This window comes from Martes martes (genome assembly GCF_963455335.1).
Source record: "Martes martes genome assembly, chromosome: 17".
NCBI lineage: Eukaryota > Metazoa > Chordata > Mammalia > Carnivora > Mustelidae > Martes > Martes martes.
Window position 1 is genome coordinate 59,282,953 of NC_137905.1, and position 71,518 is coordinate 59,354,470.

The window sequence follows — 71,518 nt, forward strand, 5'->3', positions numbered from 1 at the left end:
CTCCTTTGTGTGAATTCTCTGGTGCTTGGTCAGACAGGAGCTATCCCTGAAAGCTTTGCCACACTGATTACACTCATAGGGCTTCTCACCAGTATGAGTCCTCTGGTGCCGGATGAGGCCAGCAATGTTTCTGAAAAGTTTCTGACACTGGTTACAGCCATAGGGCTTCTCACCAGTATGAATCCTCTGGTGCCGAATGAGGTAAGCACTCTCAATGAATGTTTTCCCACACTCTTTACATTCGTAGGGTTTCTCCCCAGAGTGGATTTTTTGATGTACAATGAGGTGAGAGTTTCGGTTGAAGGACTTCCCGCACTCCACACATTCAAAGGGTTTCTCTCCAGTGTGAGTCCTCTCATGCTGGGTAAGGTATGAGCCATCCCGGAAAGCCTTTCCACATTTGCTACATTCATAGGGCTTCTCCCCGGTGTGGATTCTGAGATGCACAGTGAGATGGGAGATGTCGGTGAAAGGTTTTCCACACTCATTACATCTATATGGTTTTTCTCCTGTATGAGTTCTTTGATGCAAAATCAGAGACGAATTTCGGTTGAAGGTTTTCCCACATTCTAGACATTCATAAGGTTTCTCACCAGTGTGAATTCTCTGGTGTTGTGTGAGAGCAGACCCATCACTGAAGGCTTTCCCACATTTATTGCATTTATAGGGCTTCTCTCCTGTATGGATTCTTTGATGCACAATCAGGTTGTAGTTCTTGGAAAATGATTTTCCACATTCATTACAGGTATAAGGTTTCTCTCCAGTGTGAGTTCGGTGATGCAAAACAAGAGAAGAGTTCCGTTTGAAGCATTTGCCGCATTCAGTGCATTTATACAGTTTCTCTCCAAGGTGATTCCTCCTGTTTTCATTAAGAGATGAACTCAGGGTAAAGATGTCCCCAAAGTCCTTACCTTCATACAGTTTCTTCCCTCTTTTCATTATTTTTTGTTCACCGAGAGGGGTAAAATGGTTGAAAGATTTACCACTTTCAGGGTATTTATAAGGTTTCTCTCTCGTTTGATCTCTTCCAAGTTGAAAAACTTCCACAGGGTGGTTGAAGGCTTTTCCACATGTGTCACTGTCACTATTTCGCTTAGCTACATAATTTTTCTGACAACTCTGTAAAGCTGGGTCACAATCCAAACTTTTAACATCTGAATCACATATATGAAAACCATTTGTAGGTACTCTCTTAGATGGCAGAAGGTCTGAGCTTGCACTCAAATGCTCTCCAAATCCAGAATATTCACAAATTGCTTCCTGAGCCCCTGGTTTCTCCCGAGTTAAAGCTGATTGCCTCAAATAACCCTCGCGGTTCTTACAGTCCCAATTATCACCTAGAATGGAAAGATGGGTACCCTCTCTTGTAAATCCTTCCATTTCCACGTCACAGGTTGGTTCTTCCTCAGAAATATTCTGTCACTTTCAATCTCATGTCTCAGGCTGAAAAGTAAACAATGAAAAAGACAGACTTAAGTACGTAAAGCTATACCTGGAAGAGGAAAAAAAATGATGACAGGCCAGGTGTGTGGATCCATATTTTTATTTTTTTATTAATTTTTCCCCAGCTTATTTTTTATTGGCATATATTTGACACACAATGTTACATTAGTTTCAGGTGTAGGACATAGTGATTTGACAGGTCTATGTGTTATGCTAATTTCAGAACAGTGTAGCTACCATCTGTCATCAGGTAACACTACTATAATACAACACTAATTCCATTCCCTGCAATGTACCTTTAATCCCTGTGATTTATTCATTTCATAACTAGAAGCGTGTACCTCCCAATCCCCTTCACCCATTTTACCCACTTCCCCCACCCCTCCCTCCTGGCAACCATCAGTTTGATCTCTGTATTTATGGATTTCTTTCTACTTTTTGTTTTTTCATTTGTTTTTTAGATTCCCCACATAAGTGAAATCATATGGTATTTGTCTTTCTCTGCTTGACTTATTTCACTTAATACTTATTTCACAATACCCTCTAGATCCATCCATGTTGTCACAAATAGCAAAAATTTCATTCTTTTTTACGGCCAAGTAATATCCCATTGTACATATATACCACATCTTTTTTTTTTTTTAAAGATTTTATTTATTCATTTGACAGAGATATCCTAAGTAGGCAGAGAGGCAGGCAGAGACAGAGGGAGAAGCAGGCTCCGCGCTGAGCGGAGAACCTGACACAGGGCTTTATCCCAAGACCCTGAGATCAGGACCTGAGCCGAAGGCAGAGGCTTAACCCACTGGGCCACCCAGGTGCCCCCATACATACCACATCTTAGCCATTCATCTATCAGTGGGCACCTGGGTTGCTTCTGTATCTTGGCTATTGTAAATAATACTGCAATGAATAGTAGGGCATATATCTTTTCCAATTAGTGTTTTGTTTCCTTTTCAGAGGTAAATAACCAGTAGTGGAATTACTACATCATATGGCATTTTTATTTTTAATTTCTTGAGGAAACTCCATTCTGTTTTAGACAGAGGCTGAACCAATTTACATTTGTGGGTATTTTGACTTCTTCAAACTAACACCTGTACAAGGGGAAGGTAAAGTGAGAGTCAAGAGACAGAGCCAAGAACAGTTTCAAAGACTTATATGGCATCTTCATCCCCCTAGAGAACAAGCAGGAGGAACAGTACAAACAAGTATCACCAAAAGAATGAAAGTGAGATGTGGGAGACCAGAGGCCAGGGGTCACTGCTCACACTAGAACACCATCTTGGCTATTGTGTGCTAGCCCCTTCCACCCACTGACCACATCGACATTCAATACATATTTTCAAAGACCCAACCTCACCATGTGCTTATGACAGTGCTGAATGAGCAGTTTTCACCCCAGCTTTGCAGTCAGAGTTCTGTCTCCATGGATGGGACAAAGCACAAACTTGAAGACACGAAGTTCTGAAAGTCCTATATCTGTCAGTGACCATGCTGTAGGGTTACTATCAGTTAGATCATGTCTAACACTGCCTCTGACCTGGGGAATGGACGGCATTTTGTATGTGGCTGCTAGTGTCTCCACCATTATTGATCTTCCTCTAACCAACCCCCTACCCCTTTGACTTCATGATATCAAGAAAACTGGCTCCTCGTTTCTCTTAAGCGAAATGAAATTAGCTCCTTACCTCAGAAAGAAGTATTTTTTTTAAAACTCTAGATGGAGAAAAACACCGACACAAAATCAAAGTTTAAATTATGTAGGACACCTTCATGATCAATAAACATAACCCACACAGATAAGGAATAGTAAATTTAATATCAACATTTTAAATGTCCTCACAAAACAAAAACAAGTAAGAGCCAAAACACAAGAGGCAAATGAAGAAATAATGTCATAATATATAAAAGAGACAAAGGAAAAGTGCCCAAGATCTATAAAGAATTCTTACAAAACAGCACAAAAAGGGGAAAAGGGACACCAAAAGGCAATTTATAGAAAACACAAATATCCTGAAAAGATGAGTATCTGCTCACTTTTTCATACGAGTGAAAATAAAACAAGGCACGAGAATATAAAGCTTAGGCACCTCATGGAACAAGAGTGCTGGTGGGCATGTGAAGTGGTCAGTCCACTCAGCAATACAGAATGGTAGCAGCATCAAAACATAAAGTGGGCACATTCCAATGTCCAGCAATTCCACACGTAGGCATCTCATACTGAGAAGCATGAGTCCCAAGCATAAGTGGGGATCAATCTATACCTAGGGAGATAGTCTTAAAGACCAGCAGAAAGAAAGAAGAACACTGGGGAAGGAGTAAAAACTCCCGTAACAGATCACTTTTTTCTTTTAAAAGGTTTTATTTGAGAGAGAGCATGAGAGGAGGGAGGGCCAGAGGGAGAAGCAGAATCCCCACTGAGCAGGGAGCCTGAAGTGGGACTCAATCCTGGGACTCCAGGATCATGACCTGAACCGAAGACAGTTGCTTAACCTACTGAGCCACCCAGGCGTCCAACAGATCACAGGTTTCTAACAAAAGTAGAAACCTGAAAGTAATGGAAGGTCATTTTAAAAGTGCTGAGGGAGGGGTGCCTGGGTGGCTCAGTGGGTTAAGCCTCTGCCTTCGGCCCGGGTCATGGTCACAGGGTCCTGGGATCGAGCCCCGCATCAGGCTCTCTGCTTGGTGGGGAGCCTGCTTCCTCCTCTCTCTCTGCCTGCCTCTCTTGCCTACTTGTGATCTCTCTCTATGTTAAATAAATAAAATCTGTATTTTAAAAAAAGTGCTGAGGGAGATATGAGGAATTTGGGAGACAAAGTGGGGGGTTTGGGGATTAGGGAAGGAAAAAAAAAGAAACAAGATGGAATCAGGAGGGAGACAAACCATAAGAGACCCTTAATCTCACAAAACAAACTGAGGGTTGCCAAGGGGAGGGGGGTATAGAGAGGGTGGTTGGGTTATGGACATTGGGGAGGGTATGTGCTATGGTGAGTGCTGTGAAGTGTAAGCCTGATGACACACAGACCTGTATCCCTGGGGCAAATAACACATTATATGTTAATTTTTTAAATGTGGAGAAAAAAATAAAAATAAAAGCATCCGATTGGGGAGAAAAAAAGTGCTAAGGGGGAAATACTCTCAGATACACTACTACATAGGGGTAAGACAAAGACAACTTCAGAAAAGCAAGACTTTATCTCCAAGGATACTAGCCAAAAGAATTAGGAAAAGTTGGGGGAGCCCGGGTGGCTCAGAGGGTTAAGCCTCTGCCTTCAGCTCAGGTCATGATCTCAGGGTCCTGGGATCAAGCCCCGCATTGGGCTCTCTGCTCAGTGGGGAGCCTGCTTCCCCCTCTCTCTCTGCCTGCTTGTGATCTCCCTCCCTCTCTCAAATAAATAAATAAAATCTTTAAAAAAAAAAGAATTAAGAAAAGTTGTTCTTCACGGGAAAAAAAAAAGAAGGAAATGATGAACATGTATTTAAATCAAATCCAATGTATCAAACGCAACAACATCACATAAAACACAGCAATAACAATGACTTGGAGTTAACAACAGGATGGACTAAAATGTCAAATGGCAATGTGTTTTGAGATGGGAAAGGCATAACAAAATTAAGTGTCCTGACATCCATCCATTGCTCAGAATTCACGTTAGACCTAGTCAAATCAGAAATAAGAGAATAAATACAGTGTAAAACTTCCAAACCCACACAGCAGTGGTTTTCAGCCAGACTCAGTGTTACTCCCCAAAGGACATCTGACAATGTGCGAAGATGTTTTAGGTTGTCATGAATGAGGGGGCACATGCTACAGGAATCTAGGAAGCAGAGGCCAGGGATGCTGCTAAACACCTTTAAATACACAGGCATAGTCCCTCAAAACACAGAATGGCCCAGCCCCCTGGAGCGCCTGGGTGGCTCAGCGGGTTAAAGCCTCTGCCTTCAGCTCAGGTCATGATCTCAGGGTCCTGGGATCAAGTCCCGCATCAGGCTCTCTGCTCAGCAGGGAGCCTGCTTCCCCCTCTCTCTCTGCCAGCCTTTCTGCCTACTTGTGATCTCTCTCCCTCGGTCAAATAAATAAATAAAATCTTAAAAAAAATTAAAAAAAAAAAAAAAAAAGAATGGCCCAGCCCCAAGTGTCAATAGTGCTGAAGTAGAAAGCCCCTGTTGTAGTAAGATAGAATGAAGGAGAGATGTAATTAGCTAGCTTGACCCACAGCAGGATGAAGAGCCACGAAACAACAGTTAGAGCCAAACAAGTGCTTTCTGAGTGCAAGTGGGACATTTCGCTAACACTGCCAATAAACCCGGCCAAAGAACAAGTTCAAACAAGACAAGACCACAGTATGACACAGACCACGCAGCCTGCTTTTTATTTTTAAGATTCTTACTTATTTGAGTGAGCAAGCGAGAGAAAGAGCACAGTGGGGAGTGGGGGGAAGCAAAGGGAGAGGGAGCAGCAGACTCCCCCCTGAGCAGGGAGCCCAATGTGGGACTCATTCCCAGGACCCTGGGGTCATGACGTGAGCAGAAGGCAGACGCTTAAATGACTGAGCCACTCAGGCACCCCAGACCCCAACCTCTTAACTAGAAATGTGGTCAAGTTAAGAACCCGTCGCAGAAAGAAAACCAAATACAAGAAAAACATTAAGTAAAACAAAGTTCTACTTATTGGGAAAAACAAAAACCTATTTCTCAGAATTCAGAGATCAAAGAGAAATCTCAACAGAAATTAGAAAACACCTAGAACCAAACTGAACAATGGAAATGGTACATCTCAAAACATGTGGCAAATCAGGATGCAGCTAACACCGTTCCTCAGGAAATACTGACCTTTAAGGCTTATGAAAAAAAGACTAAGTCACAAAAAAAAAAAAAAAAAAAAAAAGACTGTCACGGTTCAAGTTAAGACTTATGGGAAAGAGGGAAGGAGTAAGCCAACAGGAAGTAGAAGGAAGGTGATAATAAAGGTAACAGCAGAAATTAAAGAACAAAATAAAGAATATACAAGAAGATAAAGAAAACCAGGTGCCTGGGTGGCTCAGTGGGTTAAAGCCTCTGCCTTCAGCTCAGGTCAGGAACCCGGGGTCCTGGGAGGGAGCCCCCCATCGGGCTCTATGCTCAGCATGGAGCCTGCTTCCCTTCCTCTCTCTCTCTTCCTGCTTCTCTGCCTACTTGTGATCTCTGTCAAATAAATAAATTAAAAATCTTAAAAAAAAAAAAAGAAGATAAAACCAAGTCTGTTATCTGAAAACCAAGTCTGTTATTTGAAAGACATACTTTGACAAGAGTGACCCAAGAAAAAGAGAAGGCACAATCAGCACTATCAATCATGAAAAGTGGATTTAACTAAGACACAGAAGAAAGTTACCAAAATGGCAACATGGGATTTATCCTAAGAATGTAAGGACTGTAAAACATTAGAATGTTTAGGGGCACCTGGATGGCTCAGTCATTAAGCGTCTGCCTTCAGCTCAGGTCAGGATCCCATGGTACTGGGATCGAGCCCTGCATCAGGCTCCCTGCTCCTCCCTCTCCCACTCCCCCTGCTTGTGTTCCCTCTCTCACTGCGTCTCTCCCTGTCAAATAAATAAAATCTTTAAAACACACACACACACACAAATTAGAATGTCTACTAATGTAATTCCCCATATCTTCTGAAAAAAGTAGAAAACAGTCACCTACACCCTGTCTCAATAAATTAAGAAAGTAATTTGAGGAAATCTCACCCAAACTCATGACCAAACTGCTCTCAGATTCAAGTCACAGACCCCCTTAACCTATATCAATAAATTCAGAAAGTGCTTTCAGGAAACTCAACTCTTGATGAAAATTCATAACAATTAGGGACACAAGGAATCAAAGTAAACATCACACCTAATGTGAAAACTTTGTTCACTTTGAAGCCAAAACCAAGACCCCAGAAGCCTGCTACATCCACAGCATTCAACGCTGATATGGAGGGGCTAGGTAGGCAGTAGGACCATGTCCCAAAATGTTACTCCTGAACGTTTGCATTCCTCACCTACAGAAAAGGCCTCCTAAGGCTGCCCTGCCACCATACTGCATGTTTCCCATACTGGGTCTCCTGAGTACACTGCGGCCTGGATGGCCTGTGGATGTCCCGTGAAGACAAGAGGTAGAAAGCACCGTCCTTTGGGTCTACAAGGGAAGGATGCATTTGTGTTCTTAAAAAAATGAGTCAGACATATATACACCATAATATCACTTGGGGAAATTTTCTAGACACACATATTCTGCAAGTAATGCCCTGGCAAGACGCCTACCAAAGCTGTGATCATGACTGTCTGGGCATGTGGAGAATGGGCCTTGAGGAGCAAAGGGAACACCCATTCAATCTATAATAGCTATCTCCTTTATTGCAGTACGAGTTAGACACCACTAAGAAAGTGAAAAGATGGGCACCTGAGTGGCTCAGCTGGTTAAGAGACTGCCTTCAGCTCAGGTGACAATTCCCAGGACCAAGGCTTGATCCCAGGACCAAGCCCCAAACTGGGCTCCTTGCTCAACAGGGAGCTTGCTTCTCCCTCCCCCTCCATCTGCTACTCCGCCTGCCTGCATGCTCTCTCCTTCTCTCTCTGTCAAATAAATAAATAAAATTCTTTTAAAAAGTGAAATGTTAACCCATCAAATGGGAGAAACTATTTACAAAGCATATGACTAATAATGGACTTATATATAGAAGATATAAAAAAACCTCTTATAACTCAAAAACAAAACAACTCAAATTTTAAACAGAGGCAACGGATGTGAACAGACATTTCTCCAAAGACATACAGATGGCCAATAAGCACATGAAAAGATGATCAACATCATGGTGATTGGGGAAATGCTAATCAAAACCACAGTGAGATACCACTTCATAACCGTGAGTGTGTTCAATATAAAAAACAGACAATAACAGGGCGCCGGCTGGCTCAGTCAGTTGAGCATCCGACTCTTGGTTTTGGCTCAGGCCATGATCTCAGGGTTGTGGGATCAAGCCCCACATACGGCTCCACGCGGAGTCTACTTGGAATTCTCTCCCTTCCCGTTTCCCTCCTCCTCTCCTCCGACCCTCTAAGATAGATAAATAAATAAACAAATAAATAAATAAAATCTTAAAAAAAAAAGTTTAACATAGTTATGTTAAACTTTATCAACTCTATTCCTGGTTTTCTACTCGGGAAAAATGCAAACATTTGTCCACGCATAAACTTGTACATGAATTACAAGTTGATAGCAGCACTACTCATGATAAACAAAAAGTAGAAACTCAAATAAAGGGGTGCCTAGGGGGCACCTGGGGGGTTCAGTGGGTTTAAGCCTCTGCCTTTGGCTCAGGTCATGATCTTAGGGTCCTGGGATCGAGCCCCACATCGGGCTCTCTGCTCAGCAGGGAGCCTGCTTCCCCCTCTCTCTGCCTGCCTCTTTGCCTACTTGTGATCTCTGTCAAATAAATAAATAAAATATTTTAAAACAAAAAAAAGGGGGCGCCTGGGTGGCTCAATGGGTTAAGCCTCTGCCTTCAGCTCGGGTCATGATCTCAGGGTCCTGCGATCGAGCCCCGCATCTGGCTCTCTGCTCAGCAGGGAGCCTGCTTCCCCCTCCCCGACTCTGCCTGCCGCCCTGTCTACTTGTGATCTCTCTTTCTCTGTCAAATAAATAAATAAAATCTTAAAAAAAAAAAGTAACTCAAATAAACGACCAACAACTGAGGAATGGCTAAACAAAACACAGAAATCCACACAATGGAATATTGTTCAGCCACAAGAAGGAATGAATCACTAATACGTGGTCTAACAACACGGATGAACCTTAAAAACATTACGTTCAGTGAAGAACGCTGACACAAAAGACTATGTTTTATATGATCTCATGAAATGTCCAGAACAGACAATCCCATATAGACAGAACATCAATTTGTGGTTGCCAGGAGCTGGGAGAAAAGGGGAATGATTACTAATGGGTACATGGTTTCTTGCTGGCCTAATGAAAACATTTGGGAATTACACAGTGCTGATGGTTGCACAACTTTGTGAATATACTAAAAACCACTGACTTGTGCACTTTGGATGAATCATATGATATTATGAATTAAATCTCAATAAATCTGTAATAAGTAAATTTACACCTTCAAGAATGATGCCAGTGATGTTAGACATAGTCTCTTCCACCCTGAATCAGAGCTCTTGACCTTGATAGTACTTCTGGGGACATCTCGAAATCCGGGGAGGTGTTAGGTTGTCAGAAAGCTGCAGGCGCAGGGAATACTAGATTTGCCCAGGCTCAGGACCACATGATGTTCGAGCACCCTGTGGACCAAAGTCCCTGCAGGTATCAACTTGGGATACCTTAGAACAGAACAATACTTCATGTACTATGAGACATTAAGGAAAAGGTGCCTTTTTAGCAAGTTAAAAAGAAATCAAGCTAATTCCCTGAATTCATGGACTCATTGCCTATTCTACATCTCCTTGACAAAAACTGGCCATTCCAACTACATACTCCATCAATGAGGGCCTGAGGGCCATAGTGAGATTACAGGAAAAAAAAGAGAGAGAGACAGACAGACAGACAGACCTGGGGCACCTGGGTGGCTCAGCCAGTTAAGCGTCTGCTTTTGGCTAAGGCCATGATCCCAGAATCCTGGGACTGAGTCCCACATCTGAAGGCAGAGGCTTTAACCCACTGAGCCACCCAGGAGCCCCTACCTTTCCTTTTATTCTTTTTATGCATGTAAGACTTTAGGATTTTTAAGTTACATGGATGTTTAATATTATCTATAAAACTTCTTTTATACATATTCCAGAATAGTAAAACACACAGTGGAAACTATTGATCACAAAGAGTGAGCATTACACAAAAATTAACTCAAAATAGATCACAGGCCTAAATATGAAAGCTGAAATCATAAAACTCTTAAAAGAAATATATGCATAGATTTTCAGAAGCAGGTACAACACAAAAGCACAAGTGATCAAAAAAAAATAGATAGGGTGCCTGGGTGGCTCAGTGTGTTAAAGCCTCTGCCTCCGGCTCGGGTCATGATCCCAGGGTCCTGGGATCAAGCCCCACATTGGATTCTGCTCAGCAGGGAGCCTGCCTCCCCCCCCCCCCGCCTGCCTCTCTGCCTACTTGTGATTTTTATCTGTCAAATAAATAAATGTTAAAAAAAATAAAGTTGACTAATAAAAATTAAAGTATTCGTGATTCAAAGAACTTCACTAAGAAAGTGACAAAAGAAAAAAGAAAAAGAAAACAAAAACAAAAATACAACCCTCAGAGAGGCATGTGGCTGGCCCAGTTAAGACCCTGTAACTCTTTTTTTTTTTTTAAGATTTATTTATTTGACAGACAGAGATCACAAATAGGCAGAGAGGCAGGCAGAGAGAGAAGGGGAAGCAGGCTCCCCGCTGAGCAAAGAGCCCAATACGGGGCTGGATCCCAGGACCCTGGAATCATGACCTGAGCTGAAGGCAGAGGCTTTAACCCACTGAGCCACCCAGGTGCCCCAAGACCTTGTAATTCTTAATCTCAGTGTCATGAGTTCAAGCCCCACAGGGAGTGTAGAGATGACTCAAACTACAAACAAACAAACAAACAACACAGAATAGGATAAAATGTTTGCAAATTATATACCTGATAAGGCACAAGTACCCAGAATAAATAAATCTCTTTTTCTTTAAAGTTTTTATGTATTTATGGGGCACCTGGGTGGCTCAGTGGGTTAGGCTGCTGCCTTCGGCTCAGGTCATGATTCCGGGGTCCTGGGATCAAGCCCCACATCTGGCTCCCTGCTCAGCAGAGAGCCTGCTTCTCTCTCTCCCTCTCCCTGCCGCTCTGCTTACTTGTGCTATTTCTCTGTCAAATAAATAAACAAAATTTAAAAAAAAATAATAAAGATTTTATATATTTATTTGACAGAGGGAGAGAACACATGGCCTCACAAGCAGGGGGAGCACCAGCACAGGGAGAGGGAGAAGCAGGCTCCCTGCTGAGCAAGGAGCAGATGCTGGGCTCGGTTTAATGTCTGTCTGCCTTAGTCTCAGGTTATGATCCCAGGTCCCTGGGATGGAGCACTGTCAGGCTCCCTGCTCAGAGGGGAACCTACTTTTCCTTCTCCCTGTACCTATCCCCTCCACTCATGCTCTCTCCCCAATAAATAATTTATTTGTATGAGAGAGAGAGAGCGCGCGCGCGCACACAAGCCTGGGAGCAGCAGAGAGAGAGGGAGAAGCAGGCTCTCCGCAGCGCAGCAGATCAATAACCCACTTAATAAAGGGGCAAAGGATCTGAACTGGTAATTCTCCCAAGAAGATATATAAATGGCCAAATAAACACTATGAAAAGATGCTCAACACCAGTAACTATTAGGGAAATGCATATCAATACCACATTGAGCTACCGCTTCACATCCAGTAGGATGGCTGTAATAGGTTTCATTCCTAGGTAGTTATCCAAGAGATATGAAAACACACATCTACCAAAAAATAAAAAATTTAAAAAAGCATACATGAATATTTACAGAAGCACAAGAATGCTTATTATTATACAACATCCAAAAAGTGGAAGCAACTCAAATGTCCATCTACTGATGAACTGATAAACAAAATGAGGTACACCAATCAACGAAACATTTCTCATCCATAAAAATAAGCTAGGTACTGATAGATTCTACTCTCCTACACAGATGATCCCTGAAAACATCATGCTAAGTCAAGGAAAGCCCCCAAAAGGACTATTTATTGAATGGTCATTTATTTGAAATGTCTAGAATAAGCAAATGCATAGAGACATAAAGTAGATTAATGACTGTCTAGGGTTTGGAGGGATAAAAGATGAGGACTGACTGCTAATGGGCATAGGTTTTGTTTTTTGGGGGTGATGAAAATATTTTAATAATTGGGGGCACCTGGGTGGCTCAGCCGCTGGGCGTCTGCCTTCGGCTCAGGTCATGATCCCAGGGTCCTGAGATCGAGTTCTGCCTTGGGCTCCTTGCTCAGCGGGAAGCCTGCTTCTCCCTCTCCCACTCGCCCTGCTTGTGAGCCCATGTGTTTGCTCCCTCTGTCGCTGTGTCTCTATCAGATAAATAAATAAAATCTTAAAAAAAAAAAAAGAAAATAGTTAAAAATTGATAGCGGCGATATATGCACAACCTAATGAGTATACTTAAAAACACTGACTTGTATACCTTAAATGGTGAATGGTATACTATATAAATTATTTCTCAATAAAGCTCTTTTCTGGGGTGCCTGGGTGGTTCAGTAGGTTGGGTCTCTACCTTGGGCTCGGGTCATGATCACAGGGTCTTGGGATCGTGTCCCACATTGGGCTCTCTGCTCAGCGGGGAGCCTCCCCCCTCACCCCGCCCGCCTCTCTACCTACTTATGATCTCTCTTCTGCCAAATAAATAAACAGAAACTTTTAAAATAAATAAAGCTCTTTTCTTTTTCTTTTTTCTCCCAGGCGCCGCCCCAACTTTTCTTTACTGGAAAAGAATAACGGGCCTTCCTCGGGTGACGGTAATTTTGATAAAGCTTTGGGTTCTATTTGTCAAATCGAATTTTCCGAAGAGCAGTAATAAGGTGCTTGAGGGGGAGCTCTGTAAAATCTGCAACTCACTTTAAACTCTCCCTCCAAAAGATGAATGGATGGTTGAAAAGACGGACAGGGGAAGACGTGGGATAAAGCAAGCGGAGCAGATCTTAAGGGGTCGGCATGAGGTCGCACAAGACTTCAGCTTCTCTGTATGTACGAACACTTCCTCCACGAACTGCGGGAAGAGGAGCCGGGAAAGCGAACGACACGAAGGAACAGTAAACCCGGACACCCACGAAACAGGCGGGGAAACGCGGCGCTCGCTGGGAGCAGCAGGAGCTGGCTGGGCAGCTCTCAGGGGAGGAAAACCGGGATCTGACCCCTGCGGGGCTCCGCGGGAAACCGCACAGTCCGCCGGCGCAACGCGGCCACTCCGGCCTGAGACCCACCGACGGGGCCCACCGGCTCCCGGCAGAAGCGCGGCCGGGCCGGGACATCCGGCAGGCGGGGCTGAACGGTCCCTGCGGAAGGGCCGGCCGGACGCGAGCGCGGAGCCCCGGAGCGACGCGCAGGAAAGAACAGAAGCGTTCACACCCGCGGGAGACGTTGCGTCCTTCGTCGCTGGGGCAGTCGTGCCCCGGGCCGACCTGCGCCCCTGCGAGCCGGACGCGCCCACTGCCCTCGTGAAACCGCCCGCGGACGCTCCGCACGCGCCACACGAGGATTCGGCGGACCTCTCCCCGCCTCGGCACGCCCCCCTCCACAAACACACACACCACCGCCCCCAGGGAGTGTGAGGAACCCAGAGGTCCAGGGCGCGGCGGGACTCACCTCAGGCGGGCAGGCAGCCGGGCGCGAGGCGGCGGCCATGTTTGGGGCGGGTACGCGTGCGCGCGCCGGGACCCGGATGTGCGCGTCCCAGGAGCCTCCGCGGCTGCTTCCGCCGCAGGCCGCGAAAACGGGGGTGTGCGATGTGCGGCCGCTGTGGACCCCGCGGCCGGTGGACCCCTCCGCCTGGATCCGGCGGGGCTGGAGGGGGTTGCAGACTAGGCCCCGGCCGCCCCGCGTCTGCGCCTCGTTCATCCTTGACCCCAGCAGCGCCGGTCGGGGGAGAGAGTTCTCCGGCAGAGCCGTCCCTACTCCCTTTTTTACTTATTGACCCGAATATTTATTGAAATCAATACGGGCTCACGGGTAATTTTTTTCTCCTATGGTTCTAATCCGACGCCATCATTATTGTGCAGCCTTATGTTTATTTACAGCATATTTTATAATTTTAAGTAATTTAATGTAATTTAATTCTATAGTTATAATTTAATCAATACAATTTAATAATTTTAAAATAAATTCTATACCATAATAGGTACCATAATTGTATACCATATACTATAATATATACCAAACTTTTATACCATAATTTATCATTTATTTATAATTTATCATTCTTTATTAATTTTCATTTATTTATAATTTATCATTTATTTCTGAGAAAGATAAGTTAAAAATTCAGGTAAGTACATCTCTTTATTCGTTGACAATATAATTATTTCCTTAGAACAAACTACACAATTTTGAATAAGACAGCTAAGTAAGGATTTTAGATAGAATATTAATAAAAATCAGTGAATACATTATGGAAAGGATGTATTGGTAACAAGCAGAAAATATGCTTTGAAAAGAAATACTTGTTCTCGGGGCACCTGGATGGCTCAGTGGGTTAAAGCCTCTGCCTTTGGCTCAGGTCATGATCCCAGGGTCCTGGGATCCAGCCCCACATCGGGCTCCCTGCTCAGCAGGGAGCCTCCTTCCCCCTTTCTCTCTCTGCCTCCTCTCTGCCTACTTGTGATCTCTGTCAAATAAATAAATAAAATCTTTAAAGAAAAATTAAAAAAAAAGAAATACTTGTTCTCAATTTTATGTACATATGTGTAATTATTAATTCCACATGTATATTAATTCCACATATGTAATTAATAATTCCAGTAACAATTCAGATACATGTAGAAAGTAATACTGGGGCACCTGGGTGTCTCAGTGGGTTAGGCCTCTACCTTCCACACAGGTCATGATCTCAGGGTCTTGGGATCGAGCCCGGCATTGGGCTCTCTGCTCAGCAAGGAGCCTGCTTCCCCCTCCCTCTCTGCCTGCCTCTCTGCCTACTTGTGATCTCTGTCTGTCAAATAAATAAATAAAATCTTAAAAAAAAAAGTAATACTCGTATTCCCACCATCCAGCAGTAACACTGGGGAAGAATGTGCGACCCCCCCAGAGTAGCCCCAGCAGGGTTTGAGGCCCAGGGTCCTAGGTTGGGATCCTCCAGCACAGCCTGGGAAAGGATGAGGAGACTCAAAGAATCTCCACCAATGTATTTTTTTATTCTAAAGGGAAAAACAGTACCTTGACAATGGAGAAAACTGGCAGGCACCACCTTAACCATCACTTCTCTGGAATTCTTGTCAAAAATGCACTGTTTCGGGGCACCTGGGTGGTTCAGCGGGTTAAAGCCTCTGCCTTACGCTCAGGTCATGGTCCTGGGGTCCTGGGATCAAGCCCCGCATCGGGCTCTCTGCTCAGCGGGGAGCCTGCTTCCTCCTCTCTCTCTGCCTGCCTCTCTTCCTACTTGTGATCTCTCTCTCTCTCTCTGTCAAATAAATAAAGTCTTTTTTTAAAAAATGCACTGTTTCAATCTAATCATGAAAAGCACCAAAGCCAAACTGAGCGACGTTACTGAAAATAACTGAGCAGTACTATGTAGAAGGGTCAGGGTCATGAAAGCGAAGGAAAGACGAAGGAATTGTCACCAACTAGAAAAGACTAAGGAGATACCACAAATAAATGCAGTGTGGGATCCTGGAACAAAAGTGGACGTTTGGGGAAAAACGGAATTCAAGTTTGTACTTCGGTCATTAACAGTGAACCAGTGGTCATTTCCTAGTTGTTTATTTTATTTTTAGACTTTTATCTGAGAGAGAGAGAATAAGCAGGGGAGCAGCAGGTGGAGGGAGAGGGAGAAGCAGGCCCTGGCTGAGGAGAGAGCCTGACACAGGCTCCACCCCAGGACTGATCACATGATCAGGACGAGAGCAGAAGCAGATGCTTAACTGACTGGGTCACTCACCTGCCCCACCTAGTTGTCGTTTTTCAAGTTATTTCTACACCCAACATGGGGGACTCAGACTCAGCCCTGAGATCAGGAGTTGCACACTCTTGCCACTAGAGCCATCCAGGCACCCTGGTAATCTCAGTTTGGTAAGTATGTCATGGCTACCTAAAATGTTAGCATTAGCAGAAGCTGGTGAAAGGTCTACAAAAGTCTATTATTTGCAGCTTTTCTATGTTAAAAGGAAAAGCCACAGGGGCACCTCGCTGACTCAGTCAGTGGAGCACGTGACTCTTGATCTTGAGTTTGTGACTTTGAGCCGCACTGTGGATATAGAGATTACTTAATAAAAGGGTTTAAAAAAAGAAAACCACAGGCCCAAAATGGTATTACTTAGGCCAAGCCACCAAACCAGGACTTAATACCTAAACTAACTGCACTCCAGTCTCCCTCAAAAATGCAGTCCTAGCACAGCTGGGTGGCTCAGCGGGTTAAGCCTCTGCCTTCGGCTCAGGTCATGGTCTCGGGGTCCTGGAATAGAGCCCCGCATTGGGCTCTCTGCTCTGCGGGGAGCCTGCTTTCCCCTCTCTGCGTGCCTCTCTGCCTACTTGTGATCTCTCTGTTTCTCTCTGTCAAATAAATAAATGAATATATAAATAAATTAAAATCTTATTTAAAAAAATGCAGTCCTAACCCATTGTCAGGACCAAAAGCACTGGTCAGCACCAAAAAGGTAATCTGTCACAAGGGCCCTTTTCATTCCCCAAAGGAAAGTGAATCCATCTAATAAAACCTAAGACCCTTTTGTCCCCAAATGAAGTGACCTCACTAATAATCTTTTTTTCTGTTTATGACTTGCTTGTCCTGCCCTTAAAAACATTTCCCATTCTGTAGCCCTTTGGAGCTCCTCTCTATTTTCTAGATGGGATGCTGCCCAATTCATGGATCCTTTAATAAACCCAGAGTTCAAATGCACTGGGTTGAATTTTGTTTTTTAACAGTTGTAAGATTAAAATTACTTATAAAATTTTAGGGAAAAAGCTCTACTCCTGATGAGGGATAGAAACAGAAAGATGTTCACCTTTAACCCAGAGGGCTGAACTACAGCCTGTATAGTTCCTTTAAGGATCAACTAAGTGCTGGTTGCTACATTCTTGAACAGTCTCATGATGGCCTGTACACCTCACCAATAGTTAATACCAAGCTGAATGATAAGCACCAGAGAAATCTTGCAGAAGTAGTTTACGAGTAGAAATTCAAAGAAGACATTTATGTTTTAATACTGCCCGCACAGTCCCTCCCCCTTGAGCACTAGCATATAACCAAGTTTCATACAGCAAAAATGCAGCTCTTTTTGCCTACAAATACTGTCCCTGTGCTACTTAAACAAACTTACTAATTGCACCAGAAAATGTATTAAGAATTCTTTCTTGACCATAATGCTCAACAATCTCACAACACCCCTGTAATTATTCATATCAAATAAATTTGTCTTACAGTAAGCAGAAGCTTATATTGAACAATATTGTGGTTCAATTTTTGTAAAAAAAAATAGAAAAAGAATTGAAAAGCCAGAAATGTGGCTTATGATGGGGCAAATCACAAATCGGTTAAGTCTGTTGCTAGTGTTGTTTGAGTCTTTATATCCTTATCAGTCTCCAACACTTTTCTGTTAATTACAGAGAGAGGAGTATTAAAGTCTCCAACTATAATTATGTATCTACTTTTCCTTTTTTTTTTCTACTTTTCCTTTAATTCTACCAGTTTTTGCTTCATTTGTTTTGGAATTCTATTGTCAGGTGCATACATAGATAGGATAGTTATGTCTTCTTCATAAATTTCATCTTTTATCTTTATGTAATCTCCTTTCTTATCCTGAGTAATTTTCTTTGCTCTAAAGTCTACTTTGGGGGCACCTGGGTGGATCAGTGGGTTAAAGCCTCTGCCTTCGGCTAGGGTCATGATCCCACCCTAGCCGAAGGCAGAGACTTTAACCCACTGAGCCACCCAGGTGCCCCCACAGTCCCTCCCTAAATCCCCCTAAATCATTCACTTTTAATGTAATTATTGATAAGGTTAAATTTAAGGCCTACAATATTATTATGTTTTCTCTTTGTCTCTTCTATAATTTGTTCCTCTGTTTCCCCTTTTCTGCCTTCTCTGGATTATTCAAATATTTTGTAGCATTCCATCCTAGTTTATCTGTTGGCATTTCAGCTATATATCTTCACAATTTTTTTGTGGTTCTGATGAGGGGGAGAAAGCTAGCAGAAGGACAAAGCAGAAGCTGACACCCCACAACCTTCTTCCCCACCCCTGTGTGGGATTATGAGTGACATTCCTCTTGGAATCTTCCAATTATCTTAGCATCAATGCCTTGCTAGAGGGAAAAACAACCTTAACTTCACAAAGGCAAGGCCTCAAGTATCCTGTCTTTAACATATGAAAATCCTTTTGAAACCTCCCTTTTCCTTACCTCCCCCAACTCCCAAGTATATGATCAGTCACCCCACATAACTCCCCCACTACAGCAACTCTTTCTGCTGTGGATCCTCTCCCTGTGCTTTAATAAAACTACCATTTTGCACCAAAGACATCTCAAGAATTCTTTCTTGGCCGTCAGCTCCGGACCTCACCCCACCAAACCTCATCTACATTCCAAAACTACATCAGTTCCTCTAGGGATTATGGTATGCATATCTAACGTTTAGTAGTCTACCTAGGGTTAATATTTTACACTTCAAATAAAATATAGATGCCCTACAGTCATATAGATCCCTTTACTTATATGTATTATATCATCATATATTGAAAAGCCCTCAAGCAATGTTACAGTGTTTGCTTTCTATGTTCATGCTGTGAAAATTACACAGGGAAGCCTCACTAAAACGGAGGCCAGAAGTTGGAGCTGTCATGCTGTACCACTCCAGGTCAAGAGTCGTTAATAACAGACTCTAACAGAAGAATCTCAATAGGAAAGAATAATCAATTGCAGGCCGCAGCTGGAAAAGATGGAAAGAAATCAACTCAATCCCACAAGAAATCAACTGCCCCTACAACTCAGTGAATGAGAAACTGTCATCATCCCAAACTTTAACTTTTCTCCAATGGAGTTTTGTTCAAAACACTCCTTCCCAACCTCCTCTTTCTTCCCCATAAAATAACATCCCTCTCCTCTGTTTTTTGGCTAGCTTGTGGTCTTGCTGTAGCTTTTATACCCCAAAATGCAACCCTCTGCTATTCCCAAATAAACCTATTTTTGCTGGTAAAATTACTTTTAATTTTAAAGTCAAAAATGTGTATTTTAATGAATTTGAGAGGAAATGTTAGGATACCAGTTATCCTTCTAGTATCATTTCCTTTCAGCCTGCAGAACTTCCTTTAACATTTTTTTTAAAAGATTTTTTTAATTTATTTGACAGACAGAGATCACAAGTAGGCAGAGAGAGAGGGGGAAGCAGGCTCCCTCTGAGCAGAGAGCCCAATGTGGGGCTTGATCCCATGACCCTGGAATCATGACCTGAGCCGAAGGCAGAGGCTTTAACCACACTGAGCCACCCAGGCACCCCTTCCTTTAACATTCTAAGAGAGCAGGTATGCTAGTGGTGAAGTCACTTTTTCTTCATCTAAGAATGCCTTTCCTTTGCTTCATTTCTGAAGGATAGTTTTGCTAGATATAGAGTTTTCATTTAGCAGGGTTTTTTTTTTTCTTTCAGCACTTTAAAGTTGTTTTCCTACTGTCTTGTAGCTTCTGTGATTTCTAATGTGAAATCCACCATTGCTGGAATCATTATTCTCTTACATTAAATATTTCCTTTTTAAAAATATTTCTTCTTGTTGCTTTAAATATTCTCCCTTCCTTCCCTCTCCTCCTTCCTTTTTTTTTTTTTTTTTTTTTTTTTGGCAGACGGCAGTTTTCCGCAGTTTGATTATCATATATCTGGGCAGGGCATAGTTTTCTGTTGGGGATGACTGAAGTTCCTGATTTTGTAAATTTGTGCCTTTTACCAAATTTGGGGAGCTTGTAGCCATTATTATTTTTTAAAGATTTTATTTATTTATTTGACAGAGAGAGATCACAAGTAGGCAGAGAGGCAGGCAGAGAGAGAGGTGGGGAAACAGGCTCCCCGCTGAGTGGAAACCCCGATGCGGGGCTCGATCCGAGGACCCTGGGATCATGACCTGAGCCAAAGGCAGAGGCTTTAACCCACTGAGCCACCCAGGTGCCCCATGGAGCCATTATTTCTTTTCTTTCTTTTTTTGAAGGTCAAGCAAAGCTTTATTTCATGTGAAGCATCGAGAATCAAACCGACAGGTCGGGCCTTCCCTTACAGAGAGAGCGACCCCTCCCAGCCTCAAGACTAACTTACATAGAGCAAAGGCCATGTGGTTGAGCCTGGCCACACACAGGTGGCCAATTTTTTTTTTTTTTTTTTGCCATTGTTTCTTAAAGTATTTTTTCTTTACCAATCTTTTTCCTTTCCCAATGCTTTAATGACACAACTTTAGACATTTTGATACTGTCCCATAGGTCACTGAGGCTCTTTTCATTATTTTTTTGTTTTGTTTTGTTGTGCCTATTTTCAGCTTTTCATTCTGCTTTACTGATCCTTTCCTCTTATTTTATTCTGCTCCTGAGCACATCCATTTGGTGAACTCTTTATTTCAGGTGTTTATTTTTCCGTTCCAAATTCACATATGGTCTAATTTAAACTCTTTTTTTAAAAGATTTTATTTATTTGACAGAGAGAGCGCACAAGTAGGCAGAGAGGCACGCAGAGAGAGGAGGAAGCAGTCTCCCCGCTGAGCAGAGAGCCCGATGCGGGGCTCGATCCCAGGATCCTGGGATCATGAGCCGAGCTGAAGGCAGAGCCTTAAGCCACGGAGCCACCCAGGCGCCCCTAATTTAAACTTCTACAGAGAATTCTATCTTTCCATTTCATTTGTGTTTACCTTTACCTCATGGAACATAGTTACAATAGCTGCTTTAAAGTCTTTGATAATTGCAACATCTGGTTCATCTCACGATTAGCATCCAGGTCTTTTCCTTTAAGTGTTGGTCATTTTTCACTTGCCTGGTTCTCTTTATGTCAAATAATTTGCATTGTGTCCTGGATATTTTGAATATTATGTGATAAGACTCTGGGATTTGTTAAAAGTTGTGTCATTAAAGCATTGGGAAAACTGGAAAATGTTGAATTTTTGTTTTATCAGCAATCAACCCAGCTAGGTTTAAACTGTAAGTTCTGCCTCATTTTCAGCGGATGATGGTTCCAATGTCAGTTCAGTTTTGTTTTATTTTATTTTATTTTATTTTATTTGAGAGAGAGAGACAGGAAGAGCAGGAACTGAGGTGGGGGGGGGGCAGAGGGAGAGGGAAAACAGATTTCATGCTGAGTAGGGAGCTACTGTGGGGCTCTATTCCAGGACCCTGAGATCCCAACCTGAGCAGAAGCTGGAGGCTTAATCAACTGAGCCACCCAGTTGCCCCCCAGTGTCAGCTGTTTTAAGTTCTGGTATGGTGTGTGGGTCTACCTGACATATGCATCACTCAGAGTTATTCTAGAATTTTGGTGGTGGCTTATATTTATTTTAGTTCCCAAACCTTTTCCTTCTGGCTGTTTTCAATATTTGCTCACGAGAGTGAGGCCAGGATTTACGTCAGCTCAGAAATGGATTTCAGGATGCTCTTCTTCAGCTCTTTCCTTACCAGGATCCCCGCCCCCACTTGGGCAACCAGCAGCTCTTTTTCCTAGTTTCTCTGGCCAGAAATTTGGGGTTCTTTCAGACTTCAGAATTCTTTCAGAATTCAGTTCTGTCCACTGGATCCACCATTTGGGTATAGCAGTGAGAGGAAAACAACAGAAAAAGTAACGGAGATTTCCCCCACCCCCACAGTCTTCAGACAGTAGTGGCCTTTTTCTGGTTTCTCTGGCCAGGGAGACAAGCTTCTGTGTTTTAGCCCCTGTGCTATTACGCAGTTCCATCCAATGGGGTATGGTTTCCAGGCAAATGGTGGGTGAAAAGAGTAAGAAAAGATTAACAGAAATCCCCTGAAACTCTTTGGTCAAGTAAGGTTTCTCTTACTGGTCCTCTGGCTAGAAATAGGGAGGTGGGGGAAGGGTCCTGGAGTTTTGCTCTTTGTGCATACGGTATAGTTCCAGGATTTTGCCTGCTTTTGTGTCAAAACTAGGAGAAAATGTAGGGGGAGAAAACACAAACCACACCTCTATTACATACATATCATCATTCAAGTTTTTATTTTGGTCCCCAATCTGCCCGCTGTTACTTTTCAGAGTTCTTAAGTAGCTGTTTTTGTTTTTTGTTTTTTTTTAAAGATTTTACTTATTTTTTTTTTTTTTTATAAATTTACTTATTTGTTTTGACAGAGAGAGATAGATCACAAGTATGTAGAGAGGCAGGCAGAGAGAGAGAGAGGGAAGCAGGCTCCCCGCTGAGCAGAGAGCCCCATGTGGGGCTCGATCCCAGGACCCTGAGATCATGACCCGAGCCGAAGGCAGAGGCTTAATCCACTGAGCCACCCAGGTGCCCCTAAAGATTTTACTTATTTGACAGAGAGAAAGGTCACAAGTAGGCAGAGAGAGAGGGAAGCAGGCTCCCTGCTGAGCAGAGAGCCCGATGCAGGGCTCAATCCCAGGACCCTGAGATCATGACCTGAGCCGAAGGCAGAGGCTTAACCCACTGAACCACCCAGGTGCCCCTTAAGTAGCTGTTTTTGAACTCTATTCAGAGATTTCATTTGTAGTCAATTGGAGAGATAGGCTGTAATTGGCTTACACCAGCTTGACCAGCACCAGAAACTATATGGAATTTTAGAAAGGACAAAACTGTAGAAACAGAAAGCAGGTCAGGATTGCAAGCGTCTTGGGTGAAGAGAGGGAATCAACTAAAAGGGGCACAGGGCACTTTTGAAGTAATGGAAATGTTCTCTATATTGGTTGTGTTGACCGTTATAGAATTGCATATATTTGTCAGAAGACAATGAACATATAGTGGGTACATTTTATTGTTCATAAGTTATATCTCAATGATGGTAATTTTTAAAAAAACAGGATACTAAATCCCACCTACCAGAATGGCTAAGATAAAAATGATTCATAATATCTTTGCATTGGCAAGAATGTGGTGCAACTGGAACTTTCATATACTGCTTGCAGGAGTATAAGTTAGTAGAACTACTTTGGAAGACTGTTTGGCAGCATATACTAAAGCCAAACAACAGGACAACCTGTCACCCAGCAACTCCACTCCGAGGCACACTCCCAATCAGAAAGGCATACGAACATGCAACCAAAGCTCTATGCGAGAATGTCCCTAACAGTAGTTTCATAAAGGTCCCAAAGTATAATCAACCCAAATACCTACCAGTGGTAGAATGAACTGAATCTGGCATTTTCATACAGCAGGATACTAGACCAAATAAACCACTGCTTACTCTCAAGAAAAGGATAAATCTTTAAAACACAGTGTTGGGCAAAAGGAGGCAAAAAGAATACATACTTAAGAACTCCATTTATGCAAAGTTCAAAAACTGCCAAAAGGAATCCATGGCAATAGAAATCAGGATAGTGTTTGTAAACCTTTGGAGGAGAGATGATATTGACTGGAATGAAACGGAAAAGAAGCATCTTAGAGGCATGTTAGTATTTTATTTTGGGGGCCGCCTGGGTGGCTCAGTGGCTTAAAGCCTCTGCCTTTGGCTAAGGTCACTATCCCAGGGTCCTAGAATCGAGCCCCGCATCACAGGGAGCCTGCTTCTCCTTCTGTCTCTGCCTGCCTCTCTGCCTACTTGTGATCTCTGTTAAATAAATAAAATCTTTTAAAAAACATTTTATTTTTGATCTGTGTATTTGTGATAACCCCTTCCAGAATGGAGAAAAGGCCTCCCAGAGGCCAGGCCAGGGACCCCGGAGGACACAGAATAGGAGGTTCTTTTCCAGAGGGAAGAATCAGGGCCAACAAAACAAAATAAAACAAACCCCGCCTAATCACTAAACTCTACCTCTGAAACTAATAATACACTATATATTGATTTAAAATTAAAAAAAAAAAAAGAAAAAAAAAAAGTCTCCTCTGTGGTCAGGACAGGATTTCTGAAGAGCCGTACACTGGAATCTGCCTTTTCCGTTGACAATCCAGACCCTGCTCACCACTGTACATGGGGAGTGGGGGTGGGGTTCAGAACTTGCCCTTTAGCTTCAAGGTCAGTGGATCCCAAGGACTCTGGGGCCTTCAGCTGTCTCTTGTGACTGGACAAGAACTGAGCTACCCCCTTGGGAGGGGAGCGCAGTATGTGTCGGATGTACAGATATCCAGGGGCCAGAGCGGGTCTGCCCCAGCGCCTCCCCTCCTTCAGAAGACGGATGTCTTGCTGGGAAGCGAGGTTGGATCCGGAGAAAGGCTCTGCCCAGTCTATCTGGGAGAAGACACCCCAGTGACAGCCAGCAGCAGGCACCTGGCCCCACTGAAGCCACCCGCGACCCTGCCCGGGGTCCTCCCGGCAGCCCCACCGCCGCCTCAGCCCTAGGGCTAATCGCGCAGCTTTCCCACAAACCGCAAGGTAGACGCCAGGGTCTCCATCACTTCCCACTTGCAACGCTACCGCCCACCCCTCCCGGAGCAGGCGCACCCGCTTCCGGTTCTCCGCTACGCTTGCGTACTCCGCCGCCGCCTACACCTCCCAGAAGGCCGCGGGACGCGGCGCACCACCTCTTCCTGCAGGTCGCATTGGCTGCGGCGGCGGCGCCCTCTATTGGCGATAAGAGGAGACGACAGCGGATCCTGGAATGTTAAGATCCTCGAGGCGTTCACGAAGGATTCCGATCGCGGGGCTCTAAGGTGACCCCACAAGCAAAAGGAAAACTCATCCGCGGAGTTCAGCCTCGAGCACAGGCCAACAACAAGAGCCCGAAATCCACCGCAGCCTCACTGGATTCACCTTTGCCGACTACACGCGGAGCACCCAGCCGGCCTGTAGGGGCGGTAGAGACCTTTATCTGATGACTGAAATGTACTTTGGGCTCTTACTAGATGTTCTTACTAGAATATACATATATATATTTTTTTAAAGATTTTATTTTTATTTATTTGACAGACAGAGATCACAAGTAGGCAGAGAGGCAGGCAGAGAGAGAGAAGGAAGCAGGCTCCCTGCTGAGCAGAGAGTCCGATGTGGGGCTCGATCTCAGGACCCTGAGATCATGACCGGAGCCGAAGGCAGAGGCTTAACCCACTGAGCCACCCAGGTGCCCCTATACATATATTTTTAATACAAGGAAAAGTCAATGGCTTGGAGACGATCTGTCTAGAAACGAATGAGGGGTAACTCCCTCAGCCAGAGATATGTGAACCTCAGAAAATATGCATTTATTGGATTTACTTTTCCTCAACAGTCTGTTTACAACATTTTAGGATATTCAGATAACGAGATTGTGTGAGCACCCGTGTACCCTGCTCCTAAATTAGACAATAAACGTTTGACAATGTGTTTTATCACTGTACACATCTGATAATAATCAAATGGGACTGAGTGACTGGATTTAAACAGACACAACCTGTGCCTCAGATTAGCATAGATGCTTCCCAGCTCCCTAACCCAAGTAAAAAGACCTCAGCTCTGGGGCGCCTGGGTGGCTCAGTGAGTTAAAGCCTCTGCCTTCGGCTCAGGTCATGATCCCAGGGTCCTGGGATCAAGCCCCACATGGGGCTCTCCGCTCAGCGGGGAGCCTGCTTCCCTTCCTCTCTCTCTGCCTGCCTCTCTCCTTATTTGTGATCTCTATCTGTCAAATAAATAAATTAAAAAAAAAAAAAGACCTCAGCTCTCTAAGACTTACCATCATCTGCAAATCAGAGTAATAAGAAAGCTGTGAGACGACTATAGTGCTCATACCTGTGTGCTCTACGCACACTAAACCCTCAGTGTAAATTCACTATTGTGAATTATTGTTTAATTTCTAAGGTCTTTTTTTTTTTTTTAAGATTTTATTTATTTATTTGACAGACAGAGATCACAAGTAGGCAGAGAGGCAGGCAGGGAGAGACAGAGAAGCAGGCTCCCTGATGAGCAGAGAGCCCGATGCGGGGCTCGATCCCAGGACCCCGGGATCATGACCTGAGCCGAAGGCAGAGGCTTTAACCCACTGAGCCACCCAGGCGCCCCTCTAAGGTCTTTTAAAGAAGAACTTCTAGAAGTGCAATTCCTAAATGCCAGAGAAAACAGTGTGAACAAAAATAAATAAATAATATATATATATATATATATATATATATTTTTTTTTTTTTTTGACAGAGACACAGCGAGAGAGGGTACACAAGCAGGGGGAGTGGGAGTGGGAGAAGAACGCCTCCTGCTGAACCGGGAGCCGGATGCCGGCTCAATCCCACCACCAAAGGATCACAACCTGAGCTGAAGGCAGACGCTTAATGACTGAGCCACCCAGGCGCCCCATAGCACAGTATAAACATTTTAAATACTTCTATGTTTTATGAAATCTCCCTTCATACTTTTCGCACCCACGTTGGCCAGCAGGTGTTTCTGAAGTCAGGTCTTTGGGACCAACAATAGAAATAAGGCGGGACCAGAAATCAAAGGCAAAGGCAAGGATATATTGGGGTGACAGCTCAAATGAAGGAAGACAACACTGACACACGACAACTAAATTCACCAGACCTAGCTGTGGAGAGGCCCTGCTTATATAAAGTGCTGCTCTGCTAGGGCTCCTCCTCAGGTCCAATATGCTAAGGGTGGAAAGGGGGGAAATGACTCATTGTGATTGGTAGATACCGGCAGTCAACTCAGGCAACTCATTGGTGCTTTTTGGAGTCAGGGTCCTCTGTTTTAAGTCTGGGTTGTATATGGGGTTGGTCGTATCCTGGCTGCACCCCGGTTCTGCTCTTTGGTAGAAGCCGCGTAACAGTAACAAAGAACCCAGGTACACAGCGTTTTTCACCCGGACTTGGTGCCTGTTTCTATTGTTGGTCTTGCTATGTAACAAGCTACCGTAAATTTAATAGCTTAAAACAACATGCATTTATTTTCTCATTGCTCCTGTCAGAAGTCTGGCAAGGCTTAGCTGGGTCCTCTGTCTTCGGGTCTCCACAGGCAGCAGTCAAGGTGGCAGAGGCTACATTCTCATCAATAAACTTAATGTGGAAGAACCTGCTTCCAAGCTCATTCAGATTGTGACTAAATACATTTCCTTGCGGCTGTAGAGCTCACAGCAGCTTGCCTCTTCCAAGCCAGCAGAAGAGTGTCCTGGGCACCTGGGCGGTACAGTAGGTTAAGTGTCTTCCCTAGGTTCAAGCCATGATCCCAGTGTCCTAGGATGGAGTCCTGCATCTGACTCTCTGCTCAGCGGGGAGCCTGCTTCTCTCTCTCCCTCTGCCTGCTGCTCTGCCTACTTGTGATCTTTCTTTCTGGGTCAAATAAATAAAATCTTAAAAAAAAAAAAAAAGGATAGAGTCTCTTAACACTCTTTTCAAGACTTCACACTGGCCAAATCAGGCCAACCCAGAAGAATCTCCCATTTGATTCGATTAAATCAACTAGTCTATAACCTTAATTGCATCTTGCAAATCCCGTCGTCTTTGTCATACAAGCTAAACTACTCATGGTGTAACATCCTTAGTTTCTCTGTGTTTTGTCCTCCTGTAATTTCCCCTCGCTTCCCTATTCTACCTGCCTCAAATGGGTTAGCGGGGGAAAAACACCGGTGAAAGAGACAAAAAGACTAAAAAGGGGAGGAAGCACTCTGTGACCGCAGTGCTGCCCAGCAGTGCACTCCAGAGAAGAGACTGGTTAAAGGAGCGTCATGTTAAGTGCAAACATTCAGTCTTTTGGACCATGGCCTTACTCGCTTAGTGGCCAGGGCTGCTAGGAAAGGAGCATGACCTTGGCTCCTGGAGGAGCTCACCACTTATGCTGGCAGGCCCCTCCTTAAAGGGGAATTCTGGCAGCAGCCAAACCGAGTCTCTATCCGTGGCACCTTCTCCTCTGTTGAGACACGTGTTCCTTTTTTTTTTTTTTAAGATTTTATTTATTTATTTGACAGAGATCACAGGTAGGCAGAGAGGCAGGCAGAGAGAGAGGGCAAGAAGGCTCCCCACTGAGCAGAGAGCCCGATGCGGGGCTCGATCCCAGAACCCTGAAATCATGACCTGAGCTGAAGGCAGAGGCCTAATCCACTGAGCCACCCAGGTCCCCCACACGTGTTCCTTTGAAGACTAGAATCCTTCATTCAGTTCACAAGGCCACGCATGATCTGATCCCTGCCCCTTGGCTTCGGCAGTTCTAGCCCCTTGGTGTGTGTGGCCTCTGATCTTTCAATTCCTAGATATCCTAGATTTCCATGAGGCACAGAAATCACAGTACACAGGGTCAAAGCTATCTTTAGGGGACCACAAAAATGGTATTTTTGGGGGGTGCCTAGGTGGCTCAGTCGGTTGAGCATCTGCCTTTGGCTCAGGTCATGATCCCAGGATCCTGGGATCGAGCCCCACATTGGGCTCCCTGCTCAGCAGAAAGCCAGCTTCTCCCTCTCCTACTCCCCCTGCTTGTGTTCCCTCTCTCGCTGTGTCTCTCTCTGACAAATAAATAAATAAAATCTTTTTTTAAAAAAAAGATAGCCAACTAGATTAGGCCTGGATGCTGTAGTTTGCTGACTCCTAGCTTAAAACAGCAAACATTTGATATTGTCACAGGGGTCAGGAATTTAGGAGCAGCTTAACTGGGTCATTCTTCCTCAAGGTCTCTCATGAGGCTGTAATCAAGATATTGTCTGAGGCTGTGGTCATGTGAGGCTTAACTGTAATAGAGGATACATTTTACAAGTTTATTTATGTAGTTGGCAAGAGGCCTTGGATCATCATTGCTTGAGTCTCTGTACATGGCTGCTTGAGTGTCCTCATAACATGGCATCTGGCTTCCTCCAGAATGAGGAGAGAGAGAGAAACAAGTCAAGACTAAAGCCACAGTGTCTTTTACAATCTACTTTTGGAAGGGATGTACCATCACTTCTACCACATTCTTTGAGTTACACAGACCAATCCTGGCACAATGCAGGAGGAGGGAACCACAGGACAGTGTGAATTCTAGAATGGGGAATCACTAGAGGCCATCTTGGAAGCTGCCTACAACAAAGCATTTATTTATTTTCCTTCTACTTGATCTCTTGTGAAACATGGTACATATCAGGAAACACTGATTCAGGACAGAGGCTGCAATAATAATGAATTTGGGGGAAAAGCTGATTAGAACTTGATCCTACTTCCACTATGCAATGATATCAGAGAAGTCATACTCAAGAGAGATCATATAAATGTAATGAATACAGAGAAGCTCAAACAGAGCTCAACCCTTTTAACTGAGAGCAAATTCACTCAGGAGACAAACTTCACAAATGTGTTGAGTGTGGGAGACTTTTCACTGAGAAATATTGCCTTTCATAGGTTTCAGAATTCATACAGAATAAAAACCTTATACATGTATAAACACCAATGACCCATTACTCAGTATGAGAGAATTTATACTTAAGGAAAACTTTATATTTGCAGTAAGTTCAGGAAATAATTTTCAAGGATGGACTGCTTTACTCTCCATCTAATAATTTATAAAGAAGGGAAACACTACAGTGCAATCGTTCAGGAAAAATTTCATGCTTTTCTCATTCCTTTCTCAACACCACAGAATTCACACTGGAGAAACCTGTGGACGTACTCATTGTAGGAAAGGCTTTAAACGTAGCACTTATGTTGCTATATCAGAGAACTCATACTGGGAAAACCCCTGTATATGTAATCAATGTGGACCAGCCTTCAGGAGGTGTTCTCACTTTTTCAACACAAGAGGACTCATACTAGAGAACACTATGAATAGAGTCAATGCCGGCAGGCTTTCAACTGTGGCTTTCACCTTATTTGACCCTGGGAAATTCATACAGATTTGAGAAACTCATTGATTGTAATCAATATGGAAAAGCTGTTAGCTGGAGTTCCATTTCATTTAACATTAGACATAAACCACAAAGGAGGCATAATCCACAAAGTGATAGAGGAAGAGGCCACGGGCCAAGGAATGCACGAAGTCTCTAGAAGTGGAAAGGACAAGGAAACGGATTCTCCCCTAGAGCCTCTGAAAGGACTGCAGTTCTTCCAATGTCTTGATTTTAGCCCATTAAGACCCATTTGGACTTTTTTTTATTTTAGAGAGAGCAGAGGAAGAGAAAACACAAGTGGGGGGAGGGGCAGAGGCAGAGGGAGAAGCAGACTCCCCCAAGAGCAGGGAGCCAGATGTGGGGTTCGATTCCAGGACCTTGCAGATCATGACCTGAGCCAAGGCAGATGCCTGACTGAGTCACTCAGGCGCTCCTATTTTGGACTTCTGACCTCCAGAGCTTTGAGATGAAAAATTTGTGTTGTTTTAGGCTACAAATTTTGTGGTAATTTGTTAAAGTAGCACAGGAAACAAATACACCCCCTGATGCCAATATCTTCAGCCAAATGTTGTATGGCTCCATGTAGTGCTTGAAACTGGGATAACCACTTTGAGACCATGGGGACACAAGCCTTAGGAATAACCAAGACAGTACACTATGAGGGACAGTACCTGGCTAAGGGTGATAGTCGAGCCCAAGAACTATCCCTGGAAGCCCTTTGCCTCTGGATTATGCAGTGTCAGATAATGAATGGTGGCATATTCTGTTACCTGGAAGAGAAAACCCACAAATTTCTATCTTGTAACCCTTTCTCACTCCCAACCAGCTTCTGCTTTCAAGTCTCTTCCTTAGTCATGCTGAACCACGATTTAGGGAGAGAAGTAGCCATCATAGGTAATCAAGTTCTGCAGGCTCGGGTTGACCCGTGCTCATTTGATTTAGAGCCAATCCTCGGGAGGTGGACACCCCACAAAGAGCACAAATCCACTGCAATCAGCAGGAAGGGCCAAGTCCCCTCAGCTGCAGTCTCACAGGCACAGCCAAGGGGCTGCAGAGAAGGCAGGGAGACATTTCAGAGATCCAAAGGTACTATGTGAAAACACAGAGCAGCTCCAAGCCGAGATGGTGGCTTGATCAGATTACACATGCACACATGGGTAGTCTCTCCCTCATGTCCCTTTTCATAGTAGGTGACATAAGAATGCTTGAAACAAACCATATGCCTTTATCTAAAAATGTGCCAACTTGCTGAACCATAAAATGAGTCTCCCACCACCACCATAAAAAATGTTCTGTGATGGGGCACCTGGGTGGCTCAGTGGGTTAAAGCCTCTGCCTTCGGCTCAGGTCATGATCCCAGGGTCTGGGAATCGAGCCCCGCATCGGGCTCTCTGTTCAGTGGGGAGCCTGCGTCCTCCTCTCTTTCTCTGCCTGCCTCTCTGCCTACTTGTGATCTCTGCCTGTCAAAAAAATAAATAAAAAATCTTGAAAAGAAATAAATTTATTGGCAAAAAAACAAGGGACTTTTAAATTTTTATTTTATTTTTTATTTTTATTTTTTTAAAGATTTTATTTATTTATTTGACAGAGAAATCACAAGTAGGCAGAGAGGCAGGCAGAGAGAGAGGGGGAAGCAGGCTCCCCGCTGAGCAGAGAACCCTATACAGGGGCCAATCCCAGGACCTCGGGACCACAACCCGAGGCACCACACAAGGGATATTTTTGAAGTAGTAGTTTCTGGGACCATTTCTCCTTAAGATGAGTTTGAATCCATCTTGATTTTTCTTTTTTTTTTTTTCAAGATTTATTTATTTGAGAAAGAGAATGGGTGCGGAGGGAAAGGGAGAATTAAGCAGACTCCACTCTAAGCATGGAGCCCAATTCAGGGCTCGATGCAGAGATCCATGACCCTGAGATCAGGACCCGAGCAGAAACCAAGAGTCGGATGCTTAACTGACTGCACTACCCAACCACACCAACCTTGATTGTTCTTGTGGAGAATTAGTCAGTTCCTTCCCTAACATTTTGAGGAAGAAGGAAATACAGAGTAAAGTCCAAGGTCCAGGATCCTAACAGACCCTGCTATAATCCTGTTTCCTCTTGAATTGAACCTAGTGATCATTTGGGATTTATAATTGGACTTCCCATCCTGGAATATGATAAGCGTTTTTTGAAATGTAAGTTTACTTGTAACTCTTTACAGAAACTTATTTTCCTGTAGGTACCCTGCATTTCCCAACAAATTAATCCCAGATATTTTATGTACATTTATTTATATAGTATTACTATTTACATAGTAATAATTTATAGGTAAAATGCTAATTTATTCCTGCTTCTCCAACCTTAAGTTTTAAAGGTCTGAGGAATTCTGAGAAGTGGCCTAGAGGCCTGTGTTTCTTTTTTTAAGTGACTTTTAAACATGTGTTCCCCTTTGCATAAAACAATCTGAGATGCTCTGTGTGATGAAAGAAGAAAAGAGAATGGTGAGTGGAGATCAAATCGGGTCCATGATTGAGTCTCATGGCAGGTTTAAGACTCAACTGAATGCCACCAGCTGCCATAGAGATGTGGCCAATATACAGTTCTCTATCTCTTATTCTTAGTCATATGTTGTTTAAATTAAATCAGTAGAATACCAAGGAAGCATAAGGAAGAATGCTAATATATTTCAATAATTCTGTACTTCAATAAATATGTCTTTGACTATATGGGGTATATGAAGAGAGGAAAAGTACAAATTAAACTTTGGGATGGAATGAAACAAGTATTATTGCTAATCCAGCCATTTTTACATGATTCAAATGCCCTTTCTGCAGTTCTAAATTCCCAAACCTTTGCTAATCAAGTTTCTTCCTCTATCATGTATCTGCCAAATTTATCAGAAATAACCGGGGTGGGGCGCTTGGGTGGCTTAGCAGGTTAAAGCCTCTGCCTTCGGCTCGGGTCATGATCCCAGGGTCCTGGGATCAAGCCCCGCATCGGGCTCTCTGCTCCGCAGGGAGTCTGCTTCCTCCTCTCTCTCTGCCTGCCTCTCTGCCTACTTGTGATTTCTGTCTGTCAAATAAATAAATAAAATCTTAAAAAAAAAAAAGAAAGAAAAGAAATAACCAGGGTATGTACACATTGTCTTTCTCCAGCCTACTGTGACTCTTCATGTATTTTGCTACAGCTGTATGTATATAAAGCCAGATGTTGCCTCAGACTTGCTCAGCTTGTTATATACTGTGTGGTGAAAGTACCCTACCACCCTGCTAAAACCCTTGTGGGTTCCAAACTAGTTCTGGCCCTGAAGGTTTGAATGAAGGACTGGGGCCCTGTGTGCAAACAGGATGCATAACATTTTTGATACATTACATGCATAATAGTTAACATTTGTTCAGAAATGCTCTAACATGGGGTGCCTGGGTGGCTCAGTCGTTAAGGGTCTGCCTTTGGCTCAGGTCATGATCCGGGGGTCCTGGGATCAAGCCCGGCATGTGGACGTTGTTAAAGTTCTCCATCAAACTTGTTGGTGAACCACTACAAGCATCCCTAGTCACATCCAAAATAAAGCAATAATAACATGACTAATTAATGTGGCTCTGTTGCACTACCTAGGGCTATACAACATCAACTTTTAAAGTCAAAATATGGAAAGGGAAGAAGCCAAATTACCAATGGAATGGGGACGGTGTTTTATCTACAGTAGCCACAAAAAATCCAAGGAAATACTGTTAAAATGAAAAATGTCTGTATGGTCTCTGAGTAAATACTAATCAAAATCAAGACCGTTTAATTGCAACAAATAAGATGAACAATGAGCAGCCTGCAGGTGGCTGCTCTCCACAGTGACCGTAAAAATTAACAGCTCCAGGAACAAGTGTGGCAGACAGTGGGCAGGATGACCCAAAGGGATGCACAGGGCTGCTCAAATCTGCTAGGAAACTGCAAGAGGACAGTTCCTCAGGTCCTGGGCCCAGACCCGAATGCTAGGAGAGCCCCAAGAACACAGTGCCTGGGCCCTGAGGAAGACAGACCACAGTGGACCCTGGGACCTAAGGAAGATGCATGAACACCAGATACTGGACTCTGAGGAAGATAAGGAAGGCAGAACACACTGGGCCCACACTGAGCACACATCAGATCCTGTGCAGCGGCAGACCTCTCATTTCCTGACACAGGCACTCCACTCTCAGAGGAGGAGGCTGTACAGAGGATCTTACCCACCCCCGTCCTCCTCCCTGACAAAGATTCTTTGCTTACCTACGCATTAGTCAGGCTCCCCTGACCCTGCTCCCTAACAGGCCAGGCCCATGCATGTGCTTCTTCTAGGACCTAGTTTTAGCAAGAATCCTGCTAAGTCAGTTTAACGAGACTTCTCTACATTCGAATCCGATCAAACTTCTCATCCCCACTGTTGCCCGCAGCTGGCATCTGATCACCCCCACCTGCCTTCAGCGAGAATCTTACTGGGTTGCTTCAGCCAGGAGCCCCAGACTGTCATTTTCCATCACCCAACAACCCCCACTGCCCCCCTCACACACTCCAACTGCTTCTCAGCTATGAGGTCCCACTTGATCTAGTTGTATTCAGAACGGAGCCCAGGTCCACACTGCAGTGTCTCCTTCCCTGTAGCATTTTTTGTAAATAAAATCTATTTCCACTGTTTTAACTTCTGTCCAGCTCTGGTTTTGACAACCTACCCCCACACCTATGTTCAGGGCACAATTAACCCTGTCCTCCGCACAGCTTGAGCCGACACTGATGCGTGCTTCTCCTCCCCACGCCTCCCCATCCCACGGAGGGCACAGAAGCCCGCCAGGTGCACGTTCCGGGCAGGTGCTACCCCCTTTCCTCTCAGAACGCAGGGGTGACCTCAGCCCCGCCTCCGGCACACTTCTGCCCTCCCCCTCCCGCCCCTCTTCCTCCCCTAGACAAGGACCACATTCGGCGCCGCCCCACTCACTTCCGTCGGCCGTCTCAGAGCCTCTTCCCTGAACGTGGGTGGATTTTAGCTCCTCCCTCCCACGTCACTCGCCCGTCCCTCCCCCTCCCCCGAGCGTGGCTGGACGTTAGTCCCGCCCCCCACGCGCTTCCCGCCCGCCCTGCTCCCACCCCTCCTTCCTCCACATTGGGTAGGACTAGCAGTTAGCCCCAACCCTCTGCGCTTCCGTCCCTGCCCGCTCTTCCTCCTCCGCGCAGGGACGTCGTAATCCGCCAACCACCCCCTCAACCCAACTTTAATCAACTTCCGGCCCACCCCCTGGGCGCTCCTTCCCTTCCCAACTTCCGGTTCATCCCACGAGTGGTCACCCTCGTGGCGGAGCACGACTCTGTCCTGGCCTGCCCTGTTACTTGGAAAATAGTTGAGATCCCGCGGCTTGGCGTACCCAACTCGAGCCATCCCCCAATCCAGCTGGCCCACCGAGGGTCGCCGGCGAGGGCCTTCCACGGGGCGGCCCGGGCTTCGCCTGCTATCCGAGATGGCCGGCCAAGATGGCCGCCACCTGGGCGAGGTCGGGCGGGCACGCCGCAGGGGTGGCTGGGAGTTGTAGTCCAGGCTGACGCGCTGACGCATTTCGCCGCAGGCCGACGGTCGCCATTGTGCGCCGCGCGCTGGGTGAGTGTGGCGCGAAATCTCCCGTCGGGGCTGTGCGGAAAGGTCCCGGAGCCACTCCTCGGGGTGTGCAGCCTCAGTCCATTCAGCAGCCGGAGGCTGGCCTTGCCTGCCGTCTTCCCGCCGCGGGGCCGGAAGGGGCGGTGTGGTTGGGGACTCGGGGCCCTGAGGAAAGCCACCTCTGCAGGCGTGGGGTCAGGGTGGCCCGACCCGCTCCGGGCGGTGTGCGGACTGGGAAAGGGAGTAACTCCCTTTGGGTGGGAAGGTATGAGGAGGGTCTCCTCTCGACTAGGGGAAACGGGCCCTCTAGGTGTCGGGGAGGAGGTGGAGACGACCCTTTCAGGGCGTTTTTGTGGGTTGGGGTTGTCATTTCACGTTGATAGGACTGCTGCTGGGTCAAGGAGGGGCCACCCCTCTGCGTAGCCCTCACACCCCTCCTACCTCCCAAATTCGACCTCTTCAGAACTGCCCACTCCCACGAGATACGTCGAGAAGGAAGGTATGGCCTCCGGGCTTCCGACGGCCTGGCTCCGTGTGAGTAGAGTTTCTGAGTCTACCCCTGGATCTGGGTGTGGGGCGGCCGGATGGTAGTGGGATGCCACCCTCCCTTGAGGTAACGTCAGGCCCCAGAGCATCTTGGGGAGGGTTGAGAACCCGGGAATGAGACGCTGCTGAACGGATGAATCAAAGGTTGCTTAGCTTTCCCAGAAAATGGTTAGAGTACAGCGGATTCTGATTTATCCTTTCTGCTGTGGGTCGGTACGGCTAGGTTTAAACAGGGATTAGACTCACATTTTCCTTCCAGTAGTACTTTGGCATCTAAGCTAGAGGGGATTAAGGGAAAACAGGAGGATGGATCCTTGACCTGTGAAGGAAGTGGAGAGGCAGCACAGGCAGTGGGTGGGGGCTGAAGGCTTGGGTGTGATGATTCCGCTCTCAGAATTCCCTGCTAGGGGGTATAGACGCTGATGCCAGTATCGGAATCCCCGAGTTAATGAAAAATGGAGCGGTCCAGAGAAAGAAGAGCCCTCTCTGAACTCTCATGCTGTCCTCCTTGCCGTGACCTGAACAGGGTCAAGCTTGCATTTGCTCAGTTTCAGACAATTGCAGGAACACGTGAGCCACCTGGAATGCATGCAGGTCACCTTGTAGACTGTGCCCTCACGTGCTGGGTCAGCCTTCCCCCTCTCGTCAGTGTGGGTGACGACACACCGTGGCTGAACAGAAACCTGTGGGTTTTAGGAACCAGTGGCCTTTGAAGATGTGACCCTCGGTTTTACTTCAGAGGAATGGGGACTGCTGGACCTCGAACAGAAGTCCCTGTACAGGGAGGTGATGCTGGAGAACTACAGGAACCTGGTCTCAGTGGGTAAGGATGGTCTCCATGTCAATAAAGATAAGCGCTTTGCAGCACGAATGTGGCGCCTCCGAAGTGTGTGTCTGCTTGGGCTCAGGTTGCAGGGAGGAGTGTGCAGTTGTCAAGGCCCTGGGGCCTGAGGGAGCAGGCTGTAATTTGTACCTGCAGGGAAAGGGCAACTTCACATAGGACTTCTGAAGCCACCTAGTCCGTCCCTCAGAGGCCTTGAACACTAGGGAGGTAGGTCTGTCAGGGATGTAGCTGACCGTAGCGGATGCTCATTTACGTAACAGGAATTCCATAGGATGTGGGGTCAGTGTTCAGCAGTTCAGGAGTATCACTGGAGACTGATTCCTTCCATTTCTTTGTGGTGTGAACTTTTCCACTCTTCAGTTAGTGGCTGCATGGCTATGGCACCCAGCATCATGTTAGTATTCAGGGCGGAAAGAAGGGGAGGGGGCAACCCTGACTAGTTCTCTTTTCCCACTTCCATATTTAGCAAGGGGGAAAAAAGCCTTAAGGTTCCCGGCTGACATGTTTTTCTTTGTATCTTGCCAGCCAGAACTGGGTCCCATTGCTCCTTTTAGTGGCAAGGGAGTCCAGGAAGGCAAGTAGCTAAAAAAGGGAACGGATTGGGTTATCATCACCGCGGTAGACCAGAAGTCGTGCCCTTGGAGGGAAGAATTCAGGGACAGCATGTGCCACAGCAGAAACACATTTTCTCCTGAACACAGACCCCCAAGCCCTGTCTCTTTTCCCTTGGGCAGAACATCAGCTTTCCAAGCCAGATGTGGTATCTCAGTTAGAGGAGGAGGAAGCGCTCTGGTCGGTGGAGAGAGGAATTCCTCAAGACACCTTTTCAGGTGAGAACCAGGCTCACGTAGTCCTGGTAGGGAATGGGCTGACTGGTTAGTCAGGGACTGGTGTCTGAGAAAAGAAGATGGACAGGGGAAAACCCCAGATGGGGTGGTATGAGGAGTAGCTGCAGACAAGCTGAATCAAACGGTTTTCCTCTGGTCTCAAGAGTCAGGGGTGTACCACTTGGTTGAACGTGAACTTGTTGCCAGTGGCAGGTTGGCCCTAAGGGCGCCTTCTGTTCTACTGTTCTTTCATGTAATCACCAGTAACTGGTGTGTCTTTCCAGACGTTTTCTTTATAGATCTTTGCAGGTATGTATATGAATGTATGTTGATGACTTGGGGGTGTTATACTGGATACAAACAGGCCTGTTTAATTCTTTTTTTTTTTTGGAGATTTTATTTATGTATTTGACAGGCAGAGATCACAAGTAGGCAGAGAGGCAGGCAGAGGGAGAGGGGGAAGTAGGCTTCCTGCTGAGCAGAGAGCCCGATGCGGGGCTCGATCCCAGGACCCTGAGATCATGACCTGAGCTGAAGGCAGAGGCTTTAACCCCCTGAGCCACCCAGGCGCCCCCTGTTTCATTCGTTTTAACAGATAATGTGTGGTCCACATTTTCTGCCAAGTTGTTGGCAGAAAACTTCGTTGCGTACAGCTTTTTGCACTTTCAAGTTTTTTTGTGTGTGTGGGTTTTTTTTGTAGGTAGGATTTGTGAGATAGAACTTCGGAATCAACCAAGTAGAAGCTAAAAATCTGGTAGCAGCAGATTGCTCTCTAAAATCCTTTAAAATACATGGAGCTCCTCAATTACATGAGAGCTTTTCCTGTTCATTGCCAGAAATTTAGAATGATCTTCTTAAGGTCTGATAGTATGTTGAGTTTAGTTCACATTTCCCTCATGAAGTATTTTTTTTAAAGATTTATTTATTTATTTACTTGACAGAGTTCACAAGCGGGCAGAGAGGCAGGCAGAGAGGGGGAAGCAGGCTCCCCGCCAAGCAGAGAGCCTGATGCGGGGCTCGATCCCGGGACCCCAAGATCATGACCTGACCTGAAGGCAGAGGCTTAACCCACTGAGCCACCCAGGCGCCCCATCCCTCATGAAGTATTTTTATAAGTTTACAGACCATTTGTATTTTTTTCTTTTGTGAGTTATATACTTTACTCCCCCTTTTTTTCCTGTTGATTTTTGTTCTTTGGGGTCCAATATTTTGTTGGGAACTCTATTAATTATGGGCATTAGTAATACAAATATCCCAGACAAACATTTATCACTACCTTTAAATTTAAATTTAGTCTCCATAAAGAAGTTTTATGATTCAGGTATTTTTCCTTTCAAATCTGTTTTTATTCCTATTCATAACACAGAAAGGAAGATTTTATAAGTACTTTGTGTTTCAGTATTGGTTTTTGTTTAATGGCTGCACTTACATGGAGTTCCTTTATGTATAAGGCATGGAGCGTAAGTTCTGTCAGTATATTTTCTGACTAGATTCTTCCACTTATCAGAAACACCATCTTTATCATAGATGTAACTTCCCACAGTCCTCATCGAGTGCAGGCCTCTGTCTTTGTCCCTTCTGTGTCCTTCATCTCAGTCTGAGTAAACACCTTTTTGCTGTATGGATGGTAGTTTTATGACAAACTTGGATAAATAGGAGCTGCTCTCATTTTAAAAAAAATTCTTTGTTCTCAACCACATGGCTTACCATATGAACACTTAGCATCAGCTTGTCAGGGATTCATTGAGAAAATCCTGTTAGAATGATTGGATTTAGAATTCCTTGAGGCAGAATTGGTCTGTCTAGTCAAGATTTGACACAAGTAGGGCGCCTGGGTGGCTCAATTGGTTAAAAGACCGCCTTTGGCTCGGGTCATGATCCCCGGAGTCCTGGCATGGAGTCCCGCATGGGGCTCCCAGCTCCGTGGGGAGTCTGCTTCTCCCTCTGACCATCTCTCTCATGATCTCTCTCTCTCAAATAAATAAATAAATAATCTTAAAAAAAAAAAAGATTTGACACAAGTATGCAAAGAGACCTGCTCTCCTCACTGTGCTGTGTCAGGCCTTCTGAGTGCCGTTGGGCTTTCCCTGGTTGCTGTCGATCTGCTCATGGTAGTCTTCTTTGCAGTCTCACGTAGTTGAACCAGATGAGCCTGGCATGCTGCTAACTTCTCTTACCAGTTGTCTTACTAGTTTCTTACTGATTTTCTCAGCATAGTCATTTTATCAGCAAGTATAAAGGAAGAAGCAACTGTATTAGTGTTGGTTTTTTTGTTTTGTTTTGTTTTGTTTTTACTTCTTTTGCCCAATTACATAATGACATTGATCACAGCTGGTACTTCTAAAACACTGAAGCTGAGAGGGTGAAGAGTGAATGTCCGACCTAAATAGGAAAGTTTCTCAGCTTTGATGAGCATGTGCTGGACTCTGCTTTAATTTAAATCAGTTATATCTGGATAAAGAAATAGTCATTTAGTCCTTTCTGATAAATGATAGTAATAGCCCCAGTTTTCCCTCATAGCCTTCCAAGGTGATCATAGTGATTTTCTCCTTTGAACAGTTCACACGGTGACCTAATGAGAATAGAAGTGCCTTTGTTGTAACATGATGCTGGCATCCACTGACACATCAGTATTCATAAATTAGGTGGGGGGGGGTGGATTTCTCTCTTGTGGTTTTTCTTAGTCAACTTTTATATCGGGGTATGCTGACTTTGTAAAGAAAAATTGGGATGCTCTCCTTTGCCTTTGTTCTGTGTGTTCTAATGTAAGTGACATTGGAACTACCTGCTTCTGGCTGTATTCACTTACGAAATCTGCACCTGGTCCCCATCTTTGGTGATGATTTTCTGTTTGCCACAACACAGATTGGCATCTCTCTTGACTCTGCCCTTCCTTTCCTGGACTCAGTTTGATGGCTCAGCATTAGTGTTTTTTCCTTTTCCACAATCAGAGTCATTCCTTTCATTCCCTATGAAGTCCAGCCATTAGCACAGGTCACTAAAGTCTACCTCACTTGGAAGGTCCCCAGCAACACAGGCACTTTGTATCTACCCACTGTGGTGTCTTTCCTGGTCGTTCCCCTTGCTCTGGCCTTCCCCAGCCCCTTCCTGGGCGGTGGCTTTGGTTGTGGCAGGTCTGTGTCTCATCCTCCCTAGAGCTCAAGTCCTGTGTTGGCAAACCTTCCAGCCTTGCACTTCTGGATGGTCTAGTAGTTCCTCTAACCTCGCTGCCTGAGGGATTTGGGGCACATCTTGGGAGAACTGGCTTAACAGGTGACAGGAGGTTCTGAGGTGATATCCCAGAGCAAGAGACCGTGTGCGGGGAGGCTTACCGGGACACTTTATTACAGACTGTGCCCGAGGTAATAGGTGTTTTGTGCTTTGTCACAAAGAGTCCTTTGCTTGTTGTTTTCCCTCCACTGCCTCTCCTGGTTACACCTCACAAATACTTGTGGAAGTCCTCTTGGGTCTCATGTAGTACACTAACCACTTTGGTAGGGAACCAGAGATAACATAAGCCGTGCCACGCTGGACTTTGTAGTCTGATGGATTATGGCCGCTACAAACAAGTTCCCCAGATACAACTCTGAACAGATAAGTAGTGGAAGGACTGAGAAGAAAAAGAATGTGATGTGGGGGTCATGGGGAATTACTACGCTAGAGGAGGTGGTTAGAGGGGCACTGCAGGAGTGAAATTTTAAGCCACTTCCCAAAGAAAAAGAATTCTGCAGACATGTGAGTGGTGGTAAAGAGAGCTTCCAGGTACAGAGACCATATCTGGGGTGACCATGAGAATGGCATAAGCTGGGCACACTCAGGAAACAGCCACTGAGTGGGCTGGGAGGGGGTAGCTGAGGTATACTGACAAGCAAGCTAGGTTTGGCAGCACATACAAGGCCTTCACTGTGAGTAGAGTTTTGATTGTTATCAGGCAGGTGTGTGATGTGGCTTTTCAAGCACGGTTATAAAAGCACGGTTATAAAGAAGGAACTATAGCAGGGCCCAGATGAAAGCAGGCCAGGGAGCCGTGGTAGGTAGCATCTAGGGAAGAGGTGATGACTCCTGGCCTGAGAATAGCAGAGGGGCTGGGGAGAAGCCTGCGTGGCCTTTTCCCAGTTCATAAGTGGATTCACTGGGGCCAGGTGAGTAGTGGCCAAAGGAAAGGAAGCTGCCAAGAATCCTTCAGGGGTGAAGGCTTCAGGGATTTCCTACGACTGTTTGTAACGTATGCGTTTACCATATACACTCTTTGTATGTATCACCATCTAACTTAAAAAGGAGAAAAATTACTCTTCCTGGATATTTGGTTTTAGTGACATGAGGAAATCTGGTGAAGGCATAAACTTTTGAAGGGTAGAAATAAAGGTTTGGTTTTGTTTTTTCTTCGTTGAAGTAATTTTAAAGAGAGTTACATGAATGGTACCAAGAACTCCCCCCCAGTGTTCACCTAGATTCAAGTTTGTGGAACTGTCCTATGTCCCGACTGGTTCTGTTAATGAAGTGTGAGTGAGAAGGGACTTGGAGACCTCCCAAGTAGAGGTTTGCGAAGCCAGTGGAACGCCCTTCTCTGGACTTGAGAAGGAGTCCCAGCAGGGCATAAAAACTTGGGAATCATAGGTGTTTGGAATGGCATGCTTTATTTACTATAAGGTGAGACCATCATCTCCAGCAGTGGTCTCTGCCATCACTGGTGTAGTGGTACCTCTTCAAGTGCAGGGAACGGGGTTTAAGTGGAAAGCTCAGCCTTTCTGAGGCAACTCGTGCTGTGTGGCGCTGCAGCTCTCTGTGACAGCAAAAATGGCAGCACAGACACTGGCTGAAGTAGAAGGGACACTGAGTAATAAGTGCTTAAGACATGGCATTCATCTTTTTTTTTTTTTTAAGATTTTATTTATTTATTTGACAGAGACCACAAGTAGGCAGAGAGGCAGGCAGAGAGAGAGAGGATGGGAAGCAGGCTCCCCATCGAGCAGAGAGCCCAATTCGGGGCTCGATCCCAGGACCCTGGGATCATGACCTGAGCCGAAAGCAGAGGCTTTAACCCACTGAACCACCCAGGTGCCCCTACATGGCATTCATCTTTAAGAAGGCACTGATTGGGGAAGATGTTGTGAATATAAGGAATGTGGACCACTATTTGATGGCACTCAGGTCTTTAGCCATCACTCTGTCCTTTCAAGAAAGTATTGTCACATGTGTGTTTTGGGTGGAAGACTATACAATCTGGATTTAATCTGTAGGAAAGTAGATCTGTAGGATAGCAATGGAGTAAAGACACTATATTGAAGGTCATGATTACATGACTTTCAGGTTTTACAACCTTCAGATACAGCCTGCAGGACATTTAATTCTTTGAACCTGTCAAGGAATGAAGCAAGAGAGATGAACCCTACAAATATGAATGTAGCAACATTCATAATTATTGCGAGCTTTAGCAGAAAAAAAATAATTTCTACAAGGAGATTATTTTGGGGGAGGATGAGAAGGAATCCTTTTCTTTTTACCCTTTGTGTAGCCTGAGAGGACTCAGGCTATAAAGCAAATGTGTAGTGGGTGTAGGAAATCAGTTGTTTTATATAAAGGATAATTCATTTAAGAATAAGAGTACATAAATGTGTTTAGTGTGAGAAAGCCTGTTTTCAGCTCAGCCTTTAAGGAAAGGCTCACATGGGAGACTAACGTGCAAAGACCTTGAATGGAGGAAATTTCTTGAGTTTTTTGACATGAGAATTCAAACAGGGAAGAAAGCCCAGGAATATTATCATAGCGGGAAAGGCTTCCAGCCTAGTTCACTTTGGTCTGACTTGAGAAAGCTCACACTGGAAAAAATAAAAACACAAAAAACCCAGTTGTATCAAATGTGGTAAAGTTCTCACGTCAAATAATTACCTCTGAGAACTCCAAAGCCAAGGGAATGTGACCGCTTTGGTAAGATTTCATGCACAGCTCTCTTATTCAACATCATAGCAATCATACTGGAAAACACCTGAGAACGCAATAAGCAGTGTTAGGAAGGCTTCAGAGGCACTGAACCCACTGGCAGGAAGTCCTTCAGTAGGAGTCCTCATGTACTCCTCATCAGAGGACTCATATGAAAGCAGACCCTCAATGTAATCTGTGCAGGCAAATCATAAACCTTAGTTACCACTGTATTTGACAGAATAGCAACAACAAAATAAAAAACGTACACTGGAGAGAACCACATTAAAGAATAAAAATGAAATATCTCATTCTGTTTTTATATCAGATAAGCATACAGAAGGCAAACTCTAAATAAAACTTTGGTCACGTTAAGTATATAGATACAACAAAACAGATTTTGTCTTCCCCAACTTGTTCTGTCATCTGACCTGAACACCTAGAACAAATATTAAACCACATGAGGGGAGTCTTTTAGTTTCCCATGTATGTTCCCAGTTGCTAAGACATGACAGTCTCTAGCTCAGGAAACTGTTGGGAGAAGGAACGGCCGAAGAAACTAAAGAACAAGAGGATGTCTTCAGGTCGGAGATTTTGAAGACAATGCCAGGCTGTGAGACAGGAGGGTGGGTAACGGTACACAGAGATCTTGAGATACATAATACTATTAAGAACTCTGAAAGGCTCACATCCTAGGGAGTGGGCCAAGAATTAAGAATCTTGAGTGACTATCAGAACACGTTTGGCAAGAATCCAGCCTGGCAGAGTGTGGTCACATACTGTGCAACCATTATTCAAGAATACATTCTCTGTCACCTTCCGTACATTTGCTCTTTTGGACCCATGTAATCTTGATCCTTTCATCTGGAAACTGCTTTGCCTGGAGTCCAGATGTAATCCCTGGGATAATTTCAAGGCCTGAAAATGCCTTTTAATAAGAAGGACAATAGGGGCACCTGGCTGGCCCGGTGGGAGGAACATGTGACTCAATCTCAGGGGTCTTGGGTTCAAGCTCCACAATGGGTATAGAGATTGCTTTAAAAAAAAAAAAAAAAGGAAAACAAATGAACTACAAAGCATTTGGCTCCAGAAGTCCAAAGGAAGGAGGAAAGATAAATACGGTTCAAATACGTGAATCAGAAATGGAGAAGAAAAAAAAGGAACCCAAGCTAATTTTCTGGGAGGATAAAATGCAAAAACCAACTGATAAAATACAGGATAAATAAAAGACAATTTAAAAACCTGCACAGGGAAACAGCAATACACACATTCAGCAACATGTGTAGTTTTCAGTATAATACTTTGTACAGCTGTAACAGAGTGAGCCAGGTCTGTGTACTGATGTGAAAGTCTCCAAGATACATGTGTTTCTTAAATAGATATAGTTTAAGATGTATAAAGATACATAGATGCACGTAATATCAATGTCTTTAAAAAAATACACAAAAACAATTGTTTCAGTTGGTTATCACTGAATATAGAAGCTGGTAGGCTGTGATGGCTTCCTGAGAAGGAAACTGGGTGGGAGGGTAACTTTGCATTTTAAGAAATGTTGCCCATAACCGTGCTGATAAATTGAAAATTGCTGTCTCCTTCCTGCTGTGTTACTAGTCCCTGACACAGTATAGGTGCCCAGTAATCGTTGAGTATAGGAGTGAACAAACAATAAAATGGAAAGATATCTGGAAAAGTGTAAGGTTGTCAAAATTGGTCACAGGGAAAATACCGAAGTTAACTTTATTAGAACAAAGTGGCCAGCTGCCTGTTACTGACTTGGGCAGTGAGTATTTTCCTACCTCTTGTTAAAAGACAATTTCCGTGAACATGAGCAGTTCGGTGACAGAACAGGTTGGAATGTTGACAGATTCCACAAAGTATACATAGCACTGTTCTCACTAAAGCATAGAATAAGAAAATATTTTTAAAATATTTGTAATTCAACAACGACTTTAAAAAAACTAATCCTCTGAAATAGTTTTTAAGAGTTAATCAGTGTGACAAATTATAAAATAATAGACTAATAGCCTTGGTTTATACCAGGAGTAGCCAACTTAAAAGATTTTAATAGGTTTTTGAAATGGGATCTAGGAATAAATTATTTTTTTTTATTTTAAAGATTTTATTTATTTATTTGTCAGAGAGAGACAGAGAGCGCGCGAGCACAGGCAGACAGAGTGGCAGAGGGAGAAGCAGGCTCCCTGCGGAGCAAGGAGCCCGATGTGGGACTCGATCCCAGGACGCTGGGATCATGACCTGAGCCGAAGGCAGCCGCTTAACCAACTGAGCCACCCAGGCGTCCCTAGGAATAAATTATTTAAGAAATGATTAGGAACTGATAAGGAATAAAGTATTAAGGAATTTCTATTTGAAAAAATTCTAAGTGGGATATAGAATAAGTAGAAGCAATGACTTTTTTTTTTTTAATCATTAGTTTCAGAGGTAGAATGCAGTGACTTCTTTTTTTTTTTTTTTAAATAGTACTTTTTTTTTTTAAAGATTTTATTATTTATTTATTTGACAGACAGAGATCACAAGTAGGCAGAGAGGCAGGCAGAGAGAGAGGGGGAAGCAGGCTCCCTGCTGAGCAGAGAGCCCGATGCGGGGCTCGATCCCAGGACCCTGAGATCATGACCTGAGCCGAAGGCAGAGGCTTTAACCCACTGAGCCACCCAGGCGCCCGAATGCAGTGACTTCTTTTTGAGGATTTAACAAAGGCTAGAAGTATATGAAGTCCCTTTCTTAAATCCTACCATCCTTCCAGCCAGCAGCCTCTAGAGAAGTGTTGATGGAGCCATCCTACCAGTGGAAGCAGAAATGCCAGTCTCTGTCCTGGCTGGTCCTGGGAAGAAGCAGGAATGTAAACCAGGTGTCGTCTTACCTGGTGGCCTGCACTCCCATCCTGCTCAGGCTCTCAATTAGAAGGGTACTTTGTAGCAACAGCAATCATCCCATAATAATTTATAGGTGGGATCCAATTAAAATGCTAGTGAGATTTCCTGTATTTTGACAGAAATACGGGAAAATCCAGACAGCTAAAACACCCAAATCACTCTTTGAAGCTCTGTTGAGTCAATAAATACTGCTTGAGTGCCTGCCAAAATGCCTTAGTGTTGTCCAGGGTAGTAAGGCCCCCCCGTCTCCTTGGGTCTGCATTCCAGAGCAGCGGCTAGCATGTGGCTGATTACATGTAAACAGACTACAGTGAACTTAAGCAGTTCAGTTCCTTAGTCACGTCGGCCATCTTTCAGATGGTCACTGGTCACCTGCTGCTAAACTGCTGTGTTGGACAGTGTATCAAGAACATTTCTTAAACCAAGAGGTGCATTGGGCAGTGCTGTAGAGAAGGTAGAGAGAGAGTGATAATGAAGCAGATACTTCAAAATGGCAGTCAGTGCCCTGAAGAAAAATGAAACAATGGAATATGCTGGAGGGCAGTGGCATGGGTGGGCAGAACTACTTACTGGGCAGGAAGACAGTTCTGAGGAGGTGATACTTGAGTTAAGAGCTGGAAGGGGTACCAGGCGAAGATGTCAGAAGACTACGAGGCCGGGATGAGGGGGTGCAAATACCTATAGACAAGGCATACTTTGGCGCGTTGAGAAGCACCCTTTGGTGTAAAGGGCATAAAAGAACAGGGTTTGGATCCCAGCTGCTATGTTCCCAGTTGTGGCCTGGGCAGGGCTCCGACGCTCTCCCAGCATGGATTTCCCCTTGTATGAAGGATGGATGTTATTGCTCATGGGATTATGGTAGGTAAAGCCCAGGTCTTGGGGACTTTCATGTAACAGTAATTACTGTTACTCAAAGACTTTGATGTAAAGATGATCATCAACACCTTTGGCAGGTCCTCTGGGCCTGGCTTTAGGGTTTTGAAGGCACAAGACCCGGTTGACATCCTCAGCAGTCCAGTGGGGTAAACAAACTTAGGTGATGGCATGGGGTGCCCAGCAGAGCTGAAGAGTGAGTGATGGGGAAGGGAGGAGAAAGGATGACGAGCAGGGGACATTCTGGACAAGGAGGAAAAGGAACAGGGGAGTGTACAGAGATGAGGGGAGCTGAGATAAGCACTCTTCCTGACCCTGACCCCCAACAAGAGTGTGAAAAGTCACTATTAGTTACTGTTATATTTGTGGACTGGTTGCCTTAGGACACCAGATTAGTCATGAACTCTTGAGCACGGAGGGAGAGATGGCTTACCCTGAAAGGGAAGCAGCAGAGACAACTTGGGAGAAGAAAATTAAGGAGGAAGGAAACAGCAGCTCCCATCAGCCTTTCCTACATACTGTACCTAATCACTTGCGTCCCTAATAAATTGAAAAGGATTAAGCACCTTGCCTGAAGGCTTAGGAACTTGTAAACAACTCACTAAATAGATAGTTGCAAGTGAGGGGACTAAATTACTCAAATCCCCAGCCCAGATCATTCAGCTGGGGGGACTGGAAACCAGTTCTTGGAGCTGCAGTCGATAGACTTTTTTGTAGCCCCATGCAGACGAGCGGGTCAGTGAGTCCCACTATGCCCCAGTGAGTTGAGGATCCAATTCTAGCTCTGCCGGCTGGTAAACTTAAGAGGTTTCACTTTGTGAAGTGGGATGAATACTTCCCGGCACAGACAGTGGTCGAGGGACGGTCTAAAGGATGAGATTCGGAGGACTGCAGTGCCTAGAATGATGCTTACCCATCAGCCTCCAGGCTTGAGGCTCATCTCATTTACTGCGTAGCACCCAGTCGGTGCTCTACGATTACCCTGCAGAATGTGCTGTCCTGAAGCGCGGCTACAGCCGGGAAAGCCAGGCTGCAGATCCACTGAGCTCTCGGCACAAGGATCAGCACAGTTCCCAACGTACAAACCTACAGGCTCTAAAACTTAAAACGGTAAGAGTTAAACATTTTTGAATGAGCACTCAGTTCAAGATCTGGAGAAATTGCCCTGGTGCCCTCAAGGATAAGAGGAGGAACAAAATACATGGTCAGGATTAGAGAAGAAATACGGGGCATGGAGTGAAATAAAAACCTACAGTTAATTTTCTTAAGAGACAAAGTACTAAATTGTTGTACTGTGATTAACCACGGAGAGTATTAAATAAGTTTTAGAAGTTAGATAGCTGGGAAGCATTGTGAAGAATGAAGTTTTTTGTTTTTTTAAAGTCTAATGCACGGTTATTGCTCAAAATGGTACCCGTGGCCCAGCAGGAGCCGCTAGGAAGCGCTACCTCCCCTCGCGCCCCAATACCCCGTATCAGGGGCACTTTTCAGGGCCAGGGCTGCTGAGAATTCGGCAACTTGCCGTCCCTGGCTTCCTGAGTTACTCTAGGGAAATTTCAGGCTCTAAGAGCTCCAACTGAAAGGGAATACGTGAACTCTGCCTTCGAATCAGGAACTGGGGCTGGGGTGCTGAGCCCACGGAAGTCCCACGCACGGGAAGGTAGTGAAACGCCAGACACAACGCAGGTGGAAACGAGCTGGAAAGGGAAGCCCCCCGGTGAGGTCAATACAGAAGTTTAGGGGAAGGGGTCGGGAATGGGATATAAGCCTAGGAAAGGATGTGGCTGTGGCCGAGATTAAACGCGCGGCCCAGGACGGGTTTTGCAACCTCAAGCGCCCAAGGCCCGTCCCGCCCGGGCGGCGGGCGCGGCCCCACCCATCGCGAGCGACTCCTGACCCCGCGCTGACTCACTTCTCGGGTCGCGCGCCAGCAGTCTCCAGAAACAGGTTTGTGAAACCGGTAAACCGAGGGACCCACAGGCGAGCCGAGGCTTGTAATCAGGAATTTGGAGGGGGCTGGGGAGTGGGAAGCCCTACGGGAACGGGAAGGACTTCGAACCGCGGGCACGAAGATGGACAGGAGTCCGGCTGCGTCGCTGCCTTAAGGGGACGCGACCGCGCTCTCCCACACTTGCCCCAAGGGGGAAAACGTGCAGACCAGCGCGGCGGGTGTGGAAGTTCCAGCTGCGCCCGCGCCGCCCCAGCGCGCGTCCGCCGTCGCGGGGCATGGGGGGGGGGGGTCGTGGGCGGGACCAGAGCAGAAGAGGCCGCCGCCCCGGTAGGGCCTGGGCCGGACCCAGAGCCTCAACATGGCGGCCCCGGAGGTCTGTCGCGGAGGCTCCTGGGAGTTGTAGTGCGCCCGTGTCGGTCGAGTGACGCACTTCTGGGCCCGGCCGGAAGTTGCGGCCAGCGGCCTTCCGGACCGGAGGATGGGGCGTGGCTGTGGTGACTTGGTGTCCCCGCGTTTCCCGGGGGGAGGGGGAGGGAGGCTGCTTCAGTCTCCCGAAAGCGAGCGGAAACGTGTGCTTGTGGCTGCGGCCTCCGCCGGAGCCTCTTCCCCGCCCACGGGGAAGCCCAGCCGCCCGGCGCCGCTGGAAACGTTGCTCGATGGCAGATTTGATCTGCAGGTGCTCGCAGGGGGCGGGGAGCTGGCGCCGCCCGGGCAGGCCGCCGCTGTTCGCGTCGTCTACGAGCTGGTGGTTCGTTCTTTCTTTTTCATTAACGCAGCTGCAGTGACTCCATACCAGTAACTTCCTGCTCTTTTTTGCTTCCCGTGGCAGCAGCTTTTCTGCGCTGGGAGAGTCACATTAAAATAACGCTTGCCCGAGAATCCAGTTTTCTTGAGCCCCGTTTTAACGCCGCCTGTTTTCCAGTTCTGCTCCGTCGTGTGCCCTTGCTCAGCGATGTGTTGTGCAAGAAAGACCCCCCAGGTGAGGGTAGGCAGAGGCTGTCTTCTGGGAGCCCGCTGCGAAGGAGGCAGGACTGGGGAGTGTAAGGACCTATTTTATGTTTATATTTTGTCAAGAGGCTTTCATTGAGGTTAAACAAAACCTTGTTTAGCCCTTGAACTGTCCTCGCTCCCCTTCCCCCAGGGGATTCACTTAAAGGCGGGTCCCGGAAACCAGCTCCGGGTAACAATGCCCAGATACAAAGGTGGGTCAGGCCAGGTGGAGACATCCGATCAGTAGGGGGTTGCATACTGTCTCCCTAGCTACCAAGGAGTATGGGCCCCTGCCCTTTGGGTACCCTTTTGGCGCCAATCCTAATCAAGGTGTAATAGGCTGATTCAAATGTCTACTAGGGTAAATTATAATTCAATTGGTCACCTAACATCACTGTGGAGTTTCCTGGGTGTGTTACAATCTCATTGGCCACCTGTGCGTGGCCAGGCCCGACCGCATGGTCTTTGCCCTTAAAAGCTAGACTGTGAAACAGATAAGGGTCGCCCTCTCTTGTAAGAGGTGCGGCCCCGAACGTTCGGTTAGATTCTTGATGCTTGGCGCGAAATAAAGCTTTGCTTGACCTTCGCTTTGTATCAGTCTCGCTCCTTTAATCACGGACCCGTTATTGGGGCATAACAGGGAGAGGGGCGGCGAGAAAGGAAGGTTCTCCCTGGAGGCAGAAGGAGACACTGGCAGTCGTTACACAGGCTCCGGTGGTCTGGGCTTGTGGACACAGGTTTCAGTGTCAGAGTTTTACGGTCTTATGTGGTCTCGCTCTGCATACTCATTCTCATTCTCTTCTGTCTTTTTTTTTTGTTGTTAAGATTTTATTTATCTGACAGAGATCACAAGTAGGCGGAGAGGCAGGCAGAGGGCCGTTTGGGGAGCAGGAAGCAGGCTCCCCGCTGTGCGGAGAGCCCCATGCGGGACTCCATCCAAGGACTCTGGGATCATGACCTGAGCCGAAGGCAGAGGCTTAACCCACTGAGCCGCCCAGGCGCTCCTCTTGGTGTCTTTACATCTGTGTTCCTCTTCAGAAAGCTCCCGGGCCACCAGTAGATTAATCTGATGGAAGTCCCTCAGCCTTCCCCTGGCATTTGTTGCTAAGGGTTTGAGTCCACATTGTTCCAGATAGAGTTGTGCTAATCATGTATATTGAAAACAGCAAGGGTGAGAGGGTACATTTTTTTCTTGACGTCAGCCCTGCCATTTCTGTGTTTATAGAACCATATAAATCTAATGAAAGTAAACTATAATCCGTGGTTACATTTTTTCTATTAACTTTTTTTCTTTCTTAAAGCTTCTAAGTCCCTTAGTCAATTAGCATTTCTTCCCAGGCGTTGGAGAGCTCCTGTTTCCTCGGTAGCATTTCAGGGCCGCGCCGGCGTTGTGTTCAGTGTTCAGCGTTCAGCAGTTGCTCTTGTGAACTCTGTGCCCAGACACAGAGCCCGACTTTCTCAGTCATCTGGGCCCCCACGGAGGCAGTATCAGATTCTGTTCCCTGTGCATGGCTGCAGACCTATGCAGTATCACAGGTCTCTCAATCTTTCTTGCCTCTTCCTTTTTTTCCCCACTCTGTATTGGAATATAATTTATATACCATAAAGGTCATCTTTTGAGAGTGTATGTTCAGTGATTTTTGTTATATTCACAGGGTTGTGTAGCTATCACTGCAGTCTCATTTCAAAACTTTTTCCTCATTCTCCAAAAAAACATTTTTATTAGCCAACACTCCCCAACTGCCTCAGTTCCCTATTTCCTGGGAACCACTAATCTATTTTGTGTCTGTTGGTTTCTTCTGGACATTTCGTGTAAATGCAGTGATACCATAGGTAGCCTTTGGTGTTTGACTTCTTGCATTCAGCATAATGCTGTCAAGTTTCAGCTGTACTGTAGCCTGTGTCAGTACTTTATTCCTTTTTAATGCAAAATAATATTCCATTGTGTGGGTATATCACGTTTGGTTTATCCATTCCTCATTTGGTGGACATTTTGAGTTGTTTCTGTTTTTGACTCTTATGAATAGTGCTGCTGTGAATATTCCTCTATGAGTGTTGGTGTTGACATCTCTTTTCATTTCTCTGGGAGGTAGACCTAGGAGAATTCCTAGGTCATAATATAAGTCTGTTTAACTTTCTGAGGAGCTGGCAGGCTGTTTTGCACAATGGTGCAGCATTCTGTGTTCCCACCGACAGCGATTTCTCCACATCGTCACCAACAGTTGTTACCATCCATCTCTGATAATACCCTTCCTCGTGAGTGTGAGGTAGTATCTCGCAGTAGTTTGGACTTATATTTCTCTGGTGGCAGATAATGTTGATGTGCTTGTTGGCCATCTGTCTGGCTGTGCTTTTTTTACTCACAGAGTATCCTACAGCTCCACTGGACCCTCAGTTGGACCCTCTTCCTGCTGGGAATCCCCTGATGAAGATCGAAGTCGTTGAAGTCCTCACACTGAACCAAGAGGTAGCTCGTCCCCGAAACGCCCAGATCCGGGCCCTCTATGCCGAAGATGAGGGCCTGAGCCCAGATGTGCTCGGGGAGCCCACTCAACAGCTAGGCAAGCAGCCAGCTGACCCTGAGGCCGCGCGCCAGAGGTTCCGGGGCTTTTGCTTTGAGGAGGTGGCGGGGCCCCGAGAGGCCCTGGCCCGGCTGCGTGAGCTGTGCCGCCAGTGGCTGCAGCCCGAGGCGCACTCCAAGGAGCAGATGCTGGAGCTGCTGGTGCTGGAGCAGTTCCTGGGCTCACTGCCCAGGAAGCTCCGGATGTGGGTGGAGTCGCAGCACCCAGAGGACTGCCAGGAGGCAGTGTCCCTGGTGGAGGATGTGACCTGGATGTCTGAGGAGGAAAGTAAGTGCAATGGAGGGGGTAGAGAGAGACACTCCTGTGGGGGCATCCTGGAGGATGGGGAGAGGAGGAACTCAGGCTTCCTGGGAGAGCCTGGGGAAAGGTCATGCTGTTTCCATTTAGGCCAAGGGCATCTGCCTCCCGGACGTGTTTCCGAGTCAGAGGTTTAGATGCTTCCTTGCTGAAGTACCTACCGTAGTCTCTAGGTCAGGGAATCTGAGAATGACCTTATCCCTGGACCTCTCTGTGGAAATGAAGAGTCTCAGGCTGCACCTCACAGCTACCGAAACCTTTGGGTAGGCTCTGGGACTACACTCTTTAATCAGCCCTCCCGAGGCTTCTGAGAGAAGCTTACAGTTAAAGCCTTCTTTTTTGTCCTTTTGGGATCCTTCCTGTACTACAAGCTAATAGAAAACGTGATTTTAATCACTTAGGCCTACTCCCAGAATGCACTTTTTTTTTTTAAGATTTTATTTTTTTAGGTAATTTCTGCACCCCACATGAGGTTTGAACTTACACCCCCAGATCAAGAGTGACATGCTCTACCAACTGAGCCAGCGAGACGCCCTCCCAGAGTGCCTTCTGATGCCATGCGCTCGGTGGGGGCTGTGGGTAAAGTGGTGACCAAGACAGACAGGACTCAGACTCATGAGCTCAGTAAGCCTTAGGTCCAGCAGGACTGATGGGAATTTGACAAATACGCATGTGACAAATACGCGGTTGAGAAGAACTCAAGGTTGCCGGCAGGGCTCCAGGAGGAAAACTGCTGTAGCCAACAGCTGGTATGGAGTGGAACTCAGAAATGGGCAGGAAGGGGCACCTGGGTGGCCTAGTTGGTTAAGTGGCTGACGTTGATTTCAGCTCAGGTCCTGAGATTGAGCCCCAGGGCAGGCTCCATGCTCAGCAGGGAGTCTGCTTCTCTCGAGAGAGAGAGCTCCCCTTTACCCCTCCCCCAATTATCTCTCTTTTCCAAATAAATAAATCTTTTTTCTTTTCTTAAAGATTTTATTTATTTATTTCATAGACAGAGATCACAAGTAGGCAGAGAAGCAGGCAGAGAGAGAAGGGGAAGCAGGCTCCCCGCTGAGCAGAGAGCCCGATGTGGGGCTCGATCCCAGGACCTTGGGATCATGACCTGAGCCGAAGGCAGAGGCTTTAACCCACTGAGCCAGCCAGGGGCCCCCCAAATAAATAAATCTTTAAGAAAAAAAGAAGTGGGCAGGATGTGCCAAGCAGGGGAGCATCACCTATGAAGGGCCAAAATGGGAGCAGTAACAGTAAAGTCCAGAATTAGAGAGAAATTGGGTAGGTCTTTAGTAGAAGGGAGCAGGGGCAGGGCTGGCAGGCCCCTTGAGGTTTTTATGTTGTCCTAAAGCAATGAGAAGTGTCACTCTAAAGCAGTGGGAACCAATCCATGAACTCTCCCTAGAGACATGTGGCGTGGTCTGAGTGCGCTTTAAAGACCTACCAGGTGGCAGCTTGCTCTGGATGGTGGACAGAGAACAAGGTCAAAATGAGAAGCAGATTGGCCACCCAGAGCTATCACGGTGCCCTCCACGCGGTGTGGTGGCTAGGGCAGGAGTGACAGTGGTGGGGAGCGGAGATGAGAGTACTTGTGTAGGGTGCATTTGGGGGTGAGATGGCATGAAACTTGATTTCTGTCCAGCTGAGTTCCATGGAACACGGATACTGATTCCTTGCTCACCTGGATATATAACCTCACACACTGAGAGTGATTTTTCAAATGCTATTGATTAAACCGAGGGTCTTGAGACAGGGAGATTATCCTGGATTACTTAGGTGGACCCAGATGCGATCACAAGGGTACCTACAGAGAGGCAGTCGTGAACATTAAGGGTGGAGAAGACATATGACCCCCGAAGTGGGGTGACACAAGAAAGGGCCAGAAGCCAAGTATTTTAGGTGATCTCCAGAAACTGGAAAGGTGAGGAATATGTTTTCCCCCAGAGCTTCCAAAAGGAAGGTAGCCCTGCCAACACCTTGATTTTAGCCCAGTGAGGCTGGTGTCAGAGTTCTGATCTCTGTAATCACAAGAAAGCAAATTCATACTATTTTTAGCCACTGTTGTGGCCATTTATTACAGCAGCAACAGGAAACCGATAGAGATGCCGAGGAGATAGCTGTAGAGCTCACGAGATGAAAGCAAGTCTGTCATACGTTTCACACCTTGGGATGAAGTCAATTTATATCATAGAGGATGGTGCAGACAGGGCTTACAGATAATTCTAAAAATCCTGCATTTGTGATCAGCAAGTTAGTTGGGACTCTCAATTGTGATTGCCAAGGGAGGAGAATTTACTGAAAAAGTCCCAGGGTGATCTCCTAGCTTCAGACATGGCTGGACCCAGGGCCTCCTGTAGTGTCCTCAGGGCTCGTCTTCTCTCCTCTGTCATGCTGCTTCTCCGGGCCTCTGTCAGTTTCACTCACAGGCAAGCTGTCTCCATGCGGGACCTCCCCACACAGAATTTCGCTTTCCTAAGTGTTAACAAGCCTCTTGAGCTCTGATTGTCTAGCTGTGGGCCCTGTATTCACCCATGATCCAATCACTGTGGCCAGAAGGAAGCCGCAGCCTGGTGTGCCAGCTTGGGTCACTTAAGTGTTCCCCTTGATGGGGGGGGTGAGGCCATTATAGAAGCCCATGGACCAGCTGGGGAAAGATGAAGAGTCAGGCATGAAGGAGCTGTGGTTGAAAGGGGGCCGTAAGGCCAGTAGAGCTGTTTTCTAAGGTGGAGGAAACTTGATAGAATTCTCATCAAGATGGGTATGTGTTTGAGAATAAATCCAGTCCTGGGAGTCAGAGGCCAGAAATGGGGTCTTTGCTTCTGAGGACAGGTGTGAGGTCAGCTGCTGAGGCTAATGGAGAGAAGAGGCAGCTGCCTTGGAGGAGGGACTGGGTCCAGAACAGTGTCTGGAGAGGGAGGGCGTGAGATCAGGGGTCTCAGCAGTGGGGACACCAGTTCCCTATGGTCATATGGGGTGATGCATCCTGAACGATCCAGGTGTGGGGATTTGGGCACGGGCTGTGAAGAGGAGCCAGCCTGGGGACCTGAGCTGGTGAGGAGAAGGACGGGCACAGATGTCCCTCACAGGAGCAGCAACAAGATTCGATGTGTGCTGGCCCCATGGGTCCCAGAAAGAGAAATGGCTGTCATTGCCCGGTCCTGGAAGTAGCGCCACACCTGGCTGATCCCCTGTGCTGATGTCTCCTCCTAGCATCACCCGCCCAGGACTCCGCCTGCTCTCTCCCGACCGCAGCTCCTGAGGAAGAGGAGGCGGAGCACGTGACTACGTGGCCAGAGAAGGAACCACCCGAGGTGAGTGGGGAGTGCCACCCCCTCCTTCTCTGGTCAAAGCATCCCCTGTGAGGTGACCTCCCCTTCACCTCTCATCTCCCACCAGCCAGGCCTTTCAGAGTTTCTGATGGTGAAGGGCTGGACTGTCTTGCTGCCACCATGGAGACCAAGAAAGGGCACAGTGACGAGAAGTCAAAAAATTTGGCAAGAGGAGGGGCAAAGTATTTATAGACACTTAGGAGCCCCAGGCAGGGGCTTGCAGATCAGGTCTGGATCTGGATGAGAACAAGAGAGCTCTTGTCCTTCAGAAATGCATATTTAGGTGTTTATGACAGAAAAAAAATGTCTGGGATTTACTTCAAAAATATCCCAGAGACAGGACGTAGGTGAAACAGCACTGTCCCTGTCTTGCTAACTACTGAGGCTCAGAGAGTGCGACTGAATGATGGTGTGTGAGACATTTGTCAGGACTCTTTCTGATGCAGATGGCTCACAGCTGGCTCAAGCATAAGGTAAATGTATTGGCTCTCACATAACGAGTGGTCTGCTGTAGGTTTCAGGCAAGGCTGTATCCAGGGGCTTCCTGGTGTTGAGAGAGGGGTATGTCTGTCTAGTCCTGGTCTAATGGTTCTGCTTTCTCCCATTCCTTCTCAAACAGACTCTGCCCCTCGTGGACAAAAGATCTCCCACATACAGGCACAGTGCCATGGGGAGGCCTCTTCCTGCTAGAGTTCTTGCCAGCTCCCCAGAAGGACTGACCTCAGTGTGGCCTCTGGTTGCCCCCTCCTCAAGCAGCCCCAGTCCACAGAGGCAGTCCCACCACATGTCCGGTGGGGGAGGGTGTGTGCCTAGTTGGGGGGCTTGTCTCAGGGGCAGCCTTCTGTAGGGAGTTGCAGGGAAAGGCTGAGGTGCACACGGGTGGGTAGAGTGGAGGCAGTTTGCTTATAGCACCTGTAGCTCTTAGCGAAGCCGAGCCTCCGGCCTGGGCCTCAGGCCCTCTGATTTTGTGAGAAGGGACTTATTGGGCCTCTTATGGCCCAAGTCAGCATTTCTGTGCAAACAGGGGCGCCCTCCACTCAGCAGACTGTTGGGAGGCCCCAGTCATCCTTCCTTCTGTCCCTGTCAATGACCCTACTGCTGAGCAGACACGGAATGTGGCATTGCAGGAACCAGTGACCTTCCTGGATGTGGCCGTGGACTTCAGCAAGGAAGAGTGGGGGCTGCTAGACCCGACGCAGAGGACTGAGTACCATGATGTGATGTTGGAAACCTTTGGGCACCTGGTCTCTTTGGGTAAGGCTCTACCCGTGCTGCCCACTCCAGCCTTCCAGGACTGGTAGCACCAGAAGCCCTGGGTTGGGGCTCTTGCCTTCTCTGGGCCTAGTGTGAGAACTGGGCATGCCCCGGAGAGTTCTGTGCACCATCCGTGCCTTCAGCTGGCCCTGTGGACCTGGAGGGGTGGGCACTGTGTGGGCAGCAGCAGCCTCAGATCCAGTGACCGACTGACTTGCTGCCTACCTTGAAGGCATAAGAGGAGTCGGAGAGCCAGGAGAGTGTTCCCAGTTCCAGCCCCGCCCCAGCCGCCGGGCTCGTGTTCCTCTCTTTGCTCCTTCATGCTCTTCAGGGTCCCCGCAGGGTGTATGACTGTTCTTGGGGGGGAAAAACAGCTTTTGAATACTTAGCTGTGTCATACTCCTAGCCCGTTTAGCACTTTCTCTCTACCGTATCCACACCTTTTGGGTTCTTTTAGGGTGGGAGACTACACTGGAAAGTAGAGAGTTAACTCCGAAGTCTGACATTCCTGAGAAAGAGCCAGCCCCTGACCTGAAACTGGAAGGATTCTCAAGGGGTGACACCTGGTCCCCTGTGTCAAGAGATGTCTCACAGGGTGAGGCCCAGGAAGTCTCAGACGCAGCACTGAAGGTGGTGGGGCCGACTCAGGAAGAAACCCTCCCTCAGAAAAGCCCCTCGTTGCGGGTGAACACTGGCCTTGGCACAAGCCGTATTTCACTCCAGAAAACTCTCCCTAGAAAACGGTTGCGTAAGCGTGGCTCACAGGTTAAGAAGGTGACACGTGGTCCAGGTGTAAAAATTCATCAGAAGGACCACAAAGGGGAAAAAGCCAGAGAAAACAGTGGTTGTGGGAGAGCCTTCAGCCGAAGCGCTCAGCAGATCACATTCACAAGAATCCACAAAGGGAGCCAAGTCTGCCGATGCAGCGAATGTGGCAAAACTTTCCGGAACCCGAGATACTTCTCTGTACATAAAAAAATCCACACAGGAGAGAAGCCGTACGTGTGTCAGGACTGTGGGAAGGCATTTGTCCAGAGCTCCTCTCTCACACAGCATCAGAGAATCCACACTGGAGAGAGGCCGTTTGAGTGTCCGGAGTGCGGGCGGACCTTCAACGACCGCTCGGCCATCTCCCAGCACCTGCGGACTCACACCGGAGCCAGGCCCTACCAGTGTCAGGACTGCGGCAAAGCCTTCCGCCAGAGCTCCCACCTCATCAGGCACCAGAGAACGCACACTGGCGAGCGCCCCTACACATGCAACAAATGCGGAAAGGCCTTCACCCAGAGCTCGCACCTCATCGGGCATCAGAAGACACACAGTAGGGTGAGGGGCAAGAAGAAACAGCCTGCCTCGCGGCCCTCCAGCTGAGCCGGGTGAGGACATCGCCTCTTCAGCCTGACCCTGCCGCGTAACACAAACGGGCCCGAACTGAACGTGAAAGCAGCACTGAGTGATGATCTCAAAAGCAAAGGCCAACCAAGGAGACCACCCTGCACAGGAGTAAATAAGAAAACCGGTGGGGAGTTGTCGCTAATGAATATAGGTTGGGAAAACATTCAGTTTTTCACTCAGTTGATTTGCTGTTACAATTTGGTCATTAAAAATGATAACAGTTGGGGCGCCTGGGTGGCTCAGTGGGTTAAAGCCTCTGCCTTCAGCTCGGGTCATGATCTCGGGGTCCTGGGATCGAGCCCCTCGTCGGGCTCTCTGCTCAGCGGGGAACCTGCTTCCTCCTCTCTCTCCCTGCCTGCCTCTCTGCCTACTTGTGATCTGTGTCTGTCAAATAAATAAATAAAATCTTAAAAAAAATGATAACAGTAAAACTCGAAAATGCTTATAACATAAGTTTAAAAGACAGGTACCAAAAAGTCTGTGCACTGATACTATATTTGTGGTAAAGTATTTATATCCATATGGACAAGGCCTAAAAGAGAACAAGGATAAATAAACTATATATTTCTGTGATAGAATCTGTGTGTTTTCCTCACCTATTAAATACCTTTTCATTAATAATTTCATGTTTATAGTAAGCAGCATGAAAACAAAACATTGTCAGACCGGTTCTAGAAGACTCTGGGCAAGGCTGCAGTGCCTCTGGCCCAAGATTCCAAATGAGGTAAGATGAGCAGGTCATTCTGATCCTTAGAACATCATCAACGGGCATGGAGTGTTAGGTTCGGGGAATGAGAGTCTTGAACAACCACTGGAGGCCTAGAGGGAAGGAAACCCCAGGCCGGTGTGGGAACTCCCCGGGAATGTGCGTTCACTTCACATACCCACTTTTCCCACAGGACTCCTTCAAGGAAAGGAATTACCCTGGCTGGAGATGCTCGTCACCAGGTTAAGGAAACTGGCAGCATTAGGGCATGTGTTGATGCCCACATTTCACATTTTACCTGAAAGGACAGATTAAAATCCTTTCTCCAGGTCACACAGCCTGTAACCTGCAGCCCATCCCACCCCTTGCTCTACAACTCCACCTCTGCTCTCTTGAGTTGTGCGTATTTCAATACATGTTTAAAATTCTGGGTCAGATACTGAACTTGTGCTCACCAGACATTGGCTGAATGCAGCCGGGCACACCTCTGGAGAGCGTGTCAGCCCATGCTGACAAGGATGAGGCACAGTCATGCCTTCTGGAATGAGAGTGCCTCACTCCTTTCTCTACAGGAATGAACAGACCCTGGGGACAGACCAGAAAGAGAGTCAGGAGGCCAGGTGCCTGGGGACTGGGGATGGCAAGCCCACTGTCCTATTGCTCTTCATGCATCAGGCACTGCGCTCGGGGCTGCTATATCACATTTAAACATACTCATATGTTCACATGTTCGAGAGATGAACTATCTGGGGGCTGGAGAATTTACCAGGGCCTGCTGCCTGCCCTCCCCTGGAGACCCTTCCAGGGGAGAGAGAGCAGTTTTCTTTCTTTTAAAAGATTTTATTTATTTATTTGACAGAGATCACAAGTAGGCAGAAAAGCAGGCAGAGAGCCCAATGCGGGGCTCGATCCCAGGACCCCAGGACCATGACCCGAGCCGAAGGCAGAGACCTCAACTCACTGAGCCACCCAGGCGCCCTGAGGGAGCAGTTTTCAGTGGAGAACACCAGCAATTCCTTTTCCAAGTCCTGGTGATGTAGGGATGTCTGTTTACCTTGGGAGTGGCCTCACCGTGATGCCCAGTGTCCACTGGTGTAGGCCATAACCGTATCCTCAAACAAGGTCAGTTCATCCTGAAATGTCATATACTCTTTTGTTGCCAGAAGATGGTCTCTGAAGGAGGTGAGCTAACTGCTTTCACTTCTGTGCTGGTTTCAGATATGGCTACAAATGCTTGCCTTTTCTCCAGTCCTAGAATCTGGTTGGGCTTGTGACTGCCTCCATCCATAGCGTCGGCAGAAGTCACACTGTGTAACCTCCATGAGATGAGGCCAGTAAGGATGCTGGGGTTTTCTGTTTCCTCAGGGAAGGGAGAGGCGGTGTTGTCTGCTGGAACTGGGACAAGACTACATGATGTTGGGTGGCGAATGAGGAGAGGAGAAATCATCCCCTCAGGGTGAAAGGATGAGGGGGAGCTTGCCTAGAAGCTCAGCCAGGGCCCCTGAGGTTTGGGGTCACTTACTGAAAGTGACCCCATTTGAAATCCCGTTGGCTGCTTTAGAAGGCCAGAGAAATTCCTCTCTGAAGTGAATGGGAAAGTTCCCACTTGCCTTAAAGTAGGACGAGTTGATGCAAGATTCGAATATACTAAGGTGGTGGTTTCCCATCTTTTCCCACCCACACATAATTCATATCAGCAGAACCCACCGTTACATTCGCACGTTTGTCATCGGGGCTTGGTGTGTCTGAATCTCCTGGGGGGTCACAGGAGGCAGAGTGATGGCCCCACAGATGTCCACTGCTAGTCCTCAGAACCTGTGAAAATGGTACTTCACAAAGCCAGAGGGACTTTGCAAATGTGATCGATTATGTTAGGATGTTGAAACAGGGAGATCATCCTGGATTATCCCCATGGGCCCAGTGTCATCACAAGGGTCAGTACAAGAGGGAGACAGGAGTGTCCAAGTAAGAGAGGAAGATACGATGACAAAAGCAGGGGTAGGAGTGATGCAGGGCCATAAGCCAAGGAACGTGAGTGGCTTCTAGAGGTCGGTAAAGGCAAGGAAATGGACTCATTTCCTAGAGCCTTCAGAATGAACACAGTCTTGGAGATACCTTGATTTCAGGCCAGTGATAGACTTCTGACCTCCAGGAAGGTGAAATAACAAATCTGTATTGTTCAAACCACTAATTTTGTGGTATTTTGTTTCTGCAATGATAGCAAACTAAAGCCCAGGGTATATGTGATTTCCCAGTTTCTACATATGGGTGCTGATCTGCACCCTAAGGGATGGCATATCTCAGTGGGAAGCACTGGATCTACGGGAGGGAATGGGGTAGACACTGTGCCCTGGATTGACAATCTGAAAGGAACTAGTGCTTTGGTTCGAGTGGAATGACTCTTGGTTCTCACAGAAATGCAGAGATTGGGTAGGGAGGAAGTCTGACAGTCGGAATGAGTGGGATGCTCAGACTTTTTTGGTGAGCTTGGGACAAGGACTGTTGTCTGCTAGAAAAGAGGACAAACGTAACGTCTGGGGGAGAGGCAGCTGCACTTGCAGAAGTGGATGAGGTAGAATTATGAGTCATTTGAAGGCTGGAGAAAATGGTCCAGTTCACAAGCTGAGACCTGGCTTTCCTCGGAGCCTCGGATCACAACACGGAAGCAACCGTATTACTCTTCAGAGCTGGCGTTTAATGACAGCCAACAATCTGGACAACCATCAGAGCCCCTGCTTGGTTTTAGTATCTTCTTCGTTCCCACAATAACCTGGACAGGTCGGCAGTATTCCTCCTGAATTGTGGGTGAACAGAAGAAAACTCAGCAAGTTGTTCAAAGGGACAGAAGTAGAAGTGGCAGACAGGGAGATCTACATGCTTTTTGGTCACTCGCTCAATAAGCAGTCCTTAAATGCCTGGAAAAAAAACAATTTAAAGGCCACATGGGAATCATCCATCTGCCTCCAGGGACTTCAGTTATATTCAGAAAAATATGGCCAATGGAAGATCACAAAAGAGGGGCACCTCGGGGGCTCAGTTGGTTAAGTATCTGCCTACGGCTCAGGTCGTGACCACAGGGCCCTGGGATGGAGCCCCGCATGAGCTTGCTGGTCGTTGGGGAGCCTGCTTCTCCTTCTGCCTCCCCCCCACTCTCTTAAAAAAGAAAACATGGAGTGCCTGAGCGGCTTAATCAGTTGGGCATCTGACTCTTGATTTTGGCTCAGGTCATGATCTCAGGGTCGTGGGATTAAGCCCCAAGTCAGGCCCCGTGTTCAGCATGCAGCATTCTTGAGATTCTCTCTTCCTCTCCCCTTGCCCTTGTCCGTGACGCTCGCACATGCGTGTGCATACTGTCTCTCTCTCTCTCTCTCTCAAATAAATCAATAAATCTTTAAAAAAAAATAATCAAAATGAGAACAAAATAAATGGTGCACAGCTAAGCTGTATAACAGGAAGAATTAGGGCCTTGATTGTATTATTAAAGTAGAATTATCAAAAAGAAACGAATTAATATTTTGCTTTAAGGAATTGGGAAAAGAGTATAATAAAGTTTTTTCAGTACAATAAACCAAATTGTTCAAGGTCATTGAGATTAAAGCCAAAGTTAATGAAAAACAAAGGGAAAGGAAAGGTTAAGATGATAGACAAACCCCTCACAAGCCTGACTGAGGAAACAAAAGTAGTATAAATGAGAAAAAAAAAGGTAACCCAGGTAGAGAAAAGATTAAAGGAATTATAAGACCTTACACAGAACTATATGGATATTTTCCTAATACAAATAACCAAAAGTGACCGAAGAAGCAGAAATAATTGTCATGGAAATGACATGGACACAAAGCCCAGGAGACTATACAGCTGACTTTAAATCTAACATTAAGGAATAAACTATTCCAAATTGTTAAATAATTCCACATCAAAACAAAATGGACAGCTTCACAAAATATTAAATGAAGATAACATAATACCCACATCTGATAAAGATGGTATAAAAAAGAAATTTACCACCCAGACTCATCTATGAATATAAATACATAAGTTGGAAATAAAGTATTTTAAAAAGAGAGAAAAGAAGAGTTTAATCAAACCCAGCAGTGTATCTAAAGAACAGCATTATGACAATTTATTTCAAGAATACAAGAATGCTTCAGTTTCAGAAAATTTATCAATGAAGTTTATTCAACAGTCTAAAGAACTCATCACCAAGAAAAAATATGAATAATCAACATGGGATGCCTTTCAGCTGACCTTCCCTACCTCTTAGACATTCTATAATGCATACTGGAGAGGGACCCCATGAATGTCATGAATGTGGTAGAGCTTTTGGTAGGACATCTCAACTAATTAGGCATCAGAAAACTCACACTGGGGCGCCTGGGTGGCTCAGAGGGTTAAACCTCTGCCTTCAGCTCAGGTCATGGTCTCAGGTCCTGGCATCAAGCCCCGCATCTGCTCTCTGCTCAGCAGGGAGCCTGCTTTCTCTCCCTCCCCCACCCTCCTCTCTTCCTACTTGTGATCTGTCTCTCTCTGTGTCAAATAAATAAATAAAATCTTAAAAAAAAAAAAAAGAAAAGAAAACTCACACTGAAGGGAAATTCTGTTGTAATTAGTTTGGGAAATCTTTCAGTCACTTGCTTTTTTAAAAAAAGATTTATTTATTTATTTATTTATTTATTTATTTGACAGACAGAGATCACAAGTAGGCAGAGAGGCAGGCAGAGAGAGGGGGGAAGTAGGCTCCCTGCTGAGCAGAGAGCCCGATGCTGGGCCGGATCCCAGGACCCTGAGATCGTGACCTGAGCTGAAAGCAGAGGCTTAACCCACTGAGCCACCCAGGCACCCCCACATCCTTGATTTTAATATTTATCAAAGAAAGCATCACAGAGAGAAGTCTATGAGTGTAGTCAATATAGGAAATCTTTTTCAGAGCTCTGGTTTATTTCACAGCGGAGAACTCACGTTGAAGAGAAGCCTTATGGCTGTAATCAGTGTGGGAAATGCTTCAGTCAGAGTTCTCACTTTGTTAGTCTTCAGAGAATTCATACTGGAGAGAAACGGCATGTGTACCCTCCGTGCAGAAAGTCTTTCCGCTGGAGTTCTTTGCTTATTAGGCATGGAGAAATCATACTGGAGAGCAATCTCCTGAGTGTCACAAATGTGAGGACTCTTTCAACTGGAATTCCCACTTTACTGAACATCAAAGAGCTCATATGGTAGTCTATGTGCCTCAGTTAGAGCTTTACCCCAGGGCCAGGGAGTGGGGGCACAGAATGGGATAAGTCTAGTGTTGTAATACTGGAGCAAAGTTAAAAAGTAGCCATTTGATGTTATACAGGATTTTTAAAAAAGATTTTATTTATTTGAGGGGGGGAGAGAGCAAGCAAGAGCATAAGAGCAGGTGGAGGGAGAAGCAGACCCTCTCCTGAGCAGGGAACTCTATGTGGGGCTTGATCCCAGGACATTGGGATCATGACCTGAGCCAAAGGCAGCTGCTTAACCAACTGAGCCACCCAGGTGCCCCACAGAGTTGTGTTTTTTTTTTTAAATATGATTTCCGTTATCTTCATTAGTTTATCTACCTGTGACCGGGCCATGGTACAAGACTAAGGTTCCATTGTCCTTCCATCTCAAGTCTTTCTGAGTAAAGACTGGGGAACAATGCCCAAGTTAAAATAAATTGTTCTTGGGGATGAAAGGGTCAGGCCCTAAGATAACACACCCAGCTCTGGAGGGAAAATGATAAAGTAACCAAGTCCAAGTCAGTAAGTAGAGAGGCAAGATGTTGGGGTAAGGAAAGCGACTTAATTCAGGACTCCAGAAGACTGAGAAGATAACAGCCATGTCCTAAAGAACCATCCTAGCATGAAATTTGAGCTGCTTTTGTAGCCCAGGCACCTGGGTGGTCCTAACAGAATAGGTTTAGCCACTCAATGCCAACAAAATCCAAAGGCAGAGAGACAAGTGGTGGTGAAACAGGAAAGAAATTTATTTCAGTGAGGCCAACCCCAGGAAGACAGTGGACTAATATCTCAAAGACTATTTCCAGAGTGCTGAAAATACTTCCATATTTATAAAAGGAAAATGTGGGGCAAAGGTGGGTGGGTATGTGAAGGTAAACACTGAGGGTCAAATCAGTCACTGTCTCAGAGTCAATCACAGGTGGGGTCTTGCTGGTTCAGGGTCAAGAGACAAGCTGTAAAGAACCCAACTAGAAAATCGGAGGTCAAAACAGAGGGACCTGAAGTCCTCTTTCTTTCTCTCTCTCTCTCTTTTTTTATAGATTCTATTTATGTATTTGAGAGATCAATACAGAAATTGTGAGAGAGAGACCACAAGTGGGTAGGAGAGGGAGAAGCAGTTTCCCTGCTGAGCAGGGAGCCCAATGCGGGACTCGATCCCAGGACCCTGGGATCATGACCTGAGCTGAAGGCAGATGCTTAACCATATGAGCCACCCAGGGGCCCCAGTCCTCTTTCATTTTTATGTTAGGATGAGGGGGAGTTCGGAGGGGTTGGAATCAAGACGTGACTGAGATCTGTGAATATTCAGGTGCCCAAGGGTCCAAGGAAGGTTGTGAATCTGTCACCCGCTAGACCACCCCCCGACCCCAAGATCTGACCTTTACTCCTTACCTGCTTGTACGTACCGACCTCTGTCCCACATTTTCCCTTTAGCTCTTCTTTCCAGCTTATCTCTTAACTCAGGCAAAAGACCCAAGGGGCATAGCATCCCATGGTGGAAAGCAAAACCACTCCTCAAGCAATAACAAACGGCTCTAATAAAAAATACAGTCTCTTGGGGCGCCTGGGTGGCTGAGTGGTTAAGCGTGTGCTTTCGGCTCAGGTCATGATCCCAGAGTCCTGGGATCGAGGCCCGCATCCAGCTCCCCGCTCGGCGGGAAGCCTGTTTCTCCCTCTCCAGCTTCCCCTGCTTGTGTTCACTCTCTCGCTGTCTCTCTCTCTGTCAAATAAATAAAATCTTAAAAAAAAAAAAAAGTCTCTCAGGTTGACAGGAGGAGCCGCAGTAGCGGCAGCAGCATGATGGAGTTGAGACTCAGTGTGGCAAGGCAAAAAGCCCTGAGTTCAAATCCTGTCAGCAACACTTCCTAATTGGTTGATTTTGAACTTGCTCTCTCTAGATTCAGTCTCTCTGCATTTAGAATGAAGAAAATAAAAACTACTTCACAAAGTATTGTGGATATCAAACTGTTTAGTGTGTGCATTTAGTATTTAACGGAATGCAGAGCTCCGCCAGCACTAACTTCCCAGCTCTCTCAGATTTCTGCAGAGGGGCTTAACCCTGACTGTGCACTGCACTCACTTGGAGGGCTTGAAGAATATTCATGCTGGGACCCATGCCCAGAAAGCCCATATTGTTTACAAATTGTTGGATATTTTTGAAATTACTTGTTAATTATATTTACAAATTTACCACAAAGTTTGTGGATTAAAACAATCCAAATTTGTTGGGGTGCCTGGATGGCCCAGTCAGTTAAGCAGCTGCCATCGGCTCAGGTCATGATCCTAGGATCCTGGGATTGAGCCCCATATCAGGCTCCATGCTCAGCGGGGAGCCTCCTTCTCCCCTGCCTGCCATTCCCCCTGCTTGTCCTTGCTCTCTGTCTCGCTTGCTCACTCTGTCAAATAAATAAATAAAATCTTTTTAAGAAATACAAATTTGCTATCATTCAGTTCTGGAGGTCAAAAGTCTAAAATGGGGTTCATTGTGCTAAGATGAAGCAGTCAGCAGGATTGCGTTCCTTCTGGAGGCTCTAGGAGAGAAAGGTATTTTGCCTTTCCAGCTTCTAGAGCCTGCCTCCATCCCTTGACTTGGGGCCCCCATCAGTAGTGGGATCAGTCCAGTCCCAGCTTCTGTTGTCACATCTGTTTCTCTCATTCTCCTGCCTCTTCTTTTCATTTTTAAGGACCCCGTGATTGCACTGAGCCCACCAGAATAACCCAAGATGATTTCTCCATCTCAAGATACTGAGCTTGATCATATCTGCCAAGGCCCTTTTGCCATCCATATAAGGTAACATATTTACAATTTCCAGGGGTTATGATAATGTATATCTTAGTAGGGAGGGGAGTGGAGGACATCATCTGCCTATCACAGAAAGTTCCACAGATACCACATTCCATCTGGAAGTACGTCTGGGGCAGCAGGGTCAAGGAAGGCATCCTGGCTAGAAGGTCTCTGCTGCCACTTCCCTTAATTCCAGCCCTTTCCCATGCCTACCTCTTCACTTTTCCTTGCCTGAAATCTTTCCAACAGGGTCCTTTTCTGCCTCAAATCAGCCACCATCAGTTTATATCGTTTGCTACCAAGGACAACCAAACTGATTAAATTGGAAGATGTGAAGAGGCATTTACTGTCCCATGTGGAATTGATTAGCAGGTTCAGAAAGCACCAGAGGATTCTCCCCAACGCTAAGCTAATAGGATCCAGTGATATTAGATCCAGCCTAATATCAAATCCTCAGCAAGAAGAAGCCCTCTGCTAGATTCTGCACCTGCACACTCAGGCACATCTTAGTTATTAACTTAAATGAGACACAGACTCAAACTCTGTTTAAGTCTCGCAGAAACCTAGAATCCCATCCCAGGTACAGTGCTGGAGGGGGTTGGGAGAGCTGGGGAAGAAGACACGGCCTAACAGTGAAAACCCTCCCAAGACTCTGCAGGTGTCAAATGAAAAAAAGCCGGACTTAAAAGACTTTATTGGAAAAAAAAAAACTACTGTAATAGAGAGGAAGCTCTGACCACAAGATCTGCCTCTCAAAGGTCAGGCAGAAAAAGGTTTTACTTTTTATAGAGTTATTAGAAAAAGAGAACAAACATTGGACAGTTGAGCAAGGAACGTCTTCTCTTCTCCAACTCTTTCTCCCTCCTCCTTCTTTCCTCTGATGTTCCTGAAGGATGTTGTGGGGCTGTTATTCTGCATTCTGATGCTGGCCCAAGCTGAGGGCACCTCAGCGTTTAGGGGCCTGTGGGGAGGAGAGATTAACTAAAGTTTGGTCATATTAAGGTCAGAAATACATACTTCTTACATTTTTTGAAAGATTTTATTTATTCATTTGACAGAGATCACAAGTAGGCAGAGAGGCAGGCGGGGGAGGGGGGAGCAGGCTCCCTGCTGAGCAGAGCCCGATGTGGGGCTCGATCCCAGGACCCTGGGATCATGACCTGAGCCTAAAGCAGAGGCTTTAACCCACTAAGCCACCCAGGCGCCCCCTACTTCTTACCTTTTTAAAAGTAAACTGTACATCCAACATGGGGCTTTTACTCACAACCCCATGCTTGAGTTGCACACTCTATGGACTGATCCAGACAGGCATCCCAAGTTCACAAATAGTTTGTTCCAATTGATTAACAGGGACAAATAATTCAGCTAATCTTGTATGAGACAAAGAATGGGAAAGTGTCTGGCCTTATCCTAGATAAACAATGGTGTTATCTGGGGTCTTAGCTAATTCAAGTGGGAAATGGTGGTTTTTTGTAGTCAGACGTTTCCAGGAACATAAGGCTGGGGAGATTTCTTCCACTGCTGCTGTTTTCCAGGAATAAAGGCTGGGATAAAATGAACATTCTCACAGGAAACAAGATGTTAACAAATGTATCAAAGATATTTTATTGTATTTTAGAAAGAGTGGGGGGGGGTCAGAGGAAGGGGAAGAGAATGTCAAACAGACTCCTCCCTGAGCACAGAGCTTAATCATGACGTGAGCCAAAACTAGGAGTCTAGCTTAACCAACTGAGCCAAGCAGTCGCCCCACGCAGCACTGTTTTTAGTAGCAAAAAGCTGGACACAGCTTATATGTCATCAATAGAGGACTGATGGAAGGAACTGCCATCCTGCCACTCAACAGTGCCAAGGGCAACTGTCAGACCGTGGTCTCCCCAGCCAGTTGGTTAGATGGGAACAACAAAGCACATCACAGGACTATATGTGGCATAGGACCTTTACCTAAGGAAGGGGATGTACTACACAAGCAAAATGTTATTTGCATATGGAAGGAGTGGGGAGCAGGGATGGGGAAGAAAAATAAAATGGAAGGATAATCCAAAACTTATATAAATGGTTACCAGTGGAGGAGAGCAGGAATAGAGGGACGAACAGGCATAGAGTCTAGGCTTCTGAGTGTAAGTTGTTTTTGTAGTTTTTTCTTTGGAGCCATGAAAGTGTTCCGTATTAATATAAATTAGGTTTTAAATTTTTTTTTAAATTTTGATTTTTTAAAAGATTTTGAGAGAGAGAGAAAGAAAGAGGGAGAGCACAAGTCAGGAGAGGAGGGAGGGATTGAGATGCTGGGCTTGATCCACGACCCTGAGATCATGACCTGAGCCAAAGGAAGACATGTAACCAACTGAGCCACCCACGTGCCCCAAATTAGGTTTTTTTTAAGTGATCTCTAAAAATTTAAAGTATTCAGTGAAAAGGTTACCTCATTGATAATAATAATTTCCAGTAACTTTAGAGCACAGTCATCTCACTGTGGAGATATAGTCTAAGTGCAAAAAGAATTGCAGAGAAATCTTGAATTCTCAGCAATAATATTGAAGATAAATTTGAAACATAAACCAAGTAATTCTGACGTAATTAAGAAACAAGATTTCAGCGATAATAATTAGTCGTGTAATCCTAAATTTGAATGAGAATACTATCAAGATTAATCCAAAATGTGTTTTCTCTTAAAAATATATATCCTAACTTTGTCCAATGAATAGGTTTGTAACAATAACTACCCTAGTACTAACGGTACTCTTAGTGCCCAGATATCTAAAACACATTTCCCGCTAAAAAAAAAAAAAAACCAGGGTTCCTCAAGGACATAGCTAATTCCAGGGCCAAGGCAGGAAATTTACAGAATGAGCCTTGTAACATCTTCACTGACTGGAAAGCAAAGAAGTTATCAAAACCTACTCAGATCATGTCAAAAGTACACAGAAGACAGCCTGAAAGAGATGCTTGTGGCCACCATTTGGACAACCAGAGCATTAAATTATTCACTGCAACTGATTAAAACACACAGAGTATGTTAAAAATCCATGTATATAAAACATACTCACTGGCTACCTTTGGAGATTGCTAGCACATCTGATTTCTCAAAGCAAAGGCAAAGAATGCCTTTATTTTTTTATCCTGCTTATCATGTTTTTCCTGAACAAACTCTACCTCCTCAGTGTAACCAAAAAATTAGTACGGGAAAGTTTTTCCTTATGAAAGAATTCCAGCAAAAAGATGCAAAAGAAATGATATAATTAGAAAACTACCATTTTATAACTCCTAATGAAATAATGGGTATAAGCAATGATGGCTAAAACTGTTCTGCAAAAAATGTTGGACAAATCTATGATAGATGAATCAGGCTGTCAACACTTCCTCAAAATAAACATTTACAGAAGTGCACCAGACATTATGTACTTTCGCTTTCTTCCTTCATTTTCTCTTTTTCTCTCTTTTTGTTTAAAGATTTTATTTATTCATTTGA

At 45.9% G+C, this 71,518-nt stretch overlaps 1 protein-coding gene across 4 annotated transcripts; it reads left to right on the top strand.

Annotated features, from left to right (window-relative positions):
* Positions 1 to 35,595: 35,595 nt before the first annotated feature.
* On the top strand, positions 35,596 to 59,900 carry ZNF274 (zinc finger protein 274). Of its 4 annotated transcripts, XM_080829371.1 has the most exons (8): positions 35,596 to 35,638; positions 36,099 to 36,169; positions 36,878 to 37,004; positions 37,760 to 37,855; positions 52,843 to 53,325; positions 56,557 to 56,657; positions 57,803 to 57,929; positions 58,387 to 59,894. In XM_080829371.1, exons 2-8 carry the CDS (start codon positions 36,137 to 36,139, stop codon positions 59,298 to 59,300), a joined length of 1,881 nt encoding a protein of 626 aa, XP_080685497.1. In that variant the 5' UTR covers positions 35,596 to 35,638; positions 36,099 to 36,136; the 3' UTR covers positions 59,301 to 59,894. The 4 variants fall into 4 exon arrangements, with proteins under 4 accessions (XP_080685497.1, XP_080685500.1, XP_080685498.1 ...); XM_080829374.1 differs by lacking the exons at positions 35,596 to 35,638; positions 36,099 to 36,169; positions 36,878 to 37,004; positions 37,760 to 37,855 and adding an exon at positions 49,464 to 49,482; XM_080829372.1 differs by lacking the exons at positions 35,596 to 35,638; positions 36,099 to 36,169; positions 36,878 to 37,004; positions 37,760 to 37,855 and adding an exon at positions 49,955 to 50,234 and having other exon boundaries at positions 58,387 to 59,900.
* Positions 59,901 to 71,518: the final 11,618 nt, after the last annotated feature.

What these genes read in the sequence shown, in the direction of transcription:
- ZNF274 (XM_080829371.1), top strand. Translation starts at nt 36,137, where the DNA reads ATGGCCTCCGGGCTTCCGACGGCCTGGCTCCGT. An exon ending in TTCCGACGGCCTGGCTCCGT is followed by an intron (nt 36,170 to 36,877) that starts GTGAGTAGAGTT and finishes TGTGGGTTTTAG; the next exon opens with GAACCAGTGGCCTTTGAAGA. An exon ending in CAGAGAAGGAACCACCCGAG is followed by an intron (nt 56,658 to 57,802) that starts GTGAGTGGGGAG and finishes GTGGCATTGCAG; the next exon opens with GAACCAGTGACCTTCCTGGA.